General features: G+C 40.3%; 9 protein-coding genes and 1 long non-coding RNA gene across 22 annotated transcripts in view; 5 read left to right on the plus strand and 5 right to left on the minus strand.

Moving 5' to 3' along the window:
- Positions 1–5070: 5070 nt before the first annotated feature.
- LOC114548157 (troponin T, slow skeletal muscle) lies at positions 5071–6543 on the plus strand. Its single transcript, XM_028567916.1, has 7 exons — positions 5071–5184; positions 5333–5410; positions 5496–5609; positions 5709–5818; positions 5974–6064; positions 6149–6189; positions 6490–6543. The coding sequence occupies exons 1-7, from the start codon at positions 5086–5088 to the stop codon at positions 6533–6535; spliced, it is 579 nt and encodes a 192-aa protein (XP_028423717.1). The 5' UTR covers positions 5071–5085; the 3' UTR covers positions 6536–6543.
- Positions 6544–6668: 125 nt separating this feature from the next.
- Positions 6669–11240, minus strand: dnaaf3l (dynein axonemal assembly factor 3 like). Of its 7 annotated transcripts, none has more exons than XM_028567465.1 (12): positions 11058–11240; positions 10629–10717; positions 9765–9871; positions 9586–9679; positions 9321–9475; positions 8998–9198; positions 8732–8854; positions 8526–8648; positions 8230–8374; positions 7540–7654; positions 7326–7400; positions 6669–7092 (listed from the first exon to the last, which is right to left on the minus strand). In XM_028567465.1, exons 2-12 carry the CDS (start codon positions 10708–10710, stop codon positions 6951–6953), a joined length of 1362 nt encoding a protein of 453 aa, XP_028423266.1. In that variant the 5' UTR covers positions 10711–10717; positions 11058–11240; the 3' UTR covers positions 6669–6950. The 7 variants fall into 7 exon arrangements, with proteins under 7 accessions (XP_028423266.1, XP_028423265.1, XP_028423263.1 ...); XM_028567464.1 differs by having other exon boundaries at positions 10629–10721; XM_028567462.1 differs by having other exon boundaries at positions 10999–11240.
- On the plus strand, positions 10579–24543 carry LOC114547935 (uncharacterized). The gene is made up of 4 exons (XR_003691292.1): positions 10579–10774; positions 13669–13708; positions 13843–13942; positions 24500–24543. It is a non-coding gene; the product is annotated as an uncharacterized LOC114547935 (long non-coding RNA).
- On the minus strand, positions 11403–15101 carry syt5b (synaptotagmin Vb). The gene is made up of 8 exons (XM_028567480.1): positions 14879–15101; positions 13749–13924; positions 13556–13654; positions 13232–13399; positions 12675–12842; positions 12381–12498; positions 12098–12231; positions 11403–12002 (listed from the first exon to the last, which is right to left on the minus strand). Exons 1-8 carry the CDS (start codon positions 15099–15101, stop codon positions 11793–11795), a joined length of 1296 nt encoding a protein of 431 aa, XP_028423281.1. The 3' UTR covers positions 11403–11792.
- Positions 17095–19506, minus strand: zgc:56095 (Ferritin, lower subunit-like). Of its 2 annotated transcripts, none has more exons than XM_028567473.1 (5): positions 19263–19506; positions 18459–18562; positions 18156–18302; positions 17912–18037; positions 17095–17675 (listed from the first exon to the last, which is right to left on the minus strand). In XM_028567473.1, the coding sequence occupies exons 2-5, from the start codon at positions 18558–18560 to the stop codon at positions 17526–17528; spliced, it is 525 nt and encodes a 174-aa protein (XP_028423274.1). In that variant the 5' UTR covers positions 18561–18562; positions 19263–19506; the 3' UTR covers positions 17095–17525. The 2 variants fall into 2 exon arrangements, with proteins under 2 accessions (XP_028423274.1, XP_028423275.1); XM_028567474.1 differs by lacking the exon at positions 19263–19506 and adding an exon at positions 18715–19191.
- Positions 24544–24570: 27 nt separating the features above from the next.
- Positions 24571–44361, plus strand: LOC114547927 (receptor-type tyrosine-protein phosphatase eta). The gene is made up of 22 exons (XM_028567461.1): positions 24571–24644; positions 33580–33828; positions 34082–34339; positions 34593–34850; positions 35104–35361; positions 35615–35872; positions 36126–36383; positions 36637–36894; positions 37048–37302; positions 38443–38700; positions 38898–39131; positions 40597–40860; positions 41034–41127; positions 41214–41264; positions 41462–41543; positions 41710–41800; positions 41937–42013; positions 42264–42398; positions 42687–42809; positions 43007–43167; positions 43425–43560; positions 43877–44361. The coding sequence occupies exons 2-22, from the start codon at positions 33729–33731 to the stop codon at positions 44015–44017; spliced, it is 3750 nt and encodes a 1249-aa protein (XP_028423262.1). The 5' UTR covers positions 24571–24644; positions 33580–33728; the 3' UTR covers positions 44018–44361.
- Positions 44286–46283, minus strand: si:dkey-197c15.6 (putative nuclease HARBI1). Of its 2 annotated transcripts, none has more exons than XM_028567472.1 (2): positions 45576–46283; positions 44286–44970 (listed from the first exon to the last, which is right to left on the minus strand). In XM_028567472.1, the coding sequence occupies exons 1-2, from the start codon at positions 46258–46260 to the stop codon at positions 44588–44590; spliced, it is 1068 nt and encodes a 355-aa protein (XP_028423273.1). In that variant the 5' UTR covers positions 46261–46283; the 3' UTR covers positions 44286–44587. The 2 variants fall into 2 exon arrangements, with proteins under 2 accessions (XP_028423273.1, XP_028423272.1); XM_028567471.1 differs by having other exon boundaries at positions 44286–45018.
- A 113-nt stretch (positions 46284–46396) lies between these two features.
- pigp (phosphatidylinositol glycan anchor biosynthesis, class P) lies at positions 46397–55570 on the minus strand. 4 transcript variants are annotated; one of them, XM_028567477.1, is made up of 6 exons: positions 50499–50825; positions 50165–50249; positions 49269–49341; positions 49008–49126; positions 46981–47133; positions 46397–46435 (listed from the first exon to the last, which is right to left on the minus strand). In XM_028567477.1, the coding sequence occupies exons 2-5, from the start codon at positions 50244–50246 to the stop codon at positions 47018–47020; spliced, it is 390 nt and encodes a 129-aa protein (XP_028423278.1). In that variant the 5' UTR covers positions 50247–50249; positions 50499–50825; the 3' UTR covers positions 46397–46435; positions 46981–47017. The 4 variants fall into 4 exon arrangements, with proteins under 4 accessions (XP_028423278.1, XP_028423280.1, XP_028423279.1 ...); XM_028567479.1 differs by lacking the exons at positions 46397–46435; positions 50499–50825 and adding exons at positions 53388–53483; positions 55530–55570 and having other exon boundaries at positions 46731–47133; XM_028567478.1 differs by lacking the exon at positions 46397–46435 and having other exon boundaries at positions 46731–47133; positions 50570–50823.
- On the plus strand, positions 50710–54135 carry rexo4 (REX4 homolog, 3'-5' exonuclease). Its single transcript, XM_028567470.1, has 8 exons — positions 50710–51387; positions 51480–51823; positions 51911–52057; positions 52505–52698; positions 52817–52905; positions 52996–53070; positions 53169–53243; positions 53455–54135. The coding sequence occupies exons 1-8, from the start codon at positions 51130–51132 to the stop codon at positions 53605–53607; spliced, it is 1335 nt and encodes a 444-aa protein (XP_028423271.1). The 5' UTR covers positions 50710–51129; the 3' UTR covers positions 53608–54135.
- Positions 55571–64003: 8433 nt separating the features above from the next.
- Positions 64004–68117, plus strand: part of LOC114548448 (potassium voltage-gated channel subfamily C member 1) — a 51684-nt gene continuing 47570 nt past the window's right edge. For both annotated transcript variants that reach the window (XM_028568413.1, XM_028568414.1), the window contains exon 1: positions 64004–64552. The gene's annotated coding sequence lies outside the window, so the exon portion shown is untranslated. The remainder of the gene's footprint in view (positions 64553–68117) is intronic.

Here is a 68117-nt window from a genome sequence, read left to right on the forward strand (position 1 = left end):
CCTCATCTGTGAATATTGCAAAATGAACTATAGAGATTAAAAGGTTTAAAGAGAATGTGGGAAAAAAACACACACAGTGTTGCTATTACTTTTCAAGCCGCTGCACATGCTTAAAGGTGCATTAAAGAGATACTCCAGTCATTTAGTTGTGCACTTGCATGAAGTCGGGAGAGTTAAAAGAGAGATTTTAAAATGAACGGTCTAAATCAAAGCAGCAGAGCCTGAGATATCCAAAATTTGAATCTTTAATACGGGTAAAGATTAAAATATGCTGCAATTCCTACGATGCAAAAAAACATCAACAACAACCACCTCTTCATTGTTAAAGTCTTTTCTCTTGTAAAACTTAACAATACCGGTTGCATACCTTTACCAATTAAGCATACATCTCACCTTTGTGTCACAAGTAAGTTGTAGTGGGGCATCTTTTTCGCTTCAGTGTGGTGAGTGAAACAGTAATGGGCTCATTACTGCTCCCTGAGGCTGCATGGCAGACAACACCCACTGGGACTATGGTCCAATAAGATCCAGGGCGTGGCGTGAGCGGCTACAGGCCGCAGCTGGACCCTTCTCCTACGGGCCCCTTCTCCTACGGGCCGCAGCTGGACCCTTCTCCTACGGGCCCCTTCTCCTACGGGCCGCAGCTGGACCCTTCTCCTACGGGCCCCTTCTCCTACGGGCCGCAGCTGGACCCTTCTCCTACGGGCCCCTTCTCCTACGGGCCGCAGCTGGACCCTTCTCCTACGGGCCGCCGCTGGACCCTTCTCGTAAGACCTGCAGTTGTAGTAAGTGTTTTTCATCCAATGGCCACAAGGGGCAACAATGAGGTAATTTGTTCCATACTCAAAAAACAATCTTCGACAAGTGTTTTCAAACTGTATTTTTCATCTTTACAAGAGAAAAGACTTCTAGGATGAAGATTAACTGGTTGTTTTGGAAAAGGTTATGTCTGGTTAACATGTTGGCTAACTGATAGCTGAATGGTTACAATGCATGCATACGTGCATCTTCCATGCTATTCATAGTAATTAAAATCCAATTTAAAACATTTAGTTAAAATAAGATCAGATTCTTGAAATAATTTTAAATATCCAAATTATTTTCCTTACCTGATGCACAGAGGTTTCCTCATGAGATAAGTGCACTTCTGCAGGTTGTTACTCTTTCTCTCTCACTCTTCATACGTGTTTTGGCTGTTTCCAAAGCACCTTCATATTTGTGTTTATTGAAATGCTGTATGCATTTGAACATTGCAAGGCAAAATTTGCATTTCACAAAAATATCTGTAAGAAGCAAGTGTAGTTTGTGGTAACAGCCGGCTGATATCAACATTATGTGTATGACCTGTTCTGGTCGCCTATGATGTCGACAGACAGACAGACAGACAGGCAGGCAGGCAGACAGGCAGACAGACAGACAGACAGACATATTCCTGTAAAATACCACATGGTCTGTCATCGGTAGTCAGCAGGAAAAAACAACCTCCTTCCTGGGAACGCAGGACCTGACCTGACAGAAATCGTCTTGTTTTTGCCTCCTTATTTTTTTCTTCTGTCTCTATTTATCTCCTGCCACCTGTCTTTCTGTCTCTTATTTCAGCTGTGAGGTCAGCAACAAACCCTTCAGTCATTATCCTGCCCATCAGACTTCAGCTTATGCCCCTCAAAAGCCGACAATAATCCGCATACAGTCCCATGTCCTTCTTGTCTATATCTTTCCTGACACACAAACACACACACACACACACACACACACACACACACACACACACACACATATTATAAAGGTCTGTCTCTCCTCTAGTTGTTACTCTGCTTATTTTCATCATCAATGAAACACCCGTTTTCTCTTTTGCTGTTCAGGTATGTGCTTAGAGTTTTCCTCTACAGTGTGATATTTGAAATATGTGACCATCCAGAAGCCGTGGCTTCAGTTTGGGCTTCTTTTTATTTAAGGCAAAGTCCTCCATCATTTTTATCTGGCACTATCAGTACTATAGTACTGCAATTGGTATGTAGTTCTCATATTTTATTTATATATATCATATATATATATGATATATATATATATATATATATATATCATATTTACAGTCTATGGTAGTTCTACAAAAACATGCATATCACTGGGTTTGATACAGTGTTGTTTATGGACTGTGAACATTTTAAATGAAAGTTTGTTTTAAAGGTCCCACGTTATGCTCATTTTCCGGTTCGTACTGGTATTTTTTGGTTTTCTACTGGAACATGTTTACATGCTTTAATGTTAAAAAAAAAAACATTATTTTTCTCATACTGTCTTTCTGAATGTACCTGTATAAAAGCCCAATCTGCTCTGAATGACTATCACCATTCTCACAGCTGCTTTAGCAAAAAGAAAACTCTGATAACCCACTGTAGCTACCTGGCCAGTACCAATTGATAGACAGAAAATCCGCAAGTGATGTTAGCTAGTGAGCACAGTGTAACATTTAATAACTAGAGCCAGATATTTCCTACAATAGTTGAGACCGAAAACAAAGTTGCAAGCACAAAAGAAACAGGTATTACACTTTTAACATTTAAATAATCACAACTTTCTATCTATCTATCTATGACAAGTTAGTCTTGGTGCCTGGGCCTCTCTGTCCATCTATCAGTCAGTTTGGCCAGAAACATTCAACAGTGAAGCGATGTGATGAATTCCTCTCCCAATCCCTCATCTGCCTTTGGTCCATGTGCCCGGTGTTTATTCAGATTCACATACTCATGCTCTGAGATCTTGGCTAAAAACTAACTATGAAGGGATCTGAGAGACTTGGACGGCCTCAGTACTTGATCTGCCATGTTAATACACTCAAAGGCAAACAGCCTGGGGGACTTCCAGTTGTTTGCATTGAAAATAGTGTTAAAATTGGGAGTGTCTGCCCAGAAACGGTTGGGTTTGACTGCAGCTCATTAGACAGTTTTGACTGTCTACTGAAATACATATATAAACGGCTAAAGTTATGGTTAGGAATGCTAAAATATTAATTAGGCTCCACTCACATTTAAATATCCCTTCAAGTCAGGGAGACTGCGAGTAGATCAAAATTTAATAGAGGACTTGGCTGGTGTTAATGGCAGCCAACCGACCAGCTTAATCTCTCCATCCCACATTCTCTCTTGTAAATCAAATTAATCAAGAAGGATTGGCCAGCTGATAGCCCACTCTTATCCTGGGTAACAGGACACTGTGGCCTCTTCTATTCCTAGATCATTAGCTACACATGGCCTTCCCCTTTATATCCTTCTTTGAACAAAAACACCCCTACATTGAATGTGTAATGCGTCTCCAGCGGCCAAAATTTGTTCACAATTAAAAAACTTTTTGACAGGACGCAGTAGTTTTTAAGACTATTGAAGCTCAGCCATTTTGAGTGGCATGCAAACATATTAACTGATTATCTTCTATTAATCTATCTTTTTGTGTGCATAGTCAAATATTATGTTTAGACTACGTAACTTGTGACCATAGTCTAAACACATAGTGACCACTGTGGCTACTACAAAAAAAAATTAATTTTTCCCAACATTTTTGAGTCAGTTGCTTTAAAGGTGTCATCATTGGGTGACCTGACTAAGCTAAAATGTTGTGTAACAGTGGCACAAATAGAGAAGAGACAAAGTCCAGCAAAAAAAACTTTACGCAGCAATTATCTACAGCATCTAAAGTTAGTTAATGTTTGCCACCATAAGCTACTTGCCATGCCTGACCAAATCAGGCTGTAGCAGGAAAACTCCTCAATTTACTGTAACTTTTTTTCAAAAGTTACACAATCCAGCTTAAAGTTTGTCAAAGCTTCCTTTTTAGGGAGTTGATGATCAACTTCAGTCAACTGTCTACGTCCTGTGTTTGCAGCATAATGTAACATTGGATTATTTGTTTGCAAATTAGAAGCCAATTTTGTGGTTTTTGAAAATGCACTCTACAAACTACTGTTGGAAAAATCATAAATCATCTAGAAATGACACCTTTCACATATGTGGCTAATGTTGTTGCTGCTGTTATTTATAACAGTATGATTTGTATATTTATGGTTTTCTCTCCAGTGTCACCATGTCTGATTTAGAAGTTCACGGGTGAGTAAATCCATTGCTACCAGTTCAACTTTTCTACATTCATGTGTTACTTTTATGGCGTGTCTGATGTATTCTTTCAATTTTTTTTCATTAAGAGGCCATCAGGAGGGTAAGCACATTCACTTATTTATTTAATAAAGCCGCAGTTTTCATTGTTTCTCTCAACTCAATCGCTGCGTCACTCTTTCTTTTCTCTTCAAGAAGAAGATGAGGAGCAGGGAGAGGGAGGTGAGACTTTGATGCTGGGTTGTGTTGATGTAATAAACTATTTGCTTAGAAATAAAATATTCAGATACAAGCTATAACGGGAACCTGTCAGTGAAAGCACAACACAACCATCAAACTATAAAAATGTATTTACATATTGTAATCCGTCCAGTGTTTTCCCAGGAACTCTGAATATACATGTATAATCAAACTGAACAGGAAACTTTAAACCTTTAATTTAAAGTGCTGTTTATCTTTTGTGGTGCAAGTCCCGGTCAGAAACCGTGGCCATGAACTGTAGCTTGCTAAAGTAATAATTTGCTTTATGGATCTTTGCCTATTAGAGTTAAACTTGGATTCATTTCCTCTGTTGTGTTTTCAACTCTAACTGCTGTTTATACAAAATGAACTGATTCACTTTTTTCGTTGCTGTTCTGACTGTCCTGTTGAAGAAGAGCGCCCCAAATACAAGTACGCATGGAAATACTAAACATTAAAATACTTTGTCAGATTTTACCACAAAATGCATCGCAAAAGTAAAAAGTAAAAAATGATCTGATCGTGTATATTGATGTTGCATTCATGTTATTTTACAGGCCGCTGGTCACACAGCTCGCTGCCCCTAAAATCCCTGAGGGGGAGAGGGTTGACTTTGATGTATGTTCCTTCAAGGTTGTTGTTAATGGAACATTTACACAATCACAGCACCAAAAACTGCGGTTACATAATCCTGACCTGGGTATTCACTGGCCCCTGTTAGGATATCCATAGGAAGAGGATGGAGAAAGACCTTCTGGAGCTGCAGACTCTAATCGATGTCCACTTTGAGCAGAGGAAGAAAGAGGAAGAGGAGCTGATTGGACTCAAAGACAGGATTGTAATGCCTTTCCTGTGCTGTCTGTCCATTTCTTCCCCATGCATTTGTCTGAAAAAGAGATTTGTCGGGATACACTGACTATTCAGAAAAAACAGTGATTAAAGAGCCCTGTGTAAAAGTCCAGCTGGCGTGTTGTTTTGTGTTATAGGAGAGCCGCCGGGCAGAAAGAGCCGAGCAGCAGCGTGTGAGGGCTGAAAAAGAGCGTCACAGACAGACACGGATTGCGGTAATTCATATTTAACATAGCATTACATATGTTTTTTTAATGCAAAAGAGCACTTTAAGTAAACATCTGAAGATGACCTCCTCAGGAGGAGAGACAGAGGAAAGAGGACGAAGAGGCGAAGAAGAGGGCCGATGAAGAGGCCAAGAAGAAGAAAGTGCTTTCCAACATGGGGGCTCACTTCGGAGGATTCCTGGCCAAGGTCAGAATAATACATTTAGGCAGGTGTCTTACTGTAGAACTGTCAGAGTTCATGTGTGTCTGATCCTCCCAGAAAGTGAGTTGGGTTTGTTTTCTGCAGGCAGAGCAGAGACGAGGCAAAAAGCAAACTGCGAGGGAAATCAAGAAGACGACTCTGGCAGAAAGACGCAAGCCACTGGCTGTTGAGACCCTGAGAGAGGACGACCTGAGGTCAGTTTAAAGCCCATGAAAGGCTGATGCTTAAACATTCATTACATTTTAATCCAGCTCCATGTTGTAGGAACCTGGTGCATACTATTTAAAGTTGCTGCCACAAAATGTGCATTTTTCTGTCATGTGAAGTTGTTAATGCTGCTGTGTTTTAGAGAGAGAGCCAATGAGATGTGGGAATGTATCTACCAGCTTGAGTCTGAGAAATTTGACCTGACTGAGAAGACGAGGAGGCAGAAGTATGAGGTGAGCCATTTAGCTGAGAATATACAAAACTGGTATTTTAAAAATGGCTAATTTGTGAGATCAGAGTCTGTTTGTGTTTTCCAGATCAACGTACTCCTGAACAGAATCCAAAATGCTCAGAAATTGTGAGTCGAAATCTACAATTACACAACCTTAACACCCCAAAAACTAGAGCATTGTAGAGAGCTACATTGCATTTTTGCAAATGGACTATGCAAACATACCACAGATGGATGGCAACAGTCGCATAAACACAGGAAATGACAAACTCACAGCTCTTGAAAATTTTCCACCTTATGCACAGGATGCACACATCCAAGATGTGAACATGAAGTGATACTCAGTCAGTCACACTTGCTGGTCATTTCTGTGCCGACTCGGACTGTTAATAATCAAATGTATATTTTGTTCTTGTCTCAATGCAGCAAAAAGGTCCATGGTAAGGGGAAGGTCGGAGGACGCTGGAAGTGAACTCACACAGAAGGCACAATGAAACAATTGGTTTTCATGTGGCATTTTTAGTGAAATACATCAACTTGCAATTACATCTGTAATTATTATTTTTATTATTATTATTATTATTATTATTATTATTAAATGCATGTATACGTTAAATGGGCAACTTTTAAATGGACATTTTCTAGCAGTGTCATTCAAAAGGGAAATGAAATCGAATTAATATTCTTGAAAATTTAAACCTGGAAAAGTTCACAGCTACTACAAACAAAAATGAACTACTATCTGGGGCCACTCGGTTGCTACTTATTGGCTGAGTAACTTCCTTATGAATGAAAAATAAATTATCCCTGTCTGCAATATCTCGTTGACTGTTGCATATTGTGAAGGTAAAGCTGCTGACAATGGGAGCAGATGGAATGAAGAACCTTTACTTCCTCTGTGGTACGAAAACAGCATGGACGTCATCACTCTTCCCCTCACGCCACGGCTCAAATTCAGCCTCCAGAGCAATGCTCACCACTTTCTTTGCAAAGCCTGCTTCTTGCTCTTTGTTCACATCCAAAATGTACCTGCAATACACACACACATAGACACACACATCCAACTTAAATGCAACAACCGTAAATAAAGGTATTATTAACGTTTTATCTGTGAACTAGCAGATGGGTGGATATGTAGCAAACACGAAAGAATCAGATACAGAAAAGCAAATGCACTGGTGTACAACATAGCATAGTTACTGTACTCCTGGTGATTGTACTGTCACCATGGTAACAAGCTCTGTTACTATAAAAACCCTCACTTGGCCAACTCCACGACAATCACAGCGTCTGGTGCTGCAATCTGTCTCGTCGTCGGGCCAAACTGGTGCACGCAGCTTTACAGAGAGGGAAACAAAAAGTAGTCATATCAGTCTGATGGTGAAGGAATCCTATTGTGGGTTAAGATACTATATTTTTATTATTATTCATTGAGTGAAATGATCTATTAGCGCATTAGAAAAAAAAGGTTCTCACCTGGCAGAGAAGTAGATGATGTTAAAGAAGTGGGAGTATTTCTGTTTTTCTGGCAGTTTGTTAAGGGAGTCCATCGGCAGGAAGGTCACAGAGATCCCATTCAGACACATCAAGTCTGAAGAGGATTTAAGAAAATGCAGTGCTAAGACCATCACGTTTCATACACAGTTACTGTTTTCTGTGTGTGTACTGACTAAGTCCTAAACGAAGTCTAGTACTGGTTGCTAATACGGTGGTTTAGGTCAGACGTGCGACCAGTGCGCTCAAACATAGCAAACGGAGAGTTCAATGTTACAATTATCTTGTTTATTTACCTCCATGTATCGTACAGCGGCAATAACTTTGACTCTTAATAAATGTAACCAAAACAACAAACCGAATTGCTCGCCACGAAAGCAAAGCACAAAGGCACAGTCGAAAACTGTTTGCTTCCCCCAATCAGCAACACCTGTGTCAGGGTTTCCTCTAGGCTAAATGGCTTACCTGGAAGTGATCTACCATACATTGAAAAGCTTAATTCCAATTGAAACAAGAAATGATGCATATAGTCGAATACAATCATTTACCTCAGTCTGAACATTTTCACTTCGAGTTAAACAGCTTTTGTTATTGTATGAGCTGTCCTTCCCCGCACTGCACTGACAATCAACTAAAGCCACTACAGGCCTGCTAGTGTTAACAGCCATTTACCGTTAATGCTGACAGATTTTCCGTCAGCCTCTGGGGATGGCTCCTCTGGCTCTGCGTCTGACTGAAAAGTGGTGGGCCAGCCCCGTCTACTGGACAGGGACTGGAACAATTCCTGAACGTTTGCAAAGGAGATATCCTGGGCTGTCTGTGGATGTGAGGAAAGCAAGGGACAGACGTTAATATGATCCTCAGTGTATGAACAACAAGGTACTGCTACTGTACAATCAAAGGACGTGGATACATACAGTAATTATAATCTAACATGTAATCCGTGCTATTACTACTGTATATTTTACCTTGATGTGTTGCCCATTCTGTGTCTTCAGCAGGCTCTTGTCGTCAGTTTCAATGCCAAAGGAGAGGTAAGGACTGGAAACAATGTCTCCCCAGTAGCCCCTGACAGCCACTTTGTCCCCTTTCTGTCCAGACACAGGCAAAGTTCCCTCATGTGGTCTTATTGCTGCATTGTGTAGAAAGATTGTGCAGGAAAACAGACACTCACCTGAGTGAACACTCTTGAAGAGAGCAAACTTGGATTGGTTATTTGGTAGACACCTTCCCTCATTTCAAACGCCAAACCCCGCTCCCTCCATCGCGTATATTGTTGTTTGTTGATGACACCACACTGCACACACATAAAGAGTGTCCATCCTTCAGTGCAACATATAATCCACCACATTTTTGTCCTTTATAAATATTTCTGAGGGCAAATATAGGAAGCGTAATTTAATCGACAAACATAGAAAGGCACACAAAATATTGAAATACCCCTTTCTCGTGCAGTTTCATTGTAAGATCCCAGTCAAAGCAGCTCTTCTTGGAGTCGTAGCGTGTTCCAAGGTGCTGCCTGACCCGATAATCCCAGGCTTTGGACATTAAGATCGGGGCAGAGCACTTAGATGAAGATGATGAAGGCTGAGGCTGGAGCCACAACTTGAATATCCTGGCCAGCTCATCTCGCTCCTTAAACTGTAGAAATATTCAGAGTATGGAATTCAGAGTTCAGCCTCAATTCCTGATTTCAGAAAAAAGATCAATCATAAGGTCTTAAAGAAACACAGAGGACAGGATTGTTTTACAAATGATCGTACCTTGAGAAGACTTGTGTTCAGACAGGGGTGTGTGGCTGTCTCCAGTGTTTCAGTAACAGACAGAGAGAGCTGTGATGCCGCATGTCTCAGTGTCTGTTCTGTCTGACTGCGGATCTCACCGTTCCCAAACAACTCCAGGAAAACCTCGGTCTTCTCTAAAAATAAAAATTGTTGCAAAATAACTTAAATGTTTGGGACACATTAGAATTTTTACTCAACATTTAGGCTATAAAGCTAATAATGTAACAGCATGTATTATTCCAACCATTATTTCCCATGTTTTCCTTTGGCATCAGTGCCAGGTAGAGGAGCAGCAGCTGTCGAGCCACCACCTCCATGCTGTTTTCTATCACCCACACCTGCAGTAGAACAGAGAGAAGAAGTTTACAGCTCACAGTAGAACATATCAATTTGTTCACGTAACAGTTTAAGAGAGAAGTTCACATTAAGGGTTTCGTGGTCCTGCAAACCAGAAATGGTTTTCAAAATATGTCGTGGGTCTCCACTGCCAACCAGTAAAACATTGACCTCCCCTTCAAGTCTCACAGGGCCTGGGCACATAGAGAGAGAGAGAGAGAGAGAGAGAGAGAGAGAGAGAGAGAGAGAGAGAGAGAATTTAGCTTCTATTCTTAATTGAAAAATAATCATTTATATATCTCCTGTGCTATTTAAATGCAATGGACAAAATAACAGAAACACTGTATTCAGTGCAATAACCTTACAGTAGATACCAATAAGATACTACAGTCCAGGTTAAAAGTTTTAAATAAGAAGTTATGGTGTAGTTTGAAGGCACTGTTAATGCAGTTTTATATCGGATTGTTTCAGTGTTCATAATTGTCTAGTTTTGTGTAGACTACTTCACTGAATGAATTAAAACTCCGCTTCTGTGGACTGGGGGTGGTGGGACTGAGTACCACAGGGGGGCCCAGATAGATGCTAGAATTAATAGCTGTGGATGTGGGGAGGGACCCATAGAGAATGCCTTTACAGGGCCCATAATGATGTGCTACACCACTGATTGTAATGCTTTATCTAATCGGTATGACATAAAATCCGTAGCAATATCACACTATAAACAAAATACTCCTTTACAAGTATAAGTCAAAATGTACTTAAAAGTACAATAAGAAGTAACAAATTGTACTTTAAGTGTCAAAAGTGATAGTACTCATTGTGCAGAATAGCCCCTGATGTTAGTGTTTCATTTTTGTATTATAGGATCATTATTTTGCAGTCGAAGTGAAGCTAATTTTGATGTGACGCATTTAGAAGGACCACGCATCCACGTGCACCTGAAGCTCTCACCCGTACTCAGCAGGTCGCGTGCAGGGCTGAAGCCCCACCAGGTGACGCAGCCAGCGCCCTCAGATGCCCGTCCAGCACTCATCCTGTAGCTAGCTAATTAATGTGACCGAAAGAAAAAAAAGACAAACCAAGCCGGACACCTGACTGTAAGTGGTTTACATCAGGACTCAACTAGTAACGTTAGAGGTAGCTAATGTTAATGTTTTAACAGTCTCAGTTGGCATTGGCACAGTCTAAATGTTAGCACGAACGTTAACTAAGGCTAGGTTAGCTAGCTAGCTAACCAACCGTAACATTACGTAAAAAATAAAAAAAACTTTGTCAGCTTATTAATGAAGTTGTTATCCATGAACACAAACCTGTCGCTTACCTCAGTATATAGTGATAAATGGCCATAGACAGCGAAACAGAAATGATGACAAAACTCACCCGGCAAGCTGTATTAGTTTGCAGCTAACAGTTGGATAAGAAAGTTTGGGTTCTGTTGCTAGGCAACAGCTTCTCAGTGAAGGACAGACGCCATCTCCCGGTGGCTGAAATTGATACTCCCTGTCTTGAGATTTTAAGTCCAACAAACTATTATGGTGAATGTTGGATAATTTCTATAATACGCTTCTGTATGGAATAGTATTCTAGAGCAATTTCTAGAACTCAAAGGTTTCATTTGATTACTTATACAGTAAGAACATAAACTAATACTAATTCAAATAACGGTAGGAGAGTAAGAGAAACATTGATGTGAAACCATTGTGGGTTTATTGTCATTCGAAAAAATCCAGAGCATTACAACAAGCAGTTTTCAGGAATCTGCTGCACCACATGACAACAAAAAGAGCAAAAAAGGCCCAGTGTACATGCCATGAGAAGTAGAAGCTCTACCACCATGTCCCAGAGTACCTTTTCAGAACAGTGTAACTCTGAAATCCTCTCTTTATGCATTCAAATTTTTACTAAACTAGCATACACAAAAGACACACATTTACAGATAAGTGATTTCCAAGTGTTCCAAGTAAACAAATATAACACACATACTAAACTTACTAAAGTACCTTAAAAGATACAAAATGGAAAACAGAATATGCAAATTGACAAAACATCAGGATTAACAATAAGTATCGTTTTATAAGATATCAGCAGTATGTCAAACTAAAACAAGGTGCAACTCTAACGAGGTTTTGCTTTGACTGCTGCATCGACTTCTTCTTCTGGCAGGAGAGTGTGCCACTGGGCTACTGGACGTCTGGGATTGGCAAGCATTTCTGACCAGTGGCGCAGGCCAACTCCTGTAGCTCCATAACCCATAAAGGTTTTTCCAATGGGGTCATTGCTCCCAAGTTTATCATAGTCAAACACTGTGAGGACGACCTGCACTTTCTGAAAACCAAAAAAGTAAGATGCGTTATCGAATCATTCCCCATATCACCACTTAGTGTCTGTTAAGTTTCAAATGGATATGAAACAAAGCATACCTGTATCTGCTCAAAGGGGACATCAAAGCTGAAACTCTCATTAAAGTAAGGATTGAGCGTGTTTTTCTTGACTGTCGTCTTTTTCTTCTTAATCCGTTTACCATTTTGCTGCAGAACAATCTTCACATACGGATCTTATGGAAAAGGAAAAGATGGCAATGTAGTTGTGTTTTGTTGGGCTATTTTATTTCCTCATTGGACTGAAGTTAGTTCAAGTAAAGTTTTATAAGGAATTCAATAAATATTTGACAGAGAGATAATAAGGGGCAGGAGGCCTAATTACCTGATAAGCCACCAACATCCATTTTCTTCAGATTCTTTGCCTCCATGATGTTCACTGTCAGTTTTCCAGCAGTGGGTACATACCGTAAAGAAACGCAAATATCACCCAATTTTTCTTGCTGAAAAGAACAATTATGGATTACCAGCACGTCCCATCACATTAATGAACAAATGAATAGGCCTACACTTTTTATAAATTAGCTGATAATCATTATTTCTTCATTTTTAGAAGCAAGACAGAGTATATTTATTTAAATATGCGCAATATAACAAACAATAACACAATATATCATACCTCTTCCTTCTCACCACTCTCCACGTCTCTCCACTGTTGCAATGGCTGGCCCAAATCAACGCTGTTCATGGGAATCTTTATCTCGCCGATCATATCATGCTTGGAGAAACGATCAAAGTCAAAAACCTGCAGCACCAAAGTCTTTCCGCCCAACTCTGCATACGGGATCTAGAAAGAGAGGTTATTAAAACATTAGGACGTACAATAGGAAAAGGTAGACCGTTTTGTTTACATGTTACAATGTTAAAATGTACATATCTATACAACAATAAAGAACATGAAGGGACCGGAGACAATTAAGAACATAGGCTACTGCTTTAATATTTTTGGGGAGGGATACCTTGACAGACGCCACTCAGGGAAGGAAAGACTAAGACGAGGGGAAGTAGAGATATACGTAGGCCAAATGTCAGCGTCACGAGGGGTAAAAAGTGACATGTCATCAATAACCTGGAACACCAACACAAGCTGCGACAGAGGCATAAAGACAAGAGAAAGAACTAACGAAATACAAACAACATCTAGTCGAGGAAGGCACGAAGTCAGGCAATTGGTACCTTGAAGATAAAAGTCTCGTTGAAAACGGGGCATAAATTCTTGCGTTGAACTTTGGTCTCGTACTTCTTCTTTTTGTCTGGCAACAAAAAGACTTTAACATAAGGGTCCGAGGTCCCCCCCATGTCCATAGCAGCAAGGTCCTGAGCCTGAAGGATGCCCACTATAAGCTTCAGAGGAAAGACAAGTGTCAGAATGATCAATGGTCAGGAATAGAGCATCGATATTCCTTCCTGATAGTTATTTGTTGAGTCCCTATATTTTAATCATTAATATGAATGCCTTTGATGAAACTGACAATGGTTGTGTTTTCACACAGAGCCTACCTGGGCATCTGTGAAGTTGTAATCCAACGAGAACTCCAGTTTACCCAACTTTTCCTGTTCTTTCTCCTCTTCCTCTCCTTCCTTCTTCACCTCCCCCTCCTGCCATTTAAAAGTATCAGTGCATTGGATATTCATCATGAAGATCTATTTCAGGTAAGATTATACAATATTGTGTTAACTGGAAATCACGTACCTTCTCTCCAGCCTCTCCTTCACCTTCCTTTTCCTTTTTGCGGCGACCCGTCTTCCTCTCCCTCACTTTCTTTGGCTTTTTCTTTTTCCCGCAGCATTTCTTGAAAAGACAGAAGATGAGGCATGCCACCAAAACCAGAACCACCAAAACAATGGCTGCTACTGCCCACACAGGAACTGCAAAATAAAAGAAAGGTGAATTCACTTATCAGTATTCACTGTATGCAAAATGGGAGTATGCTTATGATGGCAGAAAGAGTGGATGTTGGATCCCCTGATCCGCTACCTTTACAACAGTAACATGAAAAATCCAGATCACCAAACAACAAAAAACACCACAAAACTAACAAAAACATATTTGAATCTGATCTTTCAATAGACTTCTTAACTTCTAAACACTAGCCTCTCTATCAGAGGCTTTGTAAAAGTCTTACACGTCAGGATCTTCAAGAGGATTTAAATCGTTCACATCAGTTTACTTCTATAATCTAAATCAGTTCCAACTAATATGATTCAACATAAACTGCTTTTCTAGAGCTTGGGAACAGAACAGCGTAATACTTAATATAATCTAAATGAAATATGATACTATAGAAATAAAATGTGAATAGAATCATTTACTGCACTTGTTAATCTAGGGACGGTTCGCTGAGCATGCATGTGTGCTGTCAGCAACACCCTTCTCCACAATCAGATAAGACACTGTAAGCTGGGAGTGGCCCTGCACAGTACAACCACACACCCCCAGCAGCAGAGTTCATCATTAAGTGATTTACTCAAACCACCTCAGCAGTAGTTGTTAAAGGGAAAAACAACTCTGATGCACTTTCCCACTTTTCATGAGCAGGAATGTCGAAAATAGTAGGTATAATGTCCCCAAAACAAGCTCATATTTCTTTAAAATCATTCTTCATACCATGTTAAATATGTCAAAAACACTTTACATTATATCTTGAACTTTTAAGAAAGCTAGACTACAGTGGCCAACGGAATATGTAATAATATTTATAGATCATGTCAATTATGTACGGGGTGGGGTGGGGGGTTCCCCTTTAAAAAAGAATCAAAGATATACCCTTTATTTTAACATGTATATGAAGTTATAAAGTTGAAATTCTAGAAGTGGCTTACTTGGCAGATGACCAAGTTCATTCATGAATTTGTCCTTCATGTGGTTGTAGTCATGGCCGGGGTGATGTTCTGTATGCGAGTGCTCGTGGTGTTCTGTATGCGAGTGCTCGTGGTGTTCTGTATGGGAGTGCTCGTGGTGAACTGGCTCCGTTGCTTCCTCTGGCTCGGGTTCGGATGGCTCTGCAGCCCTCCGGGCCCGTACCCCAACACTGGCCAACCTCATGTCAGCTGTCAAAACAGAAAAGAACGCAGTTCATGTTGGTTTGTTACGTTCTCTATGATGCTGGCTCCTACGGTGAGAGATAACACAACTGCGTATGTGCGCTGTGTAATCTCTATGTCCATGCGTTGCAGTACAGTTCCAAGCCATCTAAGCCAGATGCTCAACATGGCTGACCCTAATCCCTCTGTTACTTTCATTCTCTCTGCCATCTCCCCCACCTTCACATTACCATTTGTTGCATTACTATTTTTCTCTCGTCGTAACTGTGGTCCCCAAACCTCAAATAACTATTACTTTTTTTAAATAGATGCTGACTGAAATTAAATTATTGGCATCTATTCACATTTATAAGTTACTCTTCACAGCTGTGTATTAGGAGTGATGGTTTTATTCAGATTTTTAGGAAACTATAGGCAAATAATTCACATCAAAAGAACCAGTCAATAGGTTAGCCAGTCCTTTAAGTGGGTATGTTCAAAGCCAAATTTTATCATAAAAAAAAAATAAAAAAAAAAAATCTACTCTTTTCTCATTGGTTCAAATTTTTTGCAATGTAGTCCTCTTAATCATAACAGAAATACTTGAAATAGTATGCATATTTCTTACCTGTTGATAGGTTTCCTTTAATTCCCTGTATGCCGACAGAGCTTTTGGAGCAACTTTTAGTTCAAGGTGTATTTCTTGCTGCTTCCCCTTTGGCCCGTTGTAGCCCTTACACACCCATGGTTCCTTCGGTATGCTGCGGACTGACTGGCAGGCTGCCTGCAACCCTTTCTATCAAAGCTAAAGCACTGGCAAATCACTAGAGCAGCGTTGTTTTAATCCCCCCCCACCCCTCCTCCCGATATTAGAATGCTGACAACACATCTGTTGCTGTACATCTCTGAACAAAGATGTATAAAGAGCAACAGTCACCTCTTAATTTAATGATATTCCACTGTTAAACACTGAGTAATTCAATGCTTCTCCTTGAGTAGGAAAAGTGACTGTTCATTAGACTGAGTGATGAAACATAGCAGTGGTGGTCATGTTTATCCATTGAAGAGATTGTAGAGGATCCAGCCCTTCACTAATCCCCTCAGCATAGCTGTCCTCGCAGTCAATCGTCAATCTACCAACAACTTTCACTAAGAGTAAATTATTCCATCCTCCCCATCCATTGGCTTACCATTTCACTGTACAAAACACATACCCGTATTTAGAGCACTGGGAACAGTAATCCCATGGCATGCTGCCACGCGTTTGCACAGCTACATCTGGAGGTCTCTGTGGCTTCAATCCAACAGCCTCCTCCAAAGGATAAACAAACTGCATATGAAAACAAAACGGAAAAAAAGACTAACACAGCAAAATAAAAATGTAATATTGTTATTATGGGGCTGTTGTACTTAGTTGCAAGTCTATTCCTCCCTTAGCATGTCCAGCTAATAAACAGGCTCGTTTACCCCTTATGAGGGCACTCCTTTAGGTTAGAAGTATACACAATACTAGAGACAATTTTAATTATAACTTCATGATGTTTTGTAAACAGTTACTCTCATTCATTCATATTTTCTCTTGATCCAAAACAATCAAGAATTAATCTAATCTTTTTTTCCCCACAACTGTAAAATATTTGGATCATTATCTTGGATGTGTTGCAGGCACCACTGTATCTCTAGATTGCAACTGAAACAGAGTAGTACGCCTAGCTGTGATGCACGCTGTTGACATACTTCTGACACTGAATCTTATCTTTGCTGAAACATGCAATTTACTACGAAGCAGCATAGTCATTTTTAACCACACACTGTCAGTTAGCCTAATGTTAAACATTAAGCTCCCACCCAACAGTGACAAAGCAAAGTCCCATTGTTTTAGTGTTCTGTAGGGGCAGACATGACATTAGGAAAAGTACAGAAAGTGCATTTAGACTGCATGACAGATCAGATGACTGTGTAAACAATTGATCACAGTTGTAAAAAAATATATATAATAAAAAATACTAACATGATATGTCAGCATAGTCTGGCTTTATTCAATGTTTCAATGATACGCCAAATCTTAAACTATCCATTTGACTCAAAATAGTATGCATTCTTACAAAAGATGTGAGTTAAAACCTCTGACACTGGAATGCATAAATCATGATACATCAGAGGCTAAATAACAAGCGACTCATTAACAGCTTAAGAAAGTTTTTAGCACCATATTAATGAGAACATTATTTTTTTCAGTGTGGTCTTCGAGTAAAAAAAATAAAATGAGGTTTTTCTGTTATTTTGCTTTGATCTTCTCTTGTGCCATTGGTACAAGAATGACGTTTGTGGTAAACTGAAAATATTGTATAGTTTTCTTAACTGAGAAGAATGCACAGTGGGAAGGACGTTTTTCCCTGTTGACTATACATCTTTTGAAATGTGGAGCTTATTTCACTATACTCGTTTAAAGAGTATGTTTATCAAAGAGGTATTCTCCCATAGGACCGTGTGTCTCAGACGCAGTGATGCGGGTCAGACTGCCAATGTAATCGCCCAGCTTCTTGATGGTGTCATGGCTGTCGTTCAGGAAGTGCTGCTCAAGGAAGTCACACAGCTACAAAAAAGTAGAGACATAAAAAAAAAATGCTATAAAAAAAAAAAAAGTGGTCAAATAGGTAATAACTTAGGACAAAGTTAATTTTAAGACTGAACATCCCTTAAATCTTACAGAGAGATTTTGCTCAACACATATTGAACTCACACAAAAAAGTATTTTTCATATTATCCATCTCTCAGCTAAAGAAAAGAGAATAAGTAGCAGTTATATCTATCTAACCGTGTCAGACTTACATGAGGGTCAGCGTGGACGCCAGCTCTGCGGTGCACCTCAAGGATACATGTGTTTAGGGACTTCTGGTAGTCCAGGGAAAAGGACATTGCATCCAGACCTCCTCTCCAATCCTCTCTACTTGGTTTCTAGAACAGAAAGTTGATACTTGGATAAATGTATGTATCATTCTTAACAATAATGGCTTGAAATAAAATGCCCCCCTTCCCTCCGAAAAAAACATTTAAAAATAAAATCTGGATTTACAGCAATAGTCTGGAGCAAAATTCGACCCCCTCTCATGTTCTGATATTCCAGCAGCTTCTCAGCCTGTTCCCTCTCTTTCACAGAGAGCTCCAGGAAAAAAGTGGAGAATTTTGGCAGGGCAACATCATCCCTGTCAAAATACATCCCCTAGAAGAAATATTTAGGGATTACAATATAGACGAATGGAAGAAAAAAAATCATTGCAAAGAGGGCAATTTCTATTGTTTTATTTCAATGCAAAATATGATTTAAATACATAACAAATATGACTAATACAGGGACTATACAGAAAGCATACGCTACCAGAGAAAGGTAGGCGTAGGATGCATTCAGCTTCAGGTTGATGAGTTTGTTGAGGTCTCCTTCGGTCTCCGAATGGAGGTTTTGTTTTACCACAGACTGCATTTCTAAAAAGACAAAAAATATATACAATATATATTTTCAATCAATGAGACTGGTATAAGGGTAAACATCCCCATTTTAGATAAAGCCACAGATAACGGTCAGGTTTCCCGTTTTGTAGCGCAAAACAGTCCAGAAGACAAAGAACATGTCTTACCTTTTTTTCTCAGCCAGCTAACTTGACTAACAACGGCTTTGTTCACTCGCCCTGTGAAGCTTGTCAAAGTTCTGCACGTCTTTGCTGGCAAGCTTTCATACAACCGGTATTTAACGGCTTCAGTAAAACATCAGGCAGACTGTCGACATGTGTTATTAAGAGAATTGAGCTAAAGTGGGAGGTAACGTTAACGTCTCTAGTCAGGTTTTGAGAAGGTTAATGTTTTGTTAGCTTACATTGTGTAAGCTATAACGTTAGTGAACTGAAGTTCGATGTTAGTTCAACACACAACATTAACTTCAGTTAGTTTGTTGAAAACATTTAAAACAAGAAAAACTAGTACTAGATGCGGTCTTTACAAATTAAAATAACGCTGGCAGCTGTTAGTTGACGTTAAGTAAGCATAAACTAGCATTCACATTAACTAGCTAGCTAGCTACCTAAAAAAAAAAAATTACTAGTTAGCTAAATCTGCGGCTAAAGTTTAGTTAGCATAACGTTAGTCTATTAGCGAAATTTAAATGTCACATTTGCTTTTTGTCACTTACCTGGGTCCTTGATGCTGACGCTACCCCCTACTTCGCCAGGACCGTTGCTGGCTTTATTTTGTTTAGCTAAATAACACGACACAGCTAGTTAGCTCGCTCGCTTGCGTGTTCATATCATCTTCTTCTTTAGGGTCTTACGGCAGTTGGCATCCCATAATGTTGCAGTACTGCCTCCTACTGGTATTAATCGTCATTAAATATATTTTTCCTCCCTTCTGTGGTGACCCCTTATATACTGTCTATGGGTGTCCCTAGCCAGCTTTACTGCGCAGCCTCCAACTGAGAGAATGTGACGTGAGCAACGTGTCTGAAAGTTGTAAGTCTTCTGGTAGCTGTGCCAAGAGAAATCTCAATCATTCCCAATCTTACAGATACGCAGACTGTAGGTGTATGTAAGGAGATAACATGGGCACAGGCTAATTATTGATCACTAACATGCTAGTTAACATTAGTAATTAAACCTAAACATCTCATGTAAGTCGAAACTGCCTGCGAGCTTCTCCTGTAATTCCTCTACTATGCGACAGTAAGTCACTTGGTTATGACACAATCGTTAGCCTATTTTTACAAAAACGTCTGCTACGTAGCCTTAACGTGAGGTACAAGGTAATGGAGCCTTTTATACATTGTCGTGTTTCTTTGGAACTAAACAACGGACAAATAGAGTCTTTAAACGCTTCAGATGTAAAGTTATTCGCAGTTAAGTGACGTAAAAAAAAAATGGCGGTCAGCGGAATGCTAACAGGAGGTGATGGCCAGTTAGCAACAAAATGGCGCCATGATGGCTCGAGTTCTGAAGCGAAGCTTACCCCCTTGCCCTAGACTCGTGAGACCGTCCTGATCTCGCAAGCTCCAGTTTTCGACCGTCCTGATCTCGCGAGCTCCAGTTTTCCACTCGCAGATCAGTCTGGCATCTTGAGGCAGAGAAAATTTGGAGCCGTTAGCCAAACGACCGGGCCAATCAGCGTTGGTTTTGAGGTGGGTTAAGTGGTGATAGACAGATGGTTTATCCAATCAGCTAACCAGTATTATCAGCCAGCGGTAGCCCTAATTCTGTTAGCCGCTTGCTAATGCTTTTTTTCTCTTGGATCCTTCTTTTGGAATATGGTCCGGGAACCTGAAATGGTGACTTTTATTCCTAAATTCTCGTTACACAAATGGCAAATATCCTTTACCGACATGTTGCTTGCATGCTGAGCTTACGAGCTATGCTTTGCCTGCAGCAGTAGGGGCGGGCTTGTGGTTGTATTTTCATACGCTTCGTGGATCTGATTGGTTGATTTGGCCCGTCTATCACCAACATAGCTGATAGACAGATGGTTCATCCAATCAAATAACCAGTATTCCGCCCCTTCCCAAAAGTTCTCTAACGGAAAGTTCCCAGATGGATATGCCGAGCAAATGCGAAGCAATCCATCTGGCGGAGTCAGGTTATGGTGACCCCACTATCAAGCCCATTTTTGATCCTGATTATCACTGGTCCCAACTCAGGTAGCCCTGCAAACATGACCCTTTTTTCTTGTATATATTTACTGCATGAAATCAGGACATGCTCCACCGTCTCCTTTTCCCCACACTGACTGCAGCACCCAGTTTTTCACAAAAAAAGTGTACTGTTGAATCTGCTGTAGCCAATTCTTAATTTACTGATAATTACACGCTCTTTTCGGTTAGCCCCACTGCTTCTCACTCCTCCTACTTTATTTTATTGTAAGTATCCCAATAGTGTGCCACTGTTTGAATATTCCCCTCCATACTATGCTTTTCCCCTCCTACTTGACTGACAGTTTAATATTCATTTCTACATTTCCTTTGATGTCCACCTCCTTTGCTAACTTATGCACTCTCTCATTTCCTGAAATTCCTGTACGTGCAGGTACCCACATGAACACTACTTTTTTAACCCTGATTGGCGAACCTTGACTTAGTAAACAATATTTCATATGGTCTTGATGATTCCTGGTTTATCCTGCTTTGATACTTGAGAGTGCTGACTGAGTCATTACAGATGAATGTGTTCATATCATAGACTGTAAAGAGGTTTATAGTCTTTTTTTGTGCATCTCTACTGCCATCTGTTGTGTTGGGGATGAACAACATATTACAGACAATGTAAGAGTGAAGACGAAAATTAAGATATGAGAATGAAGATAAGCAGACCCTGGTTTGCTAAGCATATCAACATACATGGGGACTCATATCAAAATCCAGTGTATGTCCTGGAGTGGGGGTTATGTGGTGGCAAGAGTGGGTTAATGAGAGGAGTGGCACAGTTGCAGTGTGGAGGCTACATGCTGTAATCTGACGGAAATCTGAGAGGATGAAGGGAACAGGACAGTAGGGAATTAAAACAGTTGTGATAAAAATAAAATGTAAGGATGATTTTCTCAGCATCAATTAAGACAAAAGGACAGATTAAAAGGACTTTGTGTTGTGCTCATACAAATGCTAAGCAGAATAACTGTACAGGAATTTATCTAGTGGTATACACATGCACAGCATGACCTCACATACTGTGAGCCTGAGTCAGAGAGACTTTTGATAGACTAGAGAACTAATGGTACCTCAAATAACCATGCAATTGTATGATTTTGTATTGCATTAAGGTTTTAGGTCTTTTTCTCTTAAAGAATGGCCAGACCCACAAAATTACCTGAAATTTGTGATATGACATTTTTTCAGAACAATTTCTTTTACTGCAAAGTTTGCAAAGTGCAGATCTTAAAATCTGCACTTGTTTTGTCATACAAAAAAGTTATCATGCAGACATGGTTCAAATAAAAAAAAAAAGTAAGTTTGCATATATGTTAATTAAAATGCTTTTTAAGCACAATGTATGCTTCATATCTAATATGTAGACTCATTGTAATGTAATGCCTAAAGTTGCAGAAAATATAATTTATAAAGGTTACTTCCTCCTCATGTTTCCCCAGTGGACAACGTTGGACAACATTTTCTTTGATATCCCAGCACTTTTATTGAGTGCTGCACCATAATATGAGGCCATAAACACTGTCATGACTTCATGTTCTGTTAAAGTGTGTTGGTGATGTTTTCAGTTCACAGTTCCTTATAGATGTCAACCACAAGGAAGCTATAAATACCACTGAGTTCTGAGACAGAAAGAAAGAAGAAACCAAAAGCAAATCTGCTGTTCTGTGAACCCAGCCCACCTGAAGAGACTAGACAGTGATTTTAACTAAGAAATCATTCAAATAATCATTTAAAAATAGTTAGAAAACAAAACAAATATAATTTATATTGATCAGCATTGAAAAGCTTTGCCTGGGTTTATAATAAAACCATTTATTATATCTTTTATTTGCACATCATAAAGATACATAAGCAGTCACAAACATGAAACTGACAAACATACAGCAGTTAAAGCAATTACCCCTAATAAACAGAGGGAAACTTTCTTGATTGACTTACCTTTGACAAGTAGCACGTTACATTATGACCGTTAATAAGGAAGTAACAGGCGAGGCAAAGGTCTCTGTGGTTGTACAAGGCCAAAAAGGAGAAGCAGCTATTTACATAGTCACTTGCCACTATGCGAGGGGACCAGAGGTTACAGAAGGAGGACATGGTTAAGAATTAAAAGTCAACACCACTGGAATTAAGTTAATATTGGACTGTGTCAGCCCAGGCACGAAGAAATTCTTTGCCACCCTCAAGTGTTGTTGTTTTTGTCAACACACCCGTGGCAGTACTGGAAATAGAAACTTTATTTTTTATCTGTGGACAACAAAGGATTTTTACAAGCTCATAGTATGTGTGTAGCTTAACAAAACATAATAACAATGAAGCCTTTACCTTTCAAAATCATCTCAGACAACTTTCTGCTGTGTGTCTTCTTGTGTCTACTTTGGGTAAGTGTTTTTTTTTTTACCTTTCCACTCTGATAGTGATCAGATAGTCCACCTATTCAAAAGAAGGTCGACCATAACAAAAGAAAAACTTGAAAACCACAGTAATGGTTAAACCCATGATATGGACCATGGTATTACACTGTCTGAAATATCAGAATGTACAGAAATTAAAAAGACTTGCATAACATAAGAATGATGGACTTTTTCAGATGGTGAAATATGAATTCATTATTTCTTGGAATCAGTAATCCATTCTCACTTACTTCCTCAGAGAAACAAAAGCATGAATGAGGAAATAATGTAATGCAAAACAATAGGAGATGTAAGTCCAACATTGTTATCTTTTTTATGGATATTTTAGACACGATGATATAGCTGGGTACCGTTTTGTATTGTATTAATTAGGATTTATGGAATGTATTGGAATGTTATAAAATCTAAGAAAAAGTAGCTCAAGGACAATATTTTAAGTATGTACAGTGCAAACATATATGTATTTAACAAACAGGATGTGATATTTAAAAAAGCAATGGTTGGGTAGTTAAGAACTTGAGATTTAGAGGTAGAAGTTCTAAATGCTACAACAATTTCCGGCCCATAATTTGCATTTGGAGGTCTCAGATGTTTCTTCAAGTTTGCTGCATATCAATATTGTATATTTGTCTCAAGTTGTATGTAAGTGATGTAAGTTCTTTGTATCTATGAGGAAAGATTGTTGACTAAAAAGTACAGTAGAACACCTCTTCAGAATCAGAATCAGAAAGGGTTTTATTGCCTAGTACGTTTTAACACATACAAGGAATTTGTTTTGGTGTTGTTGGTGCATGTCACACATTCTCTAAATTGAATATTAATATATATTACTATATAAGTATAGATATAAACAATATAAGTATATGTACACAGTATGTATTACATTTGCACCTTTGACCAGAATGTCCAAAATTTCCAGTGAAGGGAGAAGAAAAGTAGGAAATAAGTCCAATGGTGTTGTTCCCCTGATGTTCACGAGCTCTTCACTGGTGAATGAGATCCGGATACCATCACAAAAAACAGTTAAAACACAAAACAAAACAATGCACACTAACACACTGTATCACCCTTCTGCAGCGCCATCTTGGATATACAAGATGTAGTATCTTTTTTTTTTTTTATTCTTTTTTTAACGTCCTTGTCATGGTGCTGTTCACAGTATGTCAGATACAATATAATAGCAGAAATTACATTGCTTTGGGATATTCACAGATTGCATTAGAGTTTTCTTAACTGTGAGTCCATAGTCAAAAGAACTCTTATGGCAATTTTGTACAGTATAACATTTTTGGGGGTCTCTCTGTGTTCCAACTATTCCTGTTCTGTTTTTAGGGTGTCACTGACTCCAACACAACAACAACAACAGCACCAGGGACAACAACAACAACAACAACAACAACAACAACAACACCAACAACAACAACAACAACAACAACACCATCCACTACATTGACAACCCTTTCAACAACAAAACCATGTAAGTTTGAGCTGCTGTAGTTTATCTTTGGATGGTGACATGTCTGTATTTCCTCATATTATAGTGCAATTATGATGTTTAATGTTGTGTCTCTCACTAAACTCTTTTTCTCTACTCAAACTGTCAACTCTTTGTCTTTTTAGCTCCTGAAATTGTTAAGAATGTGTTGACACAAAATGAGTATATATATAATGAGTATAACTCTGATGTGGACAAGGTTAACATCTCAACATACTTCCTAGAATATGATATTGGGAGTGACTTTATTAATTCCGTGAATGAGTCATCAGTGGGGTACTACACACTACACTAAATATTAAATTTAAATAATAATATATAATTAATAAATAACCAGCTTTTCAAAATGACAGTTGCAATGTGCAATTTTAAGTTAATTTAACTATTTAAAAAAAAAAAGGTGCTATAACAGTTTTACTCGCATTGCTATAATTATCCTCTGTGATCCTCTCTCTTCCACTTTGCCTGACAACTCTTCTCCAAAACAAACAGCACTGAGATAACTGGGGTCCGTTCCAGGAAGGAGGTTTAACAAACTCTGAGTCTAACCCTGATGTCTGAGTTGATTTACCCTGAGATGGGAAACTCTTGAGTTTTCGGTTCCAGAACAGCTGATTTGAGTTGGTTCAATCAACTCGGAGTAGGTTCACTCAGGGTTACGCGCGTGCACCACCACTATAAAAAGGCAGCATAAATGGAGCCATGATTCTACGATTCACCATGGCAACAACCACAAACAAACGGGTCGGCGGAAATACTCATGCGCACAAACAGCGAGTTTGAACATGCATTTAGTTAAAAAAGCAAGACAGCAGTTGCTGCTGCAAAAGAGAGAGAATTGGTGTGGGAGAAAATTGCTGCTCGAGTCAATGCGTACGCATTAACAGTGTATTAATTTCATATTTAATCACAGTTAACTTATAATATTACTGGTGAAAAGTGGAATTGTATTATACCTATAATCTCATTTAGGTGCAATCCTGCGGGCGAAAAAGTAAGCTATAGGATACTAATCCCATTCTGAGGCTGCAGCACCATGATCATTAACAGAACTATAATGTATAATCATTTATTTATTTTTAATGGCTCTCACTGGTTTGTGTCCAGGGAACACCACAAAAACGTTTAAAAAACGTTTCAGAGCGAGTCACTTTTCTGACGGCTCTGCAGACTGAGAGAAACTCAAGGTTTTTTTTCTCAGTTTCTCTCAGTCTCCTCCCTCTCAGAGGGAGAAACTCGAGGTTCCTTGAAGAAAACCTGCTCACGACCAGGTTAGGTTCACAGGCTCAGTTACCATAGTAACTGACTCTGACGTGAAGTTACTTCTCTTTCTGAAACGGAAAACCCAGAGTTTACCTCATCTCAGAGTTAACCAACAGAGTTTTCACTAAACCTGCTTTCTGGAACGGGCCTCTGAGCTCAGCCCATAGCTTCACTCACTCAAGCAGATAGTATGATTGAAATAAAAACACGTAATTTCACTGTGTGTAGTGTTAACTACGCTAACTAAGTAACCGTGTGTTGTGAACCGCGTGTAGTGATTAAATAAAACAGACAACAGCTGTATCTCAAAGACCGGGCAACAGCCGGGACGTTGAGAATCCACGTGGGAGAGGCGATGGATAGTTCCAGTCACTTCGTCATGTATTCACTTTGTTGAAACAAGACAAGAAAGCCTCACTTGCCAAGTCGCCAGACCTCAGAGGATTATTCTGCCTTGGCTTTGACAGGTCTGTTCCTGCCTGCATCTTTCAGGGTCGAACAGTGAAAACTTAAGACACTATAGAGTAATTTCTACAACAAATATTGTGAACTTTTGAATTACTCTGTATTAAGTGTTCAAAACTGAATCTCATAAACAAGAACATAAGTCAATTCTTTTGTTTTCCACTCTTTGTTTTGTTTTATAGTTCACAGGTTGAGTCATCCAGGTGGAACTATGGCTCTAGCAGATCTAGTTCTGAGCGTGGCAGTTCCTGCAAGTGAAAGTTGAGGTGTCACAGCAGGTGTCAAGGGGACCTGCCCAGGATTTGGCTCTGACACTTGTTATGTTGGAGAACCTCTGTCACGTGTAGGTGTGTAAAGGTATCAGGTGATGGCGGTTGCGGTTGTGTCTCATAACTCCCTGAGGTAGATCCACTAAGTAGGACCTTGGAGTTGAGTGTTTCTGAAGCACAGTTCCTGGTGTCTTTGTGTCAGTTACCCATACTTGTTCTCCAGGCAACAGGGCACTGAAAGCTTTGCCACAATGACGCCTGTTGTAGTTTTCAGTATCTGACCTCCTCTTCTCTCTGTCACCCGAAGCGAAAGATTTGCCGACAGGCAGCACGGGGTCCAGCTGAGAGGGAAGGGTCGGCACCATGGTGCGAAGACATCGCCCCATAAGAAGCTGAGCTGGGCTGTATCCACTCTGGAGGGGTGTGGCTCTGTGGGCGAGTAGAGCCAGATAGGGGTCAGCTGCTTTTTACTCTGCCATTACTCTGCGGAAACCTCGGGCTGCTGGTGACATGTCTGAAACCATACAAGGCTGCAAAGGAAGCAAATGCTTGTCCAGAAAACTGTGCCCCGTTATCGGACATCAAAGTCTGGAAACACCATGCCTGGAAAAAATCGACTTCAGATGAACAATAACATCCGTGGACTTGGTGTGAGATAAATGTGCGAACTCAATGTACCTGGAGAAATAATCGAAGACTAGCAGGTATGTTTTGCTCTCCAGGAGAAACAGGTCTGCCCCCAACCTTTGCCATGGTCTTTTGGGGCATTCTGATGGCATGAGAGGCTCTTTGTGATTTCTCCGCTCTTGTATGCATGCTCTGCAGTTGAGCACCATTTCATTCACTTGCTGACTGAGTTCAGGCCACCACACAGACTGACGAGCACGGCTTCTGCACTTCTCCACTCCCTGGTGTCCTTCATGCAGTTTTGCTAGCACGTCGTTCCGCATTGCAGCAGGTATAACGAGCCGTGTGTCTTTCAGCAGGAAGCCGTCTTTCACTGTAAGTGTAGCTCGCTCTGACCAGTAGCTTTTTAGCACAGGTTCCTGTTTTGCATGTGCTGGCCATCCTCCTGTGCACAGCGTCATGACACGTGAGCAGACACTGTCAGCCTTTAGTTGCTCCATAAGATTTTCCATGTAAGTGAGACTTACAGGTAGACTTTCTATGACATAGTCTATATAGATGTTGGTGCTTTCCATTAGGCCATGTTCTTCTGTAGACATGTGCAATGTCACAGGTGAGCTTGACAACGTGTGGATTCGCTGGATTCTCGATGGCAGCAGATCAGTGCTTTGGCTCCAAGTAGGCTGACAAGGGGTTTGTGATCAGTTTCCAGGCAAAACTGTTTTCCTATGAGGAAATCCCTGAACTGTTCACAGGCCCATGTGAGGCCCAGGGCCTCCTTTTACACTTGTGCGTATCTTGCTCAGTTGGAGTAAGCGACCATGACACATTCTCACGGTCCATTCTCCCTCCCACTCCTGGAGAAGAACACCACCCAGCCCATACGATGCATCGGCCGACACTTTGGTGTCTCTGTTCGGGTCATACATATCCATGATGGCCTCAGTCTTCTTTGGGTCAGGGTGAATGCCCTCAGACGTGATGATGTGACCCAAGAAGACCACCTCACTCGTGGAGAGTACACATTTGTCCACATTCAGGGTGATGCTTGCTTTCTTCAGCCTCCGTAGAACAGCATGGAGTCGAACATCATGCTCTTCCTGTTCCTGCCCAGACACAAGTATGCCATCGATGTGGCAGACCACACCTTCCAGCCCCTCAGTAACCTCAGCCATCATGCGCTGGAAGTGTTCAGGCGCTGATGTGATACCGAAAGGAATGCGGTTAAAATGGAACCTTCCGAAGGGTGTAATGAATGTGGTGTATTTGGCTGATTCTTCTGTGAGCGGGATCTGCCAGAACCCCATGTTGGCATCCAGTTTGCAGAACTTTTTCACTCCAGCAAGCATTCCAAGGCTTTGTTCTACTGATGGCAGAATGTACTTTTCACAGCACACGTAGACATTCAAGCCGGTCAATTCCACACACAATCGTACAGACTCCCTGTTCTTCTTGGGCTCGACCACCATGCTGGCACACCAGTCAGTTAGCTCCTTGACACAGCTAATAACGCCCAGTCTTTCCATACACTGGAGCTCTTCTTTGACTTTCCCTACCAATGGTAGAGGAATCCTCCTGGGGGTTTTCATAGAAAATGGCACCGCCCCTGGTTTAAGCTTGATGGCATACGGTTGCTGTATCACACCCAGACCACTGTAAAGTTTAGGGTAGCATGCCTTTATGGTCTCCATCTCTATGTTGTCCACACGGATTAGTAAACCAAGGGCTACAATGGCTGGCTTCCTGAGCAAGGGCGTGTTCAGATTTTTGACCACATAGACTTTCTCTATAGTTTGCTCGGCTCCTTTCCTTGGCTGCAGTTTGGCAAACCCTGACACGTCCAGTGGATTCCTTCCTGGACCATACAGAGGTTTCTCTGCTTTCTGGAAAACAGGCTGTTGTGTGGCAGAAAAAATTTCAATACAATCAGTCTGTGAAATAACAGTGACATCTGCACCAGAGTCAAGTTTGAACGTGGTAATCTTGTTCATTATGCCTATATCAACCGTCCATGGATCATTATCAGCTGACACAGAACCGAGAAAGAAGCCTTCTCTCTCTTCTTCCTCTTCAATACTATGCACAGCTTTACCTGCAAGGCACACACGCTGGTAGTGACCCATTTTCCCACAGGAATGGCACTTAGCATTGTTAGCAGGACACTCCTGCTTGGGGTGAGCAGTGCCTCCACATTTGTAGCACTGAGAGCGTTTTGGGGTTTTGCTCTGACCGTTGTGTGGCATTGCTACACAGCTTTTGGTTTTGAATTTAGCCTTTTCCTTGTGCTGTCTGCCTTTAAACACTGGCATCCGTCTGCTTTACACCACTGACTGACAGTGTGTTTTGTTGCTTTTTGATCTCCTTGGATTGTCTTGCCATGTTAATGTCTTTTTCCAGGTCAAGGTCTTTTCCCATCTGCATACGTTCAGAGAGCTGTGTATCCGCCAACCCGACCACTATCCTGTCTCTGATTAGCTCATCATGCAGCGTCCCATAATTGCAGTGCTCTGCTAAGGCATACAGGGCAGTAACGAAATGGATCTACAGTCTTGTTTGCTTCTAGCTTGCGCATGTTAAATCGTACACGTTCATAAACAACGTTCTTTTTCATCACAAAGAATGACTGAAAGCCATCCCACACTTTGGAGTACGTCAATGCTGTTGCCAGTTCTGCCGTTGTTTATCTTTTTCTTCTTCTTCTGGTCCGTAGAAAGAGCAACGTCGGTAGCCTTTCCTCATTAGCGCCACCTCTGTTCAGGAGAAGAAAGACTGCAAAGTGTCGCGACCACCAGCGCAGGTATAAATAGTTATGTTTCATTTCATTACGTCACATACAAATTTAGTTTCAAGCCTCTCAACACATCGTCAGCTTCGTCTCCCATACAGTATATCAAAGTGTTCACCTGATTATCTTCAGAGCTTGCTGCTAAATTGCTTGCTTGGTGGAATCTCTCAAATCTGCGTATCCACTTTGTCCACTTGTGCAGTTTGGAAAAATCAAAGGGCTCCGGTGGCTGGATGCTAAACGAAACACCGGGTGTGTTAGCCATTGTGCTAGCTCCGTTACCGCTCTGCTCGTCTTCACTTTCACTCATTGGACTTGCTCATTGATCTCTCCTTTTCATCTTTACTTCCCAGAAAACCGTTTTCAGCTTAGAATAACAGCACTTCTGACACCATGTTTTGTTATTTGATAAATAGCGAGCGTGATTCACTGTTATCTAGCGTAACCTCTTTAATGAGTAGCCGCTGTCACTACCCAATCCATACCGCCTGTAAGATCCGTTCTGTGCATGCGCATAATTCAGAGCATGCGCAGAAACTCAATGTGTTTTACAACACTGCCTGATCAGTTCTACGCTTGCGCGATTACTGAAATGAGTCATATCCTGAGAACACTGGCAAACTTCACAGCTCTATGCACGCATTGGCGTAAGGATCAGGGGCGCCGCCAGGAATTTTGGGCCCCATGACAAAAAATCTAATTGGGCCCCCTCTGCGCAGCTGTTGTCACCACATCTCTAGGACCTAACTGTCCCATCAAAAGCGTTACATAACTCTAATTAAAGGCTTGCAACTGTCTTGCTTCTTGTAGTTCAATACTAGTACTAGCACAATATTTACTACTGGTGATTTGTACATGCATGCAAGTCTAGTATGCAGTTCACTATTTGATGCAAGATTAAAAGCAACCATAAAAAATGTGTTGAAGGCCATCTTTTACAGTCTCAATGTATTTTTATCGTAAAATTTGACAAAATGGAAAATTCTCTTAACAAACTTATTATTTATATTAATTAATTATTATTATAATTATTAATGAAAGATTTAAAATATTTATATATATTAACTTTTCAATCAAAATAAATTAACATCATCCTCTCAAAACAATTAAAACAGCTGATTTTTTTAACTTAGCTGCACATATGCCAACAAGAAAATGTAACATGTAAAATGGAATTTCCACACCAGGGTTATTATAGTGATACAAAACAGATCAAGTGATCACTAAATCAAAAGGTTTTGAGGTTTGGAATATGGTCATAACGAACTAACAGTACCAGTGACATAAAATTAAAAGGTATGAATAAGAACAAAGGTCTCCTGGAAACCCAAACTTTTCTCTCAAATAACAGGCATGTCATTGAACAAAATGTTGCTCACCTTCTTTACTGTGGGACAGGGATGGCCACAGTTAGGGGGAGACTGGGGTGCTGCTGTCTCATCTGTTGTTAAGTCTGCTAAAAGGGGCAGGGACAATGATTTAATATGAATATCTTGCTAAACGCTTCCCTGCACTGATTAAATAGTGACTAAATGTAGGCTAACACTAGTCTGTAGCTAGCTAGCTTATTTCACTATGGACATTAAGCCAACAGGTTAATACCACTCACAGACTATAGGCTACCCACCTTTCTTGGTGAAAAACTGGGTTACAGTTTGACACACTTTCCTTTGTCTTTCCTCTCTCTCTTTTCTCTCTTTCCTTTTTTGAAAACCAGATTTTGATTTAACGTTACTTGACAACATTGTGGTCACTGTAGTTCTGGGACATCTACTAACTGCAACTAAACACAGTCACTAAACGTGCGTTCATGGACATCGGAAAAACGTTTTTCCGAGTGAAAACGTCACCATTCACGTAACTTCCTGTGGGAATCAGAGTTGGGAAACTTGGGCTTGATTTTGCTAACCGAGTTTCCCAGTTGGTGACGCGTTGTTGACAACTGACGTTTGATGTAGGCGACTTTGGTTCACTGAACATATTTCAATAACAATAAACTGTTTATTATGGACAAATGCCTCTGCCAAGAAACATACACAGACATAACATGTTTACAATTATTCATAAATAGGCCTATGTATAAAAAAACAACACATTATCTCTGTCTTTTCCCATTGGTTGTCCGGCAGATAACACAAACAAACAACTGGCGATGTGCTGTTTGTATGCTCGCATAAGAAAACAGCAGCAAATCTTTTGTTATTGTGTCCTCCATGTTTTCACACACCTGATGCTCGAGTTCTGAAGCAAAGCTTACCCCCTTGGATGGTAATGAGCGCTGCATTCAACTTGAGTCTGTCCCTCAAACATGGCCCCCCTCATACACAACTCTCATTAAAGATTCCTACCCATATAACATGCCACAATACCACACACTGATGTGAAGAACAGGACAGACATAAATATATAAATGCTCTCTGCCTGCTATATGCCAATGCTCCGGTAAGTCAACTGACCCCGTTTCGGCCCTGGCATGCAACGGTGAAATGGCGATTTATCCCTTTAAATGTGAATAAACTATACCCACAGCCAGCAAATGCTCTTTGCCGTTACCTTGTTTCCTACAGACGGTGTTGATGCGACTTGTACATTACAGCCACTCAAACATGACCGAGTAACACGGCAGATTTTTTTATTTTTATTTTTAGTTAAAGGAACACGCCGACTTATTGGGAATTTAGCTTATTCACCGTAACCCCCAGAGTTAGACAAATCGATACATACCCTTCTCATCTCCGTGCGTGCTGTAAGGCTGTCTGACGGCTCCAGCGGCATCAGGCCAGCCCAGAACATGCAGGTGACTGGTTCCAGTAATCCTACTGCTCCGAATAAGTGACAAAATAACACCAACATGTTCCTATTTACATGTTGTGATTTGTAGAGTCACAGCGTGTACAAAAAACAACGTAACATGAGACACCGCCGTCTTCTAACTGTAAACAAACCGGAAACTATATTCTCAAGCGGAAGAATATAGTACTTGGGCGGAGTGATATGCTCGCAGTAAGCCTGTCTGAGAATATAGTTCCCGGTTTGTTTACTGTTAGAAGATGGCTGTGTCTCATGTTACGTTGTTTTTTGTACACACTGTGACTCTACAAATCACAACATGTAAATAGGAACATGTTGGCGTTATTTTGTCACTTTTGTCACAATTGGGAGCAGTAGGCTAGTTGGAACCAGTTACCTGCAGGATCTGTGCTGGGCTAAGCTAAAGCTGGAGCCGTCAGACAGCCTTACAGCACGCACGGAGATGAGAAGGGTATGTACCGACTTGTCTAACTCTGGGGGTTACGGTGAATAAGCTAAATTCCCAATAAGTCGGCGTGTTCCTTTAAATATAATATAATTTGAGGTTTGTCTGTGACAGATGTGTGTTGCTCACTTCATATTTTAGACTCTGGTTGAAAAGAAATACTGGAATTAAAAGCAACTTATTATTTGTTTGAATAAAAACTAAAATTGAAAATTTGCTACAGTTTCATCTCCATGTCTTTTCACATCCTAGCACCTCCTAAGGCTAAAGAGTTCAAGTCAGTTGACCAAAATGAGACCAGCATAACTCTGCAGTGGAAAAAAGTGAAGGACATCCCCAACTATACACTTGAATACAATGGAACAGTGATAAATGTCACTGCATCACCGGGGTTAGGAAACATGAATTATACAATCTTGGAGCTCACAAGTATGACTAAATACATCTTCACTGTGTTTGAAAATGTCAGAAGCAGCGGAGTAAGCATCACTGCATTTACTGGTAAGTGAATTTTCCTCTCATGTAGCCATATTACAAGAGCCAGGACAGAGCTCTGTAAAATATAATATAATTTAAGCTTTCTCCATTGCTCAATTCATATTTTTTTACTTTGGCTGAAAACAATTACTGGAATTGAATACAACTTATTATTTGTTTGAATTAAAACTACACAAAATATAACATTTTATTCAGAATATTATTTTTTAAATGAAAATTTGCTACAGTTTCTTCTCCATGTCTTTTCACATCCTAGCACCTCCTAATGCTAAAGAGTTCAAGTCAGTTGACCAAAATGAGACCAGCATAACTCTGCAGTGGAAAAAAGTGAAGGACATCCTCAACTATACACTTGAATACAATGGAACAGTGATAAATGTCCCTGCATCACCGGGGTTAGGAAACATGAATTATACAATCTTGGAGCTCACAAGTATGACTAAATACATCTTCACTCTCTTCACTGTGTTTGAAAATGTCAGAAGCAGCGGAGTAAGCATCACTGCATTTACTGGTAAGTGAATTTTCCTCTCATGTAGCCATATTACAAGAGCCAGGACAGAGCTCTGTATAATATAATATAATTTAAGGTTTCTCCATTGCTCACTTCATATTTTTTAACTCTGGCTGAAAACAATTACTGGAATTGAATACAACTTATTATTTGTTTGAATTAAAACTACACAAAATATAACATTTTATTCAGAATATTATTTTTTAAATGAAAATTTGCTACAGTTTCTTCTCCTTGTCTTTTCACATCCTAGCACCTCCTAATGCTAAAGAGTTCAAGTCAGTTGACCAAAATGAGACCAGCATAACTCTGCAGTGGAAAAAAGTGAAGGACATCCTCAACTATACACTTGAATACAATGGAACAGTGATAAATGTCCCTGCATCACCGGGGTTAGGAAACATGAATTATACAATCTTGGAGCTCACAAGTATGACTAAATACAAGTTCACTCTCTTCACTGTGTTTGAAAATGTCAGAAGCAGCGGAGTAAGCATCACTGCATTTACTGGTAAGTGAATTTTCCTCTCATGTAGCCATATTACAAGAGCCAGGACAGAGCTCTGTAAAATATAATATAATTTAAGGTTTCTCCATTGCTCACTTCATATTTTTTAACTCTGGCTGAAAACAATTACTGGAATTGAATACAACTTATTATTTGTTTGAATTAAAACTACACAAAATATAACATTTTATTCAGAATATTATTTTTTAAATGAAAATTTGCTACAGTTTCTTCTCCATGTCTTTTCACATCCTAGCACCTCCTAATGCTAAAGAGTTCAAGTCATTTGACCAAAATGAGACCAGCATAACTCTGCAGTGGAAAAAAGTGAAGGACATCCTCAACTATACACTTGAATACAATGGAACAGTGATAAATGTCCCTGCATCACCGGGGTTAGGAAACATGAATTATACAATCTTGGAGCTCACAAGTATGACTAAATACATCTTCACTCTCTTCACTGTGTTTGAAAATGTCAGAAGCAGCGGAGTAAGCATCACTGCATTTACTGGTAAGTGAATTTTCCTCTCATGTAGCCATATTACAAGAGCCAGGACAGAGCTCTGTATAATATAATATAATTTAAGGTTTCTCCATTGCTCACTTCATATTTTTTAACTCTGGCTGAAAACAATTACTGGAATTGAATACAACTTATTATTTGTTTGAATTAAAACTACACAAAATATAACATTTTATTCAGAATATTATTTTTTAAATGAAAATTTGCTACAGTTTCTTCTCCTTGTCTTTTCACATCCTAGCACCTCCTAATGCTAAAGAGTTCAAGTCATTTGACCAAAATGAGACCAGCATAACTCTGCAGTGGAAAAAAGTGAAGGACATCCTCAACTATACACTTGAATACAATAGAACAGTGATAAATGTCCCTGCATCACTGGGGTTAGGAAACATGAATTACACAATCTTGGAGCTCACAAGTATGACTAAATACATCTTCACTCTCTTCACTGTGTTTGAAAATGTCAGAAGCAGCGGAGTAAGCATCACTGCATTTACTGGTAAGTGAATTTTCCTCTCATGTAGCCATATTACAAGAGCCAGGACAGAGCTCTGTAAAATATAATCTAATTTAAGGTTTCTCCATTGCTCACTTCATATTTTTTAACTCTGGATGAAAACAATTACTGGAATTGAATACAAGTTATTATTTGTTTGAATTAAAACTACACAAAATATAAAATTGTATTCAGAATATTAATTTTTAAATGAAAATTTGCTACAGTTTCTTCTCCATGTCTTTTCACATCCTAGCACCTCCTAATGCTAAAGAGTTCAAGTCAGTTGACCAAAATGAGACCAGCATAACTCTGCAGTGGAAAAAAGTGAATGGCATCCTCAACTATACACTTGCGTACAATGGAACAGTGATAAATGTCCCTGCATCACCGGGGTTAGGAAACATGAATTATACAATCTTGGAGCTCACAAGTATGACTAAATACGACTTCACTCTCTTCACTGTGTTTGAAAATGTCAGAAGCAGCGGAGTAAGCATCACTGCATTTACAGGTAAGTGAATTTTCCTCTCATGTAGCAATATAACAAGAGACAGGACAGAGCTCTGTAAAATATAATATAATTTAAGGTTTCTCCATTGCTCACTTCATATTTTTCAACTCTGGATGAAAACAATTACTGGAATTGAATACAACTTATTATTTGTTTGAATTAAAACTACACAAAATATAACATTTTATTCAGAATATTATTTTTTAAATGAAAATTTGCTACAGTTTCTTCTCCATGTCTTTTCACATCCTAGCACCTCCTAAAGCAGAAGAGTTCAAGTCAGTTGACCAAAATGAGACCAGCATAACTCTGCAGTGGAAAAAAGTGAATGGCATCCTCAACTATACAATTGAATACAATAGAACAGTGATAAATGTCCCTGCATCACCGGGGTTAGGAAACATGAATTACACAATCTTGGAGCTCACAAGTGGGACTAAATACAACTTCACTCTCTTTGCTGTGTTTGAAACTGTCAGAAGCAGCGGAGTGAATCACTCTGCAGCCACTGGTAAGATGTTTTACCTCTGATATAGGCCTACAACAAGAGCCAGGACAGAGCTCTGTAACAACATTTCATTTAAAGTTTTATTTTTTAAAGCAGGCTGTAATTTACAGTTTGGTCTTTAATGAAATAACTGTGTATTATCTGATCTTCTTCCAGCTCCTAGAAATGTGAATAATGTGACTGTGTTGAGTCAAAATGAGAGCAGTATAATTCTGATGTGGAACAAGGTTAAAGACATCTCAAAATACTTCCTACAATATGGTAAGGAGGACTCTATCAACATATCAGTGGAAGGGTCACCAGTTAAACATGTGGTTACCTCCCTGAGTCCTGGAACAAAATATAACTTCACTCTCATCACTGTGTTTGAGGGAGTCAGCAGCACTGGATACAGATTTGAAGCTGCCACTGGTAGGTGATCTTTGAGAATACATTTGGAATCAGGCATTTTGCTTGCGATATACAAATTAAAGACGTGTATTTAAATGTACCTGTAATTACTATTGTCAAGCACCTTCCTTTTTATCAGTTGAGCAAAGCAGACCTTGCATGACTGATAGAGACATGATTATATACTGTATATTCACAAGTATTATTGTACATATTGAGATGTATACAACATCTCAACATACTTCCTACAATATAACAAGAGAAGTTCCATTGATCTTAAGGGCAACACATCAGTTACCCATGTGGTCTCTTTGCTTAATGCTGGGACAAAATATTTCATTCTTATGACTTGCTTTGAGAAACTCAACAGCACTGGATTCTTATTTAACGCTGTGACTGGTAGTGACCTTTGAGTACACTCCTGATACCAGGTATTTTGCTGATGATATGCAAATCATACAAAAAATTTTGTATTTGACTGTACTTAAAAAAAACAACTTTAACAAATAGTCACCGATCGTTTAAAGGTCCAGTGTGTAACGTTTTTAGTTGTTCATTATCAAAAATGTGTGCTGCCCGTTCACAAACTTCATGAATATTTACCACCACCATCAATTCCAAGTTTTCCTATTGGCTTGAAATTTTCTATTTGCATGAAATGGGGTAGATGCTCCATATTCATGCGCCATCTTGAAATACGTTAACTGGTAAGGGACATACAGGATATACTGCTCCACCTTTCGTGTATTTGCTGTCACATGATAAACTCACAATGCTGCTAATGGGTATCGTCGCTTCCCGGCTCCTCCATGGAGGACCACACATATTCAAAATCCAAATTTCAGTCTTCTTCTTCGCCCAGAAAAAAGAAAAAGGATATTGAAAAGAGCAAGAGACCGGCGTCATCAGAAAAAAACGTCGTAGGCTACCGTAGCTATATTACGTATTTTTAACTGAGTGGCGCGAGAGAGTTGATTGCGATGATCTCAACGCTAGATTATTAGCTACATTGGACCTTAAAGTAAGATATAGGATTTAGAGGAACATTACATTGTACTACCTTTCATATTTAATTATGTAATACATAGGCTATTACTCACCTCATCCTCAGGTGAGTGTATGTTTTTGAAATTCACTCAGTATTTTTGTGTGTGTTTTCAGTTCCCTCAATGGTGGCTTTTGTCAATGTGACTGAACGCTCTGTGAACAGCATAACCCTGATGTGGACAAAAGTGAAAAAAGACTGGGACTACTTTATCCAAATTAATGAGGAAAATTCCCAACTTTGCCTAAATACCATCATGAATGTTGTTTCCTGTTCAATCACGTCTCTTAAGCCTGGAACAGAGTATCGATTCAGGGTGATCACAGTGTTCTCTGATCTCAACAGCACTGCTTACAAAGGCTTTACAGTAACAGGTATACATGACTTCTTTCTGACAAACTCAAAAAAGTGTTGTCAATGGATATCTTTTAATATGAATAATAACATGTTATTCCATATCTAAATTTACAAAGTCCTCATTTTGGAAAAGTATTATTTTTTGGTTGAATTATTTGCTAACTTTGACAAATCAAAGCTTTTCTGTCTGCAATTATTTTCTCATTTATTTCAGCCATAAACTGTACCGATGTAGCCTGGCGTGTTACTAACTCATCGATCCAAGGACCGATTAAAGGCTTGTTCTCGAATGCAACAGCCACCTATAAATCGCAAACTCATGTTGGTCCTGTCAGAGATGGAAATGTGTCATTTATCGGCCTTTACCCTGGTGCAACCTATGAAGTGTCTCTTGTGTACGAAAAATATTCAACATTCTTTCTGCAGTGTAGCCACAACCTGACAATCTGTAAGTACAAATCTGTCATCTGTCAATTCTATATCTGTACTAACATAATGTTTCTTAATCTATATTTTAAGAATAAATATATTTAAAGCATTTTAACCATATTGGAAGGTAATCTGTGTATCATTCATTCATTCGTTTTCAAAATAAAAGCAAAAAATTTGTTTTAATTAATTTGTTTTCTCAATACTCGTTTCCAAAACCAAAATGAAAAACGAATAACAACTCGTTCCAATTTCCGATGTGCTCGAATGAAAAATGGAAAAAACGGATAAAGAGCTTTTCATCCAATTTTAATATTTTCAACTGATGCAAATTGCATGACCCGGAAGTGACCTCTACTAGGACGCTATCAATACGTGTAGAACAGAGGGTCCGCTATTAAACTATTAAAAAAGAAGTAACATTTTAATGAAAATAAATCAGTAAACACAGTGGAACACACAGAAACTCTCCAACATATTCATATAAAGTGATTCAACAACCCTTGTGTTACAGTGCTACTGGGAATGTGTGGCTCACATCAGCTGTGCAGGTGACAGCACAATGTTAAAAAATAGCCCCACAATATGAATACAGTTTGATTATAACTTGTATTTTATTGGTAACGTGAACTCCGCTCTCCGCCTTGAAAGCGTTGTGTTTTATGTTGACACCACGTTGCACTCTTTCATTTTGAGATTATTATCCATTGGATTCTGAAGTTCATAAATAGTTGTTAAAAAGTGTTTTGGCATGGCTGGCCGACTTGAAGGGGGATTTCATTCTTACATGTTTTGTTGTGCATGATCACATATATATTTATAGGCTATTTATATCTGATCTACATTCTAGTAGCGATCTCTTCCGGGTCATGCAATTTGCAATAGTTGAAAATTTCAAAATTTGATGATACACTCGTTATCCATTGTTTTCCATTTTTCATTTGAGCACCAAATCGGAAATTGGAAAAACGAGTTGTTATTAGAATATAGTAAACAAGAGTATATAGAAAACAAGTCATTTTCGATGAATGATACACAGATTGAAGGTGTCCTGTACCTCCATTTAATTAATTTAGTTTTTGTGTGTGCTTGAAACCAAATAAAAAATCTGAAAGAAAAGCTTTAGAGCACTGTGCAACAATATACCTTATAACAATATACCTAATATCAATTAATTTATTGATTGTTTCCTTCATATAACTGATTGATTAATTTGGCTATAAAACGTTAAAAGAAAATTAAATGGCCAAAAGTACCAAACCCAGAATCGACAGCGCCGTCTTCAAATTGCTTTTTTGACCCGACCAAATATTTAATGTGTAACAAATAAAACAAAGAATAGCAGCAAATCCTTACTCTGATTAAGCTGTAATGATTGGCAGATTGTGACTTAAGCGACTAATTATCATTATAGTTTTTTAAGATACATTTTTTTATTGTTTCTGATTGTATTTTAAATACATATTTCCACTTTTTTCACTCAGTGCCTCCATATTTAAGTGCTCACTGTGAGTACTGGGCAGCGGGCTATTCTGTCTCTGTTGTCTGGAATAAACCGGATGGTGTGTGGACTTCAGTGGAAGTGAACGTGACTGGGAAACCTCACAAAGTGCTTGAAAATGGGGAACAGCGTCTCATAATATCTGGATTCCTTCCGGCCAGAACATATGAGGTTTCTTTAGTTTTACTGTCTGGGACCGTAAGGAGTTCTGACCCATTTGTTTTTTCGTGTCTTACTGATCCAAGAGGTGAGTTAAAGTGACTGTTTTACTCTATATAAATACCATTTCAGTGTGATGTAACATTTTAACAATATATTGTCACATTTTCCTCATTATTGTGCAGTTCGGCATCATTAATATGACTTGCTTGTTGGTTTTGGTGTCTACTGTATCTACTGTACTGTTTTTACTCCCCGCAGGAGTCATTGCAGGGTCAGTATTTGCTGTGCTGCTTTTTGGTGTCCTGGTCTGTCTGGCTGTCTTAATTTTTTTGAAAAGACCAGATATCATCAGGTTGGTGCTGTCTCAGTGGCTGTAGTTAGATTATGTCCCTGTATGTACTCAATTGGACTCAAACCCTCTTTTTGTCTTTTCCACAGCAGAAAAAAGCCATTCATTGGTGGTTCCAGACAATCCAATAAAAAGTGCAAGTTAGTATATGTTTCTTCATCTCTTCATAGTCACCATACCACTGTCAATCTACAATGTAGTGAAAAGAGAAAATTGGGTCTTGTATACAGAAATGTAGTAGGTTAACCACACGTGAAAATATACTTTGTATACGATTAACTTCAATATTTATGTATGTCCATTGTCATCATTAAAATGTGACATTTTTATTTTCCAGAGCTATTTCTGTGGCAAAGTTTCCAGACCACTTCTACCAATTATGTGTGGACGAAAACAGAGGTTTCAGCCAGGAATATGAGGTGCATTGAATAATAATTATATTTCCTTCTTCCTCTTATATCTTCCTATTTTTTTTGTATATGACCATACAACTGTGCATGTATACTGTCATGGTGGTTTTTGTATTTGTTTTCTATTGATCTTTGTTTCAATCGCATGCCGTGTCATCTGCCAACTTCCATTCAGAGCCTCGTTCCTGTTGGCACAGAGCAAACACAAAAGGCAGCTATTCTACCTGAGAACAAACCAAAGAATCGTTTCAACAACGTCCAGCCATGTAAGCCTGTCCTCTGACACGCTATCATGAGCAATAGAGACTCACAAAATAGTCCAGATCTACTGACTCATCTTAACCAATGTCTACTTTGTTGTGGTGCTTGGCAGTTACACCATCTTCTGTTTTCTAATCCTAGATGACTGGTGTCGGGTGAAGCTTACTACATCCGATCCCAATAAAACCTCCGACTATATTAATGCCAGTTACATGCCAGTAGGTATTACTTGATAACAGTCAAAGGGCAGATTTGATAAGCTTCATTCATTAGCTTGTGAAGTTGCCACATTTTCAAGTAAATGGTTGCTAAAACATCTGCAAATGAACATAAATTTGAAGTCCAACAATGTGTGCTGACTTTGTGTGATTCTATGAGGACAAAATTATGTTTTATTTCATTCTAAGCAATGTAGGACTTCTACAATCTAGATAAGTGCAAATGCTAACTTTGACAATTGCTTCTCAGGGCTACAACAGCAAAAGAGAGTACATCGCCAGTCAGGGTCCTCTGCCCTCCACAGTCAATGAGTTCTGGAGGATGATCTGGGAACAAAAGGTGAAAGGCATCGTCATGGTAACCAACTGCACTGAGGGAGGACGGGTGAGTCATCATCAGGAAGATTTGAGAATGTTTTATTGTCAGATTTTATGGGGATGTTCAAACTAACTAACTAACTAACTTGGTAAGTCATTGTGAATCATTTGCTCTTATAGTTAGTGTCGTCAAATGGTGACAGTTTACGTGTCCTATTCTTTTGTCTCCAATTCTTTTTTGTGGGTTTTTCAGTCCACACAAAGAACTGATACAGACCTCTGGCTGATGTTCATTGACACTTATTGCTACAACTACATTAAAACAACTTCAATAACCTATTTTCTTTTTTCCTAGACTAAGTGTGAACGATACTGGCCTGCAGACAGTAAGCCTTGCCCTTACGGAGAGCTGTTGGTCACCATCAGATCTGAGCAGCAGGAGCCCGACTGGACACTGAGGGAATTTAGGGTGAAACATGTACGAAACATCTCTAAAATGTTGATGGTTTAACTAAATAGGTTGGGTATTCACAAAGATCAATGTCACGTATCATAAGAGAAGCTTGTTTGAATTGGTACACATTTTTAAAGAGGATAATCCTCGACGACTTCGTCTACTATATTGGTTGAAGACATAGACCTACTGTATTTGAATTCCTCTAATCGTCTTTACAGATGAACAACTCAGAGGAGCGCACAGTGAAACATTTTCACTTCACTGCCTGGCCTGACCATGGAGTCCCACAGGGCACAGAAGTCCTGATCCAGTTCAGAAGACTGGTGAGACAGCACATAGAGAGAGAAGGGGATGGAGCACCAACTGTGGTTCACTGCAGGTACAGAATGAGTGCTTGTTTTAAGTCTGGAGTGTGAGGTCAAAGACGGGCCCCGAAGTGTGGTCAACTAAATAGCTTACTGCTATTATATGCACATTCATTTCCTTTTTTCTTTCACTGGCTTTGTGAGTAAGAAAATGCTCAGGAAGGAGAACAAAATTGAACGTAAAAATCGACTTTGAAACCATCTGGACTACCTGACAATGAACGTCATACCTGGACACTAACTGCTCTCCTTTTGCGGTTTCTCGCTTTAGTGCTGGAGTGGGGAGGACAGGCACTATCATTGCCCTGGACGTGCTGCTTCAGCAGCTAGAGAAAGAAAGAGCAGTGGGCATCCATGGCTTTGTGCACAAGATGAGACTGAGCCGACCATACATGGTGCAAACAGAGGTAAAACTGATCACATGAAGTCACTTCAGGCTGAGCTACCACTTCCTTAGTTAGGTACCCGTTTATGGTTGGGTCACTTGATTTTTAGACACAGGTTGTGATACAGTACAAGCAGTGATGCTATAGCATATGTACGCTTTGCTTAGATTTCCATGTAGTTTCCATCCTTATTAAACATGGGTCTGAAATTGTCTTTTCTATCATCCCATTTAAACTTTTACAAGTCAAATCTTTTACAAAATATTTATAAAAGACATACTCATTTCACATTAATGTAGGTCTCTGCTTTTCAAATGACCTGAAAATTTGTTTTCAGTCCCAGTATGTTTTTCTGCACCAATGCATCATCGACTATCTGCAGCCAAATGAGAAGAATGAAGAGAACATATATGAGAATGCCGACACGATATACGCCAATGCCACTGCACTCCGAGAACTTCGTAAAACAAATGCTTAAACTAAAGATCGCTAGCACTAAAGTCAGTCTTTTATGCACTTAATGAAAAACGTATTCTAAATTCTACATGTGATATTTTGTTATATAAACCGTAAATATGAAAGACATTTGTCTTTTATATATTTACTGTACATGCATAGCACTCTTCAGATTTTATTTAAATGTAAATTTGTTCCTTTCATCTATAAAGTATATTATCTTATCATTATTAATTATTATTATTATTATTATTATTATGTGAGGGAAACACTCACTCAGATGACCGAAGAATGTTTTCAAATGACATTTATTAACAATAAGAAATGTAGGTAGAAAAGAATAATTTTCTATTTGTTTAAGAAATAAAATATTTTTTATGAACAAAAATACCTGAATGTGTTTTTACAAAGTCTGCAAACGAGATGAAAAACCCAGGATGCTGCCACATTTACAAATGAGTGTCAAACTGACAGAACAGCAACAAACCAATCTAAAATCGTGCATAATAAGATGGGTTTTAGATCCAACATTTGTCCATAATGTATATTGACTATATGCTACATCCTAGCGCAGAACTTAGACCCACTCTGCTTACACATCCTCTTCGGTGATGCCTATACTTGGTGTGTCTTTGCTACTGGGGGCAATAGAGAAGATAGAATTGATGAGTTCCTGTCTGGCTTTTATGGCCTCTGGGTTGATCTCGTCTGGCACTGCACGCTGCTTGCCTGGATGCAGGGGCTCAATTTTACCAGCTACAGGCGGGGGAGGGACCGAGAACTTCTTAGCAATGTTGTGCAGGACACTGCATGTCTTGATAATGTTGGACTTCTTGTCCAAAGAGCCTTCCTGTGCAAAACCAAGTTGCATCAGGCACCGGAAACGCCTCTTCATGGAGCCGAGCGTTGTCCGCATGACGTTGTGGATCCTCATGTGGGCGTCATTGAAGCGGATCTCAATGTCATTAGCAGGTTCTGACAAGGGAGTCAAGACATGTTTACTTAAGTGGTAGCCTTTCCCACCTTTGGAGGAAGACAGGAGAAAATGGGATTAATACAAACTAAGCATATAGTATTGTGGAGGTTAGAAACCAGCCTTGCAGTGTCCAGTCTGCAAGGAATTCATGATCAAAACAGAAGTTGTGTGCTTTTACTGAGAACATAAGGCAGTCGTGTTTAAAACTAAAAGGACTGTTTACATTCAAATTAACATATAGAAGTGATTCTGATAACACTGCATTGCATGAATTGTTACAAACTGCTAGTGGCAATGTATCAGCTCTGGAAGAAGCTAGTAAGTGGACCTTGAGTTTAGATTTTTTTAAGGTCAAAATTGAGTATAAAAAATAATTGTTGGTGGCATAAGGTCATAAGATACAAAGCAAAATAGCTGTGTTTAATGTACTTGATTTTTCTGTGTGAATTGACAAGGTGGTACAGGTGTGTGTGTGCGCTAGTTATACCGTGAAATGTAGTAATGAAATAGTCTTTAAAGTGTCAGAGGGCAGAATACCAATTATAACATCCAAACAGGATGTCACCAGTCTTGTTTTCCCATTTTTTTTGTGTGTATATCTTACCAATAAGCCAATAGGGTCCGTGCAGGTCCTCCTCCATTTCCCTTCCTTTGAACGAGGACTCCCACATTTCCTGCTCAATAGTGCTGCCCACACAACATTTCTCAACACTCAGTATGTTTCCGTCGGAGTCGCATATGATCTGGCTCACCACAGACGTGTAACCGAAGGTGTTGACAAAAGACCTGAAAGAGTCCTTCTCGTATGGAGAAGCTCTGATCTTGAAGTGAGCAGGAGCCAGGACGCCCAGCACCCTAGGGATCCCGCATAACTTCTCAATCCTGAGGGCGACATTGGCTCTGGCTTCTCGGATTTGGGGGAATGAGATGAACGTCTCGCACATCCCCGCGATGATCCTGGAGACGTCGGAAATGATCACGAGGCATTCCGTCTGGCTCTGGCCGAATCTCTGTGCGATGTCGGCGGAGAAAACTCCGTGTGCGTAATAGTTCAGCGCCACCATGACCGTCGCATCCACGGGCAGCGCGGGTCTCTTCAGAGCGACGCTCCTCATGCGGACGCGGACAGTGTCTGTGATGAAAGCGATGCAGGGTCTGGTGAGGTGAAACATCTTGAACAAAGCCTCGTCGTCGAACTCGTCGAAACAGCTCGGAGCCGCACAGTCCGCTTCTTCGTGTCCGAGGAGCTCCTCCTGGACCGCGAGCCACACCGGCAGAGCGAAGGCCATTCGTTTCCTGTTACTGCTGCAGTACGTTTAAATAAATGCACGTGCAACTCTGGCAGAAAAGTTCCAACAAAAGGTTACAGGATAAATGATAAACCGTAGCAAACTGTATCATGCAGAACCATGGAAGCACGGTCTTCTTCTTGTTGTTGTTGTTGAGGCGGCCTGCAAACCTGGTCTTTACCGCCACCCAGTGGACAGGAATGGTTTTTGCACAGATAGAACAGACTTCTGGTTAGGAAGCAGTGCTGATTTCCCCTCAGTAAAATTACATGATATTCTTCAGATTACCACAAGTGGGAACCCTATACTGTAGACAATGTATACTATCTCTATAAAGTGAGTTACCTGTGAGGGAAGTGAAAAAAGAGGGAGGGCAGGTACCATGCTATAATAAATAATAAAACAAATACTTGGGCCCTTAATTGTAGATCAGTGTTGCAAGTTGTGATTTAGACCAATCGGATGAATGTATTTTACAATAAAATTTGAACTAGTGGTATGCAGGTTAATTGAGGTTATTTGGTTAATTTGTCCGTATCCCATCACATTCAACATATTACGGTTATTAAACACACAAAGCACAACATTTTGTGTGTAAAAGTAAATTCTTTGAGTGCATCTTCACCCCATGTTGCATTGTTCCTGGATAAATAAATAGAATCCTTCCTTTATAAACAAAAGGTAAACAGTTACACCATAATAAATCCCCTGCAGCTTCACCTCTACTCTGCATCCATCTAAAATCAGTTCCTGTTTGTTATAGATTGGGCGACAAATAGAACATTTTGTTGACTTCACTGATGGAAACATCTTTCAGTCTGGGTATTCCCCCCTTGTGGCAGTCTGTTGTCCTCTGGCCTTGAGCATATACATCTGTGACAGAAAGTAAATATTAAAAGGGCATTTGGTTGGGAAGTTCAGAACTCCATGAGAAAATCCTCTAAACATTTCAGTGTTTTCTCATGTCATGTGGCCTTATAATAGCAATAATCTACAACATTTCTTGTTTTGGTGGAACATGTACGTTCAAAGGTTGTTTTGGTCGTGCAACAGAAAACTCAGATTGGAGAGATAGCTGTCTGGATTTACCCTGCAGAGATCTGAGGCCCGTTCCAGAAAGCAGGTTTACTGAAAACTCTGAGATTGTTAACCCTGAGATGAGGGAAACTCTGGGTTTTCCGTTCCAGAAAGAGAGGTAACTTAAACTCGGAGTCAGTTACTATGGTAACTGAGTCTGTGAACCTAACCTGGTCGGGAGCAGGTTTTCTTCAAGAAACCTTGAGTTTCTCTCGGTCTCCTCCCTCTGACACCGCGCTCTTTCATTTCCTCATTCATTCATTCAGTCTGTATCAGGCGCATTTTAATGCAGTTTTATCTGCATGAATAAAAAATCGTATTGGTTTATATTAGGCAGATTACAAAACGTTTTTTTCTCAAACATGTCATGTCCTTTTGTTGATGATCCCATTGATGAAAAAGCTGTATTAATTCACAGAGAGTTTATGTCTGTATTGAGTCCCGACTATAGATGTAGGCTATTTTCATTTCCACATAACCAATTTGAGAGGTATTTTTTATCACAGTCCATTAGATATGTAGATACCTTATCCATCCTCATATCACTAACATCAGCCATCGTGGACAGGCTTTAACATCCCAGCAGATTCTTCGTATCGCATTAGGTTTTTGGCAAACAGCAGTTTTCTTTACAACAGTGTAGCGGATCACACTGTAATAGTAAAGCCACTGTATGCAGAGCAATCAGAAAAGTGTGACTCGCTCTGAAACGTTTTTTTAAACGTTTTTGTAGTGTTCCCTGGACAGTAGAGCCATTAAAAAGAAATACATCATTATAAATTATAGTTCTGTTAATGATATGGGGCTGCAGCCTCAGAATGGGATTAGTATAGTTTACTTTTTCGCCCGCAGGATTGCACCTAAATGAGATTATAGGTGTAATACAATTCCAGTTTTCACCAGTAATATTATAAGTTAACTGTGATTAAATATGAAATTAATACACTGTGAATGCGTACGCATTGACTCGAGCAGCAATTTTCTCCCACACCAATTCTCTCTCTTTTGCAGCAGCAGCCGCTGTCTTGCTTTTTTAACGAAATACATGTTCAAACTCGCTGTTTGTGTGCATGAGTATTTCCGCTGACCCGTTTGTTTGTGGTTGTTACCATGGTGAATTGTAGAATCATGGCTCCATTCATGCTGCCTTTTGTGCACACGTGTAACCCTGAGTGAACATACTCCGAGTTGATTGAACCAACTCAAATCAGCTGTTCTGGAACCGAAAACTCAGAGTTTCCCATCTCAGGGTAAATCAACTCAGACATCAGGGTTAGACTCAGAGTTTGTTAAACCTCCTTCCTGGAACGGACCCCTGGGGAGCAGTGAACCATAGTTCTCTTAAAGGCATACTATGTTTCTCTCTTCAGTCCCCCTACAGGTTGTCTCATTGGAACTACAGCTTGCGTGGCTGTAGTTCCAATGAGACAACCTGTAGGGGGACTGAAGAGGGAAACGTTACATAGTATGCCTTTAAAATCAACCTGAGTTTAGAACGCCAACACAAAGAAAGCGGAATGTGATGGACATCCGGGCCGAAAAAGAGACTTGGTATATTATAATCTCTAGTTGTAGCACTAATTACTGAATAAGGGGGCCGGTAATGTTGCTACACTGGTGCATTGTCACCTAACCAGTAGGTCACAATGAGCCTATGGCAACGTCCTCACCTGTGATGATGTCCACGGAGTCAAGTGGAGCCGTGTTGTTCATGTTCACTCCAAACAGCAACACCACCGTGATCACTAATGCAACCAGCAGATAGATCGGCACAGCAAGGGCCCAGTATCTGCACAACAAAGAAACATGTTTCAGGTAACGGATCATACAACTTGTAATGTGGTAATGTTTCCTGAGGTACACTGTTTTATTTAAAAGTCAAGAGAGGGGACTTGTCTTTTTTTACAATCTGGTCAAAGGTTTCTACTCACTTTTGAGGCCAGTAAGTTAGCCCTATTGAATGAAGCCACTCCTCTGGTGTATATGCCCACAGGCAAAACAGAACTGTGAAGAGAATAAAGCAAAGTAAATGTCATATTGCAGTCAATGACACACACGCGTCATCTTTAATAAATATACACTGAGTGTATTTTAGGAAAGATGGCCTACTTCCCACAGTATGTCACAGAAAAACAGTAAATACAAATTGTTGTTATATTTGTAGCAGTTTCTGAATTGACCTCAAGCAAAACACTGCACAAAATGTCAAAAACATGCAACAATGGCCACAAATTAAGAGTCTTAACCTTGTTTCTTTTAAAATTCTGTTCTGATTGCAATTGTTTTAAGCTCACTGGAATGTTTTTATTTATTTAACAGGGACAATGCTCATTAATCAACAGCAAAGCAACTGTAAATGAGCCAGATTTAGCCCAGCAGGCTAATTTTCATCGGTTGTCCCTGGCCAGTTTGAAAATGGCAACCTAAAATAAATTAAATACAATAAAATGACAATACAGTCAACACATAAAAGCAACATACACAGACCAACATTAAAAAAACAAAAACAATGCACAACAACAGGTAACAAACACAACACATCATCATACAACAAGCAACATGACAAAACAAATATGCAGCCAGGCACTAAAAGTCAACAGGCAGTCAGCAGTCTAATGTGCACATATCTGGTTATCAATAAGCCAGTTCTTCAGCTAATCAGTAAAAGAACGAGTAGTAGTAGTAGTAGTAGTTTGTATTGTATGTGTACATGGAAATGTAAAAAATGCCATTCAATTCACTTATGTGAATGTCTCTGTTGGATTTTCCATTTTAATTGGACATGTTTAACACTTTAATATTGGAAGAGTGAAATGACCATACTTACAGAAGCCAAACTGTGAGCCGAGGAAAAGGACAAACCCATAAATGGCCCTCTCAGGCAGAGGAGAGGGAGAGTTTGCCACCATTATCTGAGCCCACAACAAAACAAAGAAAGGTACGATGAACAAGTGTCACAATTCAAAGACTATTATATATATATATAAAGCTTCAGTCCCAAAGTTAGCTGGAGTTACAACTTATAAACACGTATATTTTTGATTTATCTAGCTAACAGCTAACATTAGTAACTTTAGCTAGCTAATGTTAGTAGCCGGAGAACATCTCTCCGAGCATGTTCCTGTCAACCTATACTGAGTCTGAGAGCTTTGGTTATTTACCAAGATGTCCTCGACAAATACGTCACGAAGTATTTATCCAAAATGTGACAAAAGTAAAAACAACAACAAACCGTTAAAATAAAAATGTCAATCGAAACCGTTTTTTGTTTTACTCCAATTTGTTCGTGCTGTCAAACATCGTCGATCAATTATTATGCCTACATTTGGTCCCATATGATTTTCGGTCCGATGTGAAACGTTTGACACAAAACGAGTTTCCGCATTTGGAATAAGAAACAAGAAGCAAAGCAATTTTTTTTTTTACGTATTAACATATAAATTAGAGTTAATTTTAGTTGAACACTGCACCATAGTCGTTGAGATTGTTTAGCTTAGTAACTTTTCGTAACGATTTGTTTTATTGTTTTCACCGGACACATTTGCCTGCTGCACATCTCGGAAATACACATTTCAGCATGGCTTTCCTGCACCTTAAGATTACTGGTCAATTTTCTCAGCAGTCAAGAAAAACATCCTAACAATTAATCCGCGTCGGTGTGACCACACGGTAAACTTACTTATTTGTTGGTGAGAAGGCGTAACTGTTCCGTTTTTTAACGTTACCAGGTAACCAAGTGTCGAAGCTCTGACGGTCCAGCGTGGCTGAGTACGGTTAGCAGACTTCAACCAAATGATGCAAAATATTTCACCGAAAGTGGCCATAATGTCAAAGGTGAAGGCAAAGAAAAAAGACTTTACTGCTAAAACAAAACAACCCACGTCCACAGAGAAAATATGCACATCGAAAAAGAAAAGGAAACGGTGGATGGAAGAGAAGTTTAAAAAGATAAAGCCACCACCCAAGATCCAAGAAAAAGCTCGAGCTCAGCAAGCAGTACCTCCGAAAGATAGCCTGCAGTTCTCTGCTAACTGGAAGGCATTACAAGAGGTTTGTCTTTAAAAGAGTTGTGTCTGTCTCTGTAGCTTGTCAACATGTCACATTCAGTACTTATGTTCAAAACCTTGCTCCTCTTTCCACAGGTGTTAAAGGCCAGTCAACCGGAGAAGAAGCAGCCTGTGACACCAAAACCTCCGAATGGTGCTCTGCAAAAACAGGAGGCTAAAGAAAAACAAATGATGAAAATAAAGAACAATGTCGCTCCCAGACGAACAATGTCGCTCCCAGACAACAAAGTGAAGCACAAAATTGTTCCTCCAAAAAAAGGTGTTGCCCCTAAGGACTCACCGGTGAACTCCGAGGTTCCAGCTGTCTCAGAGACAAAACCGTCTGCTGCTCCAAAAAGGAAAAAGGACAGTGGAAAGTCAAACGGCGAGCAAGCAGCCAAGAAAAAGAAACCTGTGGTTGAAGAGAGGAAACCTACAGAGTAAGTATACACCGAGCTAAATTCTGCTTCACTGTAGGTGAAGAGGCATTGTGGCTGCTAACTTCATCCTGTTCTGTGCTGTTGCAGAGCGGACCTTTGGTTCGACGATGTAGACCCTGACGACATTGAGGCAACAGTGGGAGCAGAGGCAGCGGAGATCATGAGGAAAAAGCAGGGCATTCACAAAAACAAGGACACAGAGAGCACCCTGGTCAAGGAGAAAGCCTTTGAGGGGTGAGTGAGGAGAAAAGTCAGTGTCATTTTGTAGCCACACTTTTGTGCTACAAAAAGAGTTCATGTCATACTGGTGAAAGTGTAATGGCTGTTAAGTTATTAACTGAGAAATCCAGTCGGTTACAAGTTGCAACCTGAATGCAGCATTGCCACCAGTCTAGCTGCAGTGTTGTCTGTGCCTTTTGAAAAAGGACCATTCTGCTTATTTTAGTCTGATTTTTGCATAACATTACCAGCAAAGATAAATGTGACAATATAGACACAGGAATAAAAACTGTTTTACCAGAGTCTAATTCCTTGTGTGTGTATACATACTATTCCAATAAAGCTGATTCGGAGTAACAATATGTAACAAAAACAGAGACAACAGTTCTTCCTCAGGCAGGTTGACGTAGTAGTGACGACTGTCCTCTCTTATCTCCCTGTTTGCCATTGGCCAACTGTTAGCCTCACCAGAGCCGTGGCCATTGATTGCGAGATGGTGGGAGTTGGTCCTGATGGAGAGGACAGCATCTTGGCTCGCGTGTCCCTCGTGAACCACTTTGGGAAATGCATCTATGACAAATATGTGAAACCCACAGAGAAGGTGACAGACTACAGGACAGCTGTCAGTGGCATCCGACCAGAGGACATCAAAGAGGGTGAGTCACGGAGGTAGTTTAATGAACAATAAACAACGATGTGAGAATCTGAAACACATAATTGCTTAAAAATATTCATGTACTGTTGGATTCATTATCCATGTTTGCCTCACTGCAGGAGAGGATTTACAGACTGTGCAGAGAGAGGTTGCTGAGATCCTGCAAGGCAGAATTGTGGTTGGACATGCCATACACAATGACCTAAAGGTAGCCTGGATGTCATATCTGAGAGGGAACTACAGACATTTTCAAAATAAATGTAAGGACTTGTAAACCAAACTTAAACTCCCGTTTCAGATTTTACTCTTGGATCATCCAAAAAAGAAAATCCGGGACACTCAGAAGTACAAACCTTTTAAGAAAGCTGTTAAGGTATTTATACCACTTTAAAGTCGACATACCATGTGCCAGTGACCCAATTCTCAGAATCAGTGTTTTATTTTATGGGATTTTTTTGTAATGTTTTTTAGAGTGGTCGACCCTCGCTGAAACTCCTCTGTAGAGAAATACTCAACGTTAAGGTCCAACAGGGTGAACATTCATCTGTAAGTCATCAACACAAACATCTCTCAACTTATTGTTTTCAAAACTGTGACACATTCACACCAACCTCCTAAAAAAATTACGTAATAATGCAATGCCTTTCACTGACATTAATAACTATTGGAAAACAAAATTACAAAGAATACCTATTAAAACATGTAAAACGTAGCATCTCGGGCTGATCTCCCCCTCTCTTCTTTCACTGTCCACCAGGTCCAAGACGCACAGGCCACCATGAGGCTCTACACAATGGTGAAAAAACAATGGGAAGCAGAGATTAAAGCCAGTCGCAACAACAAAGACTCATCCAAGAAGATTGTGAGAAAGCCCAAGTTTCCCAAGAACAAGAATCTCATGGGTCTATAAATTCAGAACACATATGCAAGAGAACCGATTGTCTCTGGATTAGAGCAGCCCTGACTGAAATGAAGTTTGGAAAGATGTCCAATGAAGTGTTTTGGACAGGTGGCTCGCCAGTCAACACATTTCCAGGATGTGAAAGGCTCGATTGTTCTTGCCAAGATTCACATAAAGCCAAGAGTGTTCTGCTTGAGTATCCCAGACTGTGCCTCACACAGGGATTGCAACATCTGAGAGATCATGGAGCTTTTATTTACACTGATCCTTACAGCTATTTCCTCAAATATTCCCAGAAGATAATTTCCCATCATGCTATTCCCAGGAGGCAGGTGTTCAAATCATCCAATTTCTTCTCTGGAGTGCTCATGAGAACTCAAAATCGTTTGTCCATTAGCACACTGTCTGTTATTTTAGCGTGACGGTTTCAGTGTTATATAAATTGTTCTTTGGTTTCTCATGACCTGGTTTGTAGTAATGTGATTGCTGGTTGCCTTAAATGTTTTAAAAAGTAATAAAACAACTTATTTCTGTGTAGCTATATTGCAATTATTGTATAGAGTTAGATGGTTAAATTTAATTTGTGTCATGCCAAACATTTGGCCCATCCCACATGGGATTACAAGACACCACAAATTTATCTAGCAAACATCTATCTATCTATCTATCTATCTATCTATCTATCTATCTATCTATCTATCTATCTATCTATATATATATATATATATATACACACACACAAATCCTCATCTACAGATCATCTCGATAAAGAGCTTTTTTCCTCTTCTCCCAGGCTTTCTCAAGATAATTTGCTAATTTATATGTTTCACATGTGAACAGCTATCTCAGTCTTTGAGCATCATCCATATTTACCAAATCAATCTGATTTTATCTTACGAAACAAAACAAAAAAATCACGCTGTTCACAATAAAAAGACTATATCTCCTTTTTTGACTCAACGTGGCAACAATTCCTTTTTAATGGCTTTATGCAAGATTCCTTCTGTAAAAATCTTTGACTCTGATATGGCAACAAAATGAAACACGTTTGTTGAGTGTGCCTCATTTGCATACTTAAAAATTACATTTCAGAAAACTTGTAATAACAAAATAATTGTCTTAAAGGTCCAGTGTGTAACGTTTAGTTGTTCACTATCAAAATCTGTGTTGCTCGTTCACAAACGTGTCCTTTTTCATGAATATTTACCACTACCATCAATTCCAAGTATTCCTTTTGGCTTGAAATTTTACATTATGAACTGGGGTAGACGCATTGACATATATATAATGGACCAATAGACCCCGTTGCTCTGGACGGAGACCAGTGAAGGCTATTAGAAGCACTTTTCCGGTGATCTCTTGCTTTACTGTGCAGCCTCCAACTGACAGAGACGACGTAAATGTGACGTGAGCAACGTGTCTGAAAGTTGGAAGTCTTCTGGTAGCTGTGCCAAGAGAAATCTCAATCCTTCCCAATCTTACAGAGATGGAGAGTGTAGGTATATGTAAGGAGATAACATAAGCACAGGCTAATTATTGCTAACTAACATGCTAGTTAACATTAGTAATTAAACCTAAACAGCTAATGTAAGTCAAAACTGCCTGCAAGCTTCTCCTGTACTATACGGTAATTCCTCTACTGTGCGACAGTAAGTCACTTGGTTATGACACAATCGTTAGCCTATTTTTACAAAAACGTGCTATGGAGCCATAATGTGAGGTACAAGGTAATGGAGCCTTTTATACATTGTCATGTTTCTTTAGAAATAAAAAATGGACAAATAGAGTCTTTAAACGCTTCAGATGTAGAGTTATTTGCAGTCAAGTGACGTAAAAAAAAAATGGCGGTCATTGGAATGCTAACAAGAGGTGATACCTTTGTAGCAACAAAATGGCGCCATCGGAGGTTCAAGTTCTGAAGCGAAGCTTACCCTCTTGGGTAGACGCTCCATATTCATGTGCCATCTTGAAATACATTAGCCGGTAAAGGACATACAGGACATACTGCTTTGCCTTTTGAGTTTTCGCTGTCACATGATAAACTCACAGGAGCTGCTAATGGGTATCGTAGCTGCCCGGCGATGTTATGAATCCCTCTATGGCCACGCCAAGACCCGCCCTTCCATAGCATTTATTGGCCAGGCGTCCAGGTTTACGCGAGGTAATGTAACCCCATTTGTACATGTCCTATCCCCTGACCAATCGGCTATCCTAACCTTAACCACTCGAGGTCAAATGCCTAACCCCAACCAATCGAGCTGCTTCGTAGGGCGGGTCTTGGCGTGGCCATAGTGGGATTTGTAATTTTGCTTCCCGGCCCCAGCAAGTTTGAAGAAGGAAACAGAGGACCAAACGTATTCAAAATCTAAATTTCAGGAACAGGACTCTTCTTCTTCGCCCAAAAAAAGAAAAAAAGACCAGCTTTTTTAAGCATGAAGGCTACCGTAGCTGTAATACGTACTTTGAACTGCTTGGTGCGAGAGAGTTGATTGCGATATATGATCTCAACGCTAGATGGGAGAAATTCCCACACATTGGACCTTTAATGTAGGCGATCAGTTGGGAAGTTACATGGTGATATCTACTAGTTAAACCATTAACCCTATTCACCTGAAGTGTCTAACCTTAGTAGATCATAATAATGTCAGAATTCACTAGATAGATCAGATGATCATGATCATCTTTACGATGATAAAATAAACATGGCTATCAAATAAAATGGATAAACCACTCACTCAGGAACAAAGGCAGAAACCTTGAGCGTCCTCAATGCACCTGTGTCAGCTGCCCAATTAGGCCTGCGATTAGCACACCCGTGCCTGTGATCTCCACTTTACTTTAGAAGCATGAACTGTCTTTCCTGCTTCAAATGCTACTTTGTTATATGGTTGCATTTGGTCTCAGAAGCAAAACGTACCCTGCCCAGACTGTTTGAATATACTTTTAATATCATAAAGCATCTGAACAAAACACTCCGTCAAACAGGTTTTTAATCATTATTTTAATCAAATCCAGTATTGTTTCAGACAATCTCATCCATGCCGGAATTGCTGTGGTTTTAATTTGGTGATAAAATTGTGGTGCAACAGAATTAGCAGAGATGACTCCTCACTGGATTCCCCTGTATGTGCAGCCAAATATGTCATGTCTCCCCCTTGTGGTTAAACATTTAAAGACAAGAGGATGAGTCAGAAGAAGATGAGAAGACGATACAGAATAGATTTGATAGATTATAGGAAATGTATTGCTGAAGATAGTTGATAAAAGTTTGATTATTCTTGAATCTAGGTTATCTTAACTTTACACTTTCTTTCAATAGTGTGTGTGTGTTGTTATGCGCAACAAAAAATAGACTGCAAAACAGACACAGCTTAGGCCTACTGCAATTTGTGAAAATGTATACTGAATATGCAAATTTCATGCTATTGTCACATTAACAAAGGCTCACATGTATTGCAGTTTTGTTTGTTTACAATTTGTAAGTTCACCAATGTCCCTGCCACAAACTACAGCCTCCAAAATGACCATAAAGTTTAATCAAAACCTCTCTAAAACCCTTTCAACAAAAACTAAACATAACTTTTATTAAGTTGGGATATCCAATCCAATCCAATCCACCTTTATTTATAAAGCACTTTAAAAACAACATAGTTGACCAAAGTGCTGAACACAATCTAAAATAAGCAATAACATATAGTAGTGACACAAGAGAACAATAAAATAGCAATACAAAATAATTCTAAAAAGAAAAACAGCCTCAAAAATCATCCCTCAAACTGAGTTAAAAGCCAAAGAAAATAAATGAGTTTTAAGACGAGATTTAAAAACGGGAAGAGACTCGGTCAATCTGATGTGCAAAGGCAGTTCATTCCAGAGTCTCGGAGCTGCCACCGCAAACGCACGATCACCCCTGGATTTACGTTTGGTCTTAGGGATGCCTGGTCCGCTGACCGGAGCAAACGAGAGGGGGTATAGGGTACAATCATCCATCCATCTTCGTCCGCTTATCCGGTGTCGGGTCGCGGGGGGAGCAGCTCCAGCAGGGGACCCCAAACTTCCCTTTCCCGAGCAACATTAACCAGCTCCGACTGGGGATCGAGGCGTTCCCAGGCCAGGTTGGAGATATAATCCCTCCACCTAGTCCTGGGTCTTCCCGAGGCCTCCTCCCAGCTGGACGTGCCTGGAACACCTCCCTAGGGAGGCGCCCAGGGGGCATCCTTACCAGATGCCCAAACCACCTCAACTGGCTCCTTTCGACGCAAAGGAGCAGCGGCTCTACTCCGAGCTCCTCACGGATGACCGAGCTTCTCACCCTATCTCTAAGGGAGACGCCAGCCACCCTCCTGAAGAAACCCATTTCAGCCGCTTGTACCCTGGATCTCGTTCTTTCGGTCATGACCCAGCCTTCATGACCATAGGTGAGGGTAGGAACGAAAACTGACCGGTAGATCGAGAGCTTTGCCTTCTGGCTAAGCTCTCTTTTGTCACAGCGGTGCGATAGATTGAATGCAATACCGCACCCGCTGCGCCGATTCTCCGACCAATCTCCCGCTCCATTGTCCCCTCACTCGCGAACAAAACCCCAAGGTACTTGAACTCCTTCACTTGGGGTAAGGACTCATTCCCTACCTGGAGAAGGCATTCCATCGGTTTCCTGCTGAGAACCATGGCCTCAGATTTAGAGGTGCTGATCCTCATCCCAACCGCTTCACACTCGGTTGCGAACCGATCCAGTGAGTGCTGAAGGTCGCAGGCCGATGATGCCATCAGGACCACATCATCTGCAAAGAGCAGCGATGAGATCCCCAACCCACCAAACCGCAACCCCTCCCCACCCCGACTACGCCTCGATATCCTGTCCATAAATATTACAAACAGGATTGGTGACAAAGTGCAGCCCTGGCGGAGGCCAACCCTCACCTGAAACGAGTCCGACTTACTACAGAGAACCCGGACACAGCTCTCACTTTGGTCATACAGAGATTGGATGGCCCTGAGAAGAGACCCCCTCACCCCATACTCCCGCAGCACCTCCCACAGTATCTCCTGGGCGACCCGGTCATACGCCTTCTCCAAATCCACAAAACACATGTAGACCGGTTGGGCATACTCCCAGGCTCCCTCCAGGATCCTTGCGAGCTGGTCCGTTGTTCCACGACCAGGACGGAATCCGCCTTGTTCCTCCTCAACCCGAGGTTCGACTATCGGCCGAACCCTCCTTTCCAGCACCTTGGAGTAGACTTTACCAGGGAGGCTGAGAAGTGTGATACACCTATAATTGGCCCACACCCTCTGGTCCCCCTTTTTAATACAATCAAATTGGACAAATACTTGGGGGCCAAATCATGCAGACATTTAAAAACAAATAAAAGAATTTTAAAATCTGTGCGAAAATGCACAGGAAGCCAGTGGAGAGATTGGAGGATAGGTGTGATATGATCAAATTTTCGAGTTCCAGTTAAAAGATGAGCAGCTGCATTTTGAACCAATTGTAATCGTGCCATATTAGATTTGCTAATGCCAGTGTAGAGTGCATTGCAATAATCTAAACGAGTAGTAATAAAGGCATTAATTAAAATTTCAAAATCATGTCGCGATAGAAACCGGTTTCACTTTAGCCAGTTGCCTTAGCTGGAAAAAGCTGGTCTCCACTGCACCAATCTGAGCATCAAGTTTTAAGCGACCATCCAGCTTGACTCCCAGGTTTGTAACCACTGGGCTAATATCTGTAGTTAACCAACCCAAGTCAACAGGTGTCATAGCTGCTGAGTCACTAGGAGCAAATAACACAAGCTCAGTCTTGCTCTCATTGAAATACAAAAAATTCATTGACATCCAAGCTTTCACTTCGGTCAGACACTCCAAGAGAGCTTTTGACTGTCCTAGTGGTACATAAATTTGGCAGTCATCAGCATAAAAATGAAACAAAACATTGTGATTTCTAAGACTTGACCCAAGAGGCAAAAGATACAATGAAAAAAGTAGCGGCCCAAGGACAGATATATATATATATATATATATTGCAGGACGTTTGTATTAGACTGCGTAAGTTTTAGCTAGGTGTACATAATAAACTGACTGTGTGTATTATAAAAGGCTGTTCTCCATGAACAAAAGATGTAAAACCTAGATGCGAGAGAGAGTAATCACTCATTTATTTATGACTGCAAAATACAGTTGTGGTTTAACATCTGGTTATAGAGACTAATTATAAGAATATGATTGGGCCAGGGTTCATACTGCAAAGGGATATTTTATGAATGCTGTTATTCATTATACATCTGCCAAGTGACTATTTACCAGGAAATCTGGATAGAGCACACAGTAATCAAACACTACTCAAGAGAACTTAAAAAAAAAAACATCTCTCATCTATTGCTCCATCCTTCCTTTTGCTGCATTGCTGAGCTCAAAATATCACTCCATCCCGTCTAACAATACCCTTCCTTATAGGTGCATTTTGGAATGATTATCAGGTCTGTATGTTATGATTTTATGGGATAGCAGCCAATAGAGTCTCGAAGAACATGTGTCAAATCTGCAGAACACCCCAAAAATCCTGTTTAATCAATGTTAAACACACAGTGTTCACAGTACTGTACTCATAAAACTATGGTATGGTGGTTTCAGTTACATTTTCATAATAATTCAATTTTATTTATAGTGTCAAATCCTAACAGAACACAACTTTTAATGTACAGAGACCCAACAATTCCCCCAATAGCAATTGCACTATTATAATACAATGCATTATTTATGTCTTTTAATTCTTAAATTAGTCAGGTAATTAATACTGCTCAATAGTGCATAACACAATGAAGCTGTAGAGTCTCTTTGTATTGTCCTCATAATAACTGTAGTGCTGGAAATACATGGTAATAGGACTGCATTCATTTTATGTCATGATGGGTTTGGAGGCATTACTGCAAACATGGCATTTGATTCATAATTCAATAGCTCACAGTTTTCCATTCTACTGCACATTGTCTCAAGTGATTACAATCAATATTAACATTTGTTGTGCGGTCTGTGTTTTTTTTTAACACGCAGCAATCAGCAGCTCTGCACATTGATTTGTCCATCTTGTACCAAAATCTATTTTATATCCCCGACCTTTGCAACCAGCTTCCAGTGAGCGTAAAAAAAACATGTTACAGACCTGAAGATCATGTGAAGTTTTTTTTTTTCTAAGCACGGGAAGCACATATTTAGTGGACACTGTTAACTGTAAACTTTCAGTTAAGTGATGGACAAGATCAATAAGGATTATTGAACCACTGGTTTCTCATTGTCAATTAGTCTTTGCATCCTCAAGGCCAGCAATCCTTTCTGTTTAACCAAGAGTACAGTTCCCATCTGTGCAACTTTATTAAACATGGTAGATATACTGCAAAGACAGTCTATTGTAGACGCTGTTTGTTGTTCCATGCAATACATTAATAATGATAAAATTTACTGGTAATCATTTTGAACCGAGAGGCTGAGGACATCCTCACAGATCTGCTTTTTCCTCCATCAGTGCTTGAGAATCTTCTCTTTAACACACAATGTCTCCTCAGGTCTGCTGCTCACTACTTCCTTATGCATGAGCTGCGACATGCTGCCGCCAAGAGACTGACTGTGGATGTGTCTGCGTTGGCTTAGGACGAACAAAGTTGAGCATTCAATATTTATGCAGGTTGATGAAGAAACACTGTCAGCTACTTTCTGTAGATGACTTCTTGCTACATCTGTTCTGGTCTGGTGACCGCTGAGGGTGAATTCCTTTTTACTTTGATGCGGAGAATGTTGCCTTTGAACATGCAAATGTTGTATGTTAATTTAATTTTTAGCTGATACATGCTAGCGACTTTACTGTATGACCAGCAATGTTGCTCAGTCGGTCGGTTGTTCCACCACTTTGCTCCAGGCTGAAATATTTCAACAATGGGATGGATTGCAATTTTGATCCAGAGGTTCCCCGGAGGATAAACACAACTAGCTTTGCCTCTAGCACCATCAGCAGGTTGACGTTATTGGTTCAGAGTGAAACCTCTTAGCAACTATTGGATGGATTGCAATGAAACTTGCTACCGATATTCAAGGCCCCTTGATAGTAAATTCTAATTATTAAACGACCAGTGTGTAGATTTAGTGGCATCTAGTTGTGAGGTTGCAGATTGAAACCAGCGGAATACTCCTCCCCTCACTCCTCACTTTCCAAGTGTGTAGGAGAAACTATGGTGGCCTTCAGGTAACGTAAAAAGCATAAAAGGCCCTCTCGACAATGAGGGCATGTTTGGTTTCTCCGTACTGGGCTATAGAAACATGGCAGTGCAACATGTTAAGTGCTAACATGCTAAACTAAGAACGTGATCCTGGTACAGTAAATGTTACCTGCCTAACACAGCATTGTCACAGTGAGCATGCTGATATTAGCATTTAGCACCACTGAGCCTTATAAAGCTGCTAGCATGGCTGTAGACTCTTAGTCTTGTTATTGTATTACCTTTAACGTACTGGATGCTAAATTCTATAAATACTGGATAAAAAAAACCACCCACAGACTCTGCTGGAAGGGCTCTGGCTTTTTTACCAGCTTGAACACCTGTATAAATCATCTGTATGACCGATCCTGCAGGGATTTGAAGGGTCGTAAATGAACAAGGAATGATATAGTGCAGACTAGAGTTATACATTGTTTCCTGACTGGGTGCTGAATAAAGCTCTAAACCTCACACTTAGTAGAGGTATTGGTTGGGAACCACATAAGGTGTGACTATTAGATATACAATACACATACAGAGAAAAAGCAGCTTTAAAAATACTTTCATATTTACATATCATGACATCCTTTATAGAGTGACTTACAATGAACAGGTCTTGCTCATGGACTCCTTAGCCGGACATGTAGCTTCTGGAGGGATAAAATCTGATGGACATCCATGGACATCAGTGGAAAGAGGCTGCCATAACAGGTCAGTGATAATACAAAGTAAAAAAAAGGGGAACATTTATTCAAGAACACAAAAGAGTGGGCGACCTTGGTAGGTCCTTGGCAGCGGCCCAGGTTCGAAGCCTTTGCTGCATGTCACTCCCTCTCTCTCCCCTTTCCTGTCTTCAAGCTATCCTGTCAATTAAAGGCCATAAAAGCCCCCCAAAAATAACACAAAAAAGGCTTAAATCTTCAATTCAGAATATCCAGAATCCAAGCCTGTTTTGGGTTTGCATGCTTTAAAGTGCCTTTTTTTTTTGCACATTAAACTTTTCTCACTTTTCGGCATTAAACAGCTCCTTTCTCGTTTGTCAAAATTATTGAAAGATGTATGATTAACTAAAGAAATAAAGTTCTTTGAGTCGTAAGGGCAGTGGCTCTGTGTTTAGCACTGTAGCCTTACAGCAGAGAGAAGCCTGGCTTTTATCTTGGTAGTTTAATTCACATGGTTTTCCTCCCATCTCAACACATGCAAGTTCAATGGCTTATATGCACCGTAAGCATAAGCCCTTTTGCATTTTTAAATAGTAAATTAAGCAGTTATATAATCTCATCTGCACTCATTTTAAATGCACTTTAAATAACTTGCATTTCTCCTTTACTCATCCTTGTTCTAGCCGCACTTTGCTCTTACAAGAACATTTGGTGGTCAAAGGAAAATGCTACAAACAAAAGCCTTTTGGCCTTTGTTGTAATTTTTATGAGATGGCATACACTCGACCCTGAGTTTCCTGTCAATAAGTGCATCAGCAGCATTGCTGATCATCATTGTACTTCCACTGGAGTAGCCAACGACCTATGTAGGCCTCCTGCAAAAAAAAAAAAAAAAAAAAACAGTGTTAGTTTTTATGGTAATGCAGCTTGTCATGTTTGAAGACTTAAAATAGGGACATTTTGTACAGATCCCTTTGTTGAGAACAGACTTCAGAGCAAACAGTGTGTGTTCCTGTTTTTCTTCTTGTTATTATTATTACTGAACATATTACTCCACACTCACGGTCATAAAACCCTGGTCGCTCCTCTGCTACCACATGACTGCTGATGTCAGCCCGAGTTAAGGAACCTGTAGACAAAATGGTGTTTGTGCGTCCGTCCAGCAGGGTGAGCATGTGTGGGCTGTGTAAATGGGTAAGGAAGAAGAAGGGGGTTGGGTTGGGGTGGTGGTACACAACCAATTAAACAGATGATAATACATCAACACAGCCTTTCCTCTTATAGCCCTGGTGTGTGTATTTTGTATTGTTTGTTTGTATTTCTTTTTTATTATTTTTTTTTTTACAGCTTATGTATTCATGAAGTTCAGCAGCCATATGATAAATTAGCCTCTTTATTCACCGGGGTCCTCCCACCCCTCTGTCTTGTTCTTTAATCCGCCCACATGTATCGTCTGAAGGAAAAAAAAAAAAAAAAAATAGTCCAGAAGGTGACGCTCCCCCAAAGGAACACAGAGAGGGAAAGGCAAAGAGAGAGATGTGTCTACAGGCTGCATCTCCATTGAAACATTTGTCAGGGGGAGCCAGAGGAAGAGCTGAATGGTAGCTACACCCTGCGCCTGGAAGCGTAGAGACACTGTAACAAGAGCTGGCAATTTTTTTTGGCAATAACAAAGAGGTGGGAGTGACAAGGGCTCTGAAATCGAGGGAAATAGCATAAAAGCCAGTTTTCAGGGGGACTCCTGCTTCATGTCATTCGAAAGACTCATCCCGTTGCCATCATCAGCATGACCATAAGCTAGTGTAACGTTCGGCAATAACGGTGTCAAAACGAGATTTTCAGCAACAGACGCGCGCAATCCTATTTTCATTTATTATAATCGGGGGAGAGAGAATAAAAAACAGATCAACCGCCTGCGAGAAACTGGATGCTCTCTAAAACCAAACGAAAGAGCGTTGTAACAAAGAAAACTACATTTTGATTGATCTTTTAAGCTTGATGTGCGTGTTTCTGCACGCACTCGAAACGAACCTGAACCAAAAGCAAGTGAGTATTAACCGTGTCTGTGTATATGTCTGTATTTTGGTGGCTTTATTCTGCGGCTACACGTCTAATAACAGAGCATACATTGGCCAGCTCTAAAAGAAAGAGGGGGGAAAAAGCGTCTAGCCTACATTCAACAAGTATCGTTATATCCACAATTACTGAGATTTCTTTTTCTGTAGCCTGTTTGTGTTTTGATCAATATCCGGAGGAATCAGAATGTATGGAAAATGTTCAAATTGGATTCATAAACCTCTTTAGCCTACTGTGTTTTTATTATTATTTCTAGCTGCTATAATACGAAGAGAGCTGTACTTTGACACACTCAGATTTGATTTAAAAACCTTTTTATAAATCCTAACATTCCTTATTGCCCAAATGGTGGGTGTTTCCCCATCTACACCACTAGATCAGAGCAGTTTCATGCATCTGAGGGGTGTGTGTGTGTGTGTGTGTGTGTGTGTGTGTGTGCGTGCATGCCTCTCAGCATTGTTGTGTGTCTGTCTGCGTGAGCAACTGTTTCCATGTTTGTATTGCTTTGTGCATTTGTTTTACTAGCATGTGCCTTCAGTTTGTGTCTGAGTGTGTGTGTGTGTGTGTATTTGTGCGATGTGGCTAGCACTGTGGGAAGTGTCAAGGCCTGAAAATGGAGGTTTTGATAAAGGAACCATAGGAGAAGGGTAAGAGGGCTGACACACAAACACATGAGCGAAGGAGAGGAGAAGGTGGTGTGAGGAAGAGATGAGCATTGGAGCAGAACCACAGGAAGGACACTGAGATCCAGGAAGTCTATAGGGGCAGTTCAATGTCTAGACGTGGTCTTTCCCGCCCCACTAACGCCTCTTCCACCGTCACTTTCAAGAGCATGCCTCGCTTTTTTCTGACAACTTGCTTCAGCGTGCTCTTTCCCAAATGGGAACTCTCTTCCTCCATTTGCTCTCTCCCTGCTTCCCCCCCTCCTCAATCCTGCATTATAAATCTACAGCTGGCGCTATTTTTAGATTGAGGGTAACCCAGAAAACACCCCTTCAATTTAAGCAACAAAAAAAGCCTCCCCACCAGAGAGAGTGGCATGCTGTCATTGGATGTGATTGGCAGAGTAGTGATGGGGCTCAAAAGGAGGACGCTGCTGTTTAAGCAACAGGGGGGAATACATCTATTTTGAGGCTGTACTTGAACTACGCATCTGTCGTGTCCTGGGTTTGTGTGTGTTCTTGCCTCTGACCCTTCCTCTCTCCTTGGCCGTGATGGTTGCTCTCTCATCTCATGCCATCTTCAGATAACTTTCCCTCTGTCCTTCAACTAATTCATTACCCGATCGAGCTGATTCTCCTTTTAAATTCTCTACGTTAAAAATCCTTAACCTTGAGGCTCACCTTCCATCCTCCTCTTTGTTCCCCCATCCTCTTATTTGATTCTGCATGTTCAAACCTAACTTCTCTCCCTCCTCCCCCTGGCTGTTGAGAGTCTAATCTGTGACTTCCCTACCCCTCCTTTATGTCTAATTGCAGGCTATAGTTCACAGATCAGGAGACAGTGCAGTAATACTTTTTCCCTCGTCCCGTTTGTGTAGCTGGCCCCGTGAACCACATCATTGCTGCCAGATCATAATGGTCCTAATCATGCAGGAAGGCCAGCGTCATTAATTAGGAGCAGACCGGTTTAAATGACCTAATAGAGAGTCGGGAAGGTGTGGAGGTGAAAGCTATTTGCTCCTAAATTCTCTAAGAACCAGATTTGAAATACGGAGGGATATTAGCTCAGATTTATCCTGGTCCAAAAATAGAGTTCCTTCCCGACATGACACACTATCCCATGGCTTTTCTTTTTTTGCCTGCACTAAGTGCTGTTTCACCTACACCAATCATTGCTCCTTGAAGGTAGCTTTAGTACCTTTCCTTCCATCACTCCCTTCACCCTGCCTTCTCCTGTCACTAGTGAAGTCTCACCCATGGGCATATATATCCAAAAAATCTCAACGTTTATATATCCTCCAGTGTGCAGAACAGATTTTAGTCATGGACAGTGGCTGAGCTTTCAGAGCTCTATTACAGGCTTCATTTCTGCTGGCCTATTCCTGAAAATGGCCTTATGTATTAATCATCCCCAGCCAGCTAAAAGGAGCAAACCAGGAGCGCAGGATTCTTTTTTTCTATCATAAAAAAGGTGGCTGGAGGGGATCACATCATAGCAAGAGCTTCTGGGGGTGGGGGTGATTGACCAATATGCACAAGACTCCCAGGGGTGTGTTGGTGGTGCAGTATGTGTGGATTGGTCAGCCCCTGGAGATCTCCATGCTGGTGTTGCTGAGTAAAAGAGTTGCCATTTCCTTTCTGCTTGCTAAATTGATTGGCTATTTAATTCACGTTCTGGAAATTGGCCACTGGTGAGCTTTATTATGGTGAGAAATGCCTTGGTTTTTTTGTTCTCTGTCTGTGTACATTAGCTGTCTCAGAGCTACTGGCTCATGTGTGGCCTCGTTCTCAGTTTTTCTCTACATACGCATGCTGTTTGTTTTTTTTTGGCTCCATCCATTCATGATATTCATCTCATTTTCATTCTTATTCATTTGAATCATCAAACCTCTCATCACTATCCTCACACATGCGTGCACCTTTTTTGGCTTCTTTTCTCCTGCCAGAAAAAGAGCTATACACCATGAGGTGCAATGACAATTAGAGGGGGGAGAGGACACTATGTGGTGTGACACCGCACTAAAAGGGGAGGTGACCGCAGTGCTTTCACCGCGCTGCAATGCCTCTCTTTCTCCTGTTGGGGTCTCCTCAACACTGGGGAGTGTGAGAGAGAGGGAGAAGAGGGAGGTAAGGTAGAGATGAGGAGGAGAGGAATGAGGAAAGGAGGGAGGTGATATGGGTGGAACAGCGTGAAGCCTTGTGGTTACATCCTTTGATGAGGTAGCGGGTGGGAGAAAAAAATGGCTGCGCACCAGAAACACATACGTAATTCTTGCCATCTCTCTTTCTCTCTCTCTCACACTCACACACACACACACACACACACACACACACACACACACACACACACACACAAATACATTACACACTTGCCTACAAAGCCCTCCGTTTCCCCAGTGGTACATTTGCTCAGCTCAGCTGCATATATGTTTTACATCCCTACACGTGTTTTCCTTCCTTTCTCCTATCCATCCACTGTTTCCATTCCTCTTATTAGTATTGCAGACCATTTCCAACCCCCCCCACCCCCTCCTCCTCCTCCTCATACACCTTAACAGGCATTCAGGTGCTATCCTGAGCCAATGCAAGGTCTTTTTTTTGTCTTCTCTGTCTCCTCCTCCACCCTTTTTTCCTCCTCTTTCATTTCCCCAAGATTGCTCATTCTGTTACCCCCCCACTCTCTTTCTATCCTTTTCTCTCCTTCTCTGTTCACCATCTCTCCTTCTCTATCTCATCTCCCTATCTCCCCCTCTGTGATTGGTAAAGGTTTTTGCTTTTTCTGCCAACTGCTGGGTCTGTTTCGCATAGTCAGCGCTCCTCCAAATTCCTCCCTTGCCTTCTCTCTCTCCGTCTCTCACTCTCACTCTCTAGCG

This window comes from Perca flavescens, chromosome 21 (assembly GCF_004354835.1).
Source record: "Perca flavescens isolate YP-PL-M2 chromosome 21, PFLA_1.0, whole genome shotgun sequence".
Classification (NCBI taxonomy): domain Eukaryota; kingdom Metazoa; phylum Chordata; class Actinopteri; order Perciformes; family Percidae; genus Perca; species Perca flavescens.

Excerpts from the sequence above, each read along its gene's own strand:
- dnaaf3l (XM_028567462.1), bottom strand. The coding sequence starts at position 11,024 with ATGGCCATTTATCACTATATACTGAG. Across the intron at positions 10,718-10,998 it reads ATTTATCACTATATACTGAG|CTACAGGATGAGTGCTGGAC; the intron begins GTAAGCGACAGG and ends TTAATTAGCTAG. Across the intron at positions 7,655-8,229 it reads AAAATCTGTCAGCATTAACG|ACTTGATGTGTCTGAATGGG; the intron begins GTAAATGGCTGT and ends AATCCTCTTCAG.
- zgc:56095 (XM_028567473.1), bottom strand. The coding sequence starts at position 18,560 with ATGCAGTCTGTGGTAAAACAAAACCTCCATTCGGAGACCGAAGGAGAC. Across the intron at positions 18,303-18,458 it reads CCTACGCCTACCTTTCTCTG|GGGATGTATTTTGACAGGGA; the intron begins GTAGCGTATGCT and ends TATTTCTTCTAG. Across the intron at positions 18,038-18,155 it reads TTTTGCTCCAGACTATTGCT|AAACCAAGTAGAGAGGATTG; the intron begins GTAAATCCAGAT and ends TTTCTGTTCTAG.
- rexo4 (XM_028567470.1), top strand. The coding sequence starts at position 51,130 with ATGATGCAAAATATTTCACCGAAAGTGGCCATAATGTCAAAGGTGAAG. Across the intron at positions 51,388-51,479 it reads ACTGGAAGGCATTACAAGAG|GTGTTAAAGGCCAGTCAACC; the intron begins GTTTGTCTTTAA and ends CTCTTTCCACAG. Across the intron at positions 53,071-53,168 it reads CTTTTAAGAAAGCTGTTAAG|AGTGGTCGACCCTCGCTGAA; the intron begins GTATTTATACCA and ends AATGTTTTTTAG.
- si:dkey-197c15.6 (XM_028567471.1), bottom strand. The coding sequence starts at position 46,260 with ATGGCCTTCGCTCTGCCGGTGTGGCTCGCGGTCCAGGAGGAGCTCCTC. Across the intron at positions 45,019-45,575 it reads CGGACCCTATTGGCTTATTG|GTGGGAAAGGCTACCACTTA; the intron begins GTAAGATATACA and ends CTTCCTCCAAAG.
- LOC114547927 (XM_028567461.1), top strand. The coding sequence starts at position 33,729 with ATGAATTATACAATCTTGGAGCTCACAAGTATGACTAAATACATCTTC. Across the intron at positions 41,128-41,213 it reads AAAAGACCAGATATCATCAG|CAGAAAAAAGCCATTCATTG; the intron begins GTTGGTGCTGTC and ends TCTTTTCCACAG. Across the intron at positions 41,801-41,936 it reads TTTCAACAACGTCCAGCCAT|ATGACTGGTGTCGGGTGAAG; the intron begins GTAAGCCTGTCC and ends TTCTAATCCTAG.
- LOC114548157 (XM_028567916.1), top strand. The coding sequence starts at position 5,086 with ATGGAGAAAGACCTTCTGGAGCTGCAGACTCTAATCGATGTCCACTTT. Across the intron at positions 5,185-5,332 it reads TTGGACTCAAAGACAGGATT|GAGAGCCGCCGGGCAGAAAG; the intron begins GTAATGCCTTTC and ends TTTGTGTTATAG. Across the intron at positions 6,190-6,489 it reads ATCCAAAATGCTCAGAAATT|CAAAAAGGTCCATGGTAAGG; the intron begins GTGAGTCGAAAT and ends GTCTCAATGCAG.
- pigp (XM_028567477.1), bottom strand. The coding sequence starts at position 50,246 with ATGGTGGCAAACTCTCCCTCTCCTCTGCCTGAGAGGGCCATTTATGGG. Across the intron at positions 49,127-49,268 it reads CTAACTTACTGGCCTCAAAA|ATACTGGGCCCTTGCTGTGC; the intron begins GTGAGTAGAAAC and ends TTTGTTGTGCAG. Across the intron at positions 47,134-49,007 it reads CTCCGTGGACATCATCACAG|ATGTATATGCTCAAGGCCAG; the intron begins GTGAGGACGTTG and ends TTTCTGTCACAG.
- syt5b (XM_028567480.1), bottom strand. The coding sequence starts at position 15,101 with ATGAGGTTGGCCAGTGTTGGGGTACGGGCCCGGAGGGCTGCAGAGCCA. Across the intron at positions 13,400-13,555 it reads ACAACTTCACAGATGCCCAG|CTTATAGTGGGCATCCTTCA; the intron begins GTAGGCTCTGTG and ends TTTCCTCTGAAG. Across the intron at positions 12,843-13,231 it reads ACGAGACTTTTATCTTCAAG|ATCCCGTATGCAGAGTTGGG; the intron begins GTACCAATTGCC and ends CTCTCTTTCTAG.